We start from the raw sequence: 72,089 nt of genomic DNA on the forward strand, positions 1-72,089 counted from the left end.
GAGCCTTCTTTTAATCAACTCCCTTCTCGCTGGCTACTCCTCCAGGCATAGACAACTTGTGCCTCTCCATACTGCAGGAAGGGCTCAATCTGAAGGGGAAGACATGTGACCGCCAGATGTGTCTTCCCTGCCCAGTGATTCTCCCCCCCTTCCCTGCACCCAACCCAGGGCCGCCGGCTTTCCCTGCTCCACGTTACCTGTTACCTGCGGGTCGGGGGGTGGGGAGGGTTCTGTCTTTTTTTCCCTGCACCTCCCCCCCACACGTTGGCCACTCTCCCTGGTAGCCGCTGGGGAGCAGGACAGAGACACTTCTGCCTGTGAGAGCCTGGCTGGGAGGCAGTGTCTAAAATATGTCGGGAGTGGGGCCCTCCAATCCTTGAAACAGATTCAGAGCAGGACTATGCAAAGGTGGCTTAAAAGTGCCTTAGCCCCCTCCTCCCTCTGTTCTGAAAATTTTGTTCTGTGTCTCTTAGAGGTACTAGACAGTCTCACCTTTTAATATTAACAAAAGTACTATATTTCATGACCCAGAGTCAATCAATCAGAAAGCTTCCAGTGACTATACAATGAAAAACCATATTTAAAAAAAAAAAACATGTAAAGCCTTCTAATTTAGCTTTCTAGTAGTCTTTTGACTAAATCATTGTATCTTTTTCAAACTCCCATTTTATTTTAAGGAGGGGGAAAAGTTAGGGTGTAGCTAGGGTGACCAGATAACAAATGTGAAAAATCAGGACACTTTTATTTTCAGAGGGCAAGGATATAGTTGCCTATATAAGACAAAGCCCCTAATATCGGGACGTCTGGTTGCTCTACGTGTAGCATCCTGCTCTGACCAATAGTAAATTAAAACAGAATAGGAAGCATTTGCTAAATGTTTCTCCTGAGAAGAGGCATTTACCTAGACATAGGGCCTTGTAGAAAGCGCACAATCACTTAAAGTGCTACGTAGTGGTCAGATGAGGGTTGTCAGCTTGTCTCTTCATTGAAACATGATCCTGTCCTTCAACACCCCACCACAAGGATTTCCAGTCCTCCCCTTTAGCATAGGGATTTTGGGCATAGGCCCTTGAAGAGTCAAGTTCTTTTCCAGCTCTCACCCAGGGTGAAGGCTTTTGTTGTTGCAATATTTCTCAGAGTGGGTAGGGAACCCCGAGCCTGCCCTTTCCACTGGGCTCTGGTCCAGAGCCTAATGGTGGGCAGCTCCACTTAGCACCTTGGGGTGCTAAGCAGCCACGCCCCCTTACGGACCACTTCCTACCTCCATCTCCTTTTGCTTCACGGAAGTAATCCCTTCAGTCTAGTCTCTGAGCTGCACATTCAGTCACCAGCCTCTCATTTGTAGGTTTGCACAGATCTGTTCTGAGGTCTCAGGCAATGAGCTCCTGGGTAATATGTTCCTCTCAGAGCAGCCCTCTGCTTCCTTCCACTGCTTGCCTCTGAGCTGATCTGCGCCCCTTTTTAAAGCCCCACCTCCAGCTTTTGCAGGCCCTGCAAGTATGTCTGGGCAGGACTGCCTGGGCCCAGAGCTGCTCCTTAACCCCTTGCTCTCCCCTGTGGGGTTTGTATACCTCATCACAGGCCTCTTCAAAATGAACATTGGAAACAAAACTGAAGCAAGTACAAATACTGACCAGGCTTGGAACCAGGTTTCTGGGACAGTTGAAAGAGAGACAGAGTGAAGTGAGCATTCAAAAGGAAAAAATCCACCAGCATTTAACCATTCTGGAAGCTGTGGGTGTGTATAGGGTATGTGCCCAGACAATGGGTTCAAATGTATTAAATTTGTTATTCCTTTGAGGGAATAATATACACCAATTTATTACCTTAAATAGAGTGACCTAGACACTTTAACTTAAACACACTGTATTAGATAAAACAATAAACAAGTTTATTACTTACAATGTGAGTACAAGTAATAAGGCTTAAGAGTCAGAAATGGTTACAAGAGAAATAAAGATAAAATGCTTTCTAGTGTTTATCTTAACAAACTGTATTAGATTTAAAGCAAAATTTCTCACCATGTGCTTTCAGCAGCATTACTGATGAAACCTCTAGGTCAGGACCCTTCCCCCCAGAGCCCAATGGCTGCTTCTTTTGTCTTCTCAGGTGCAAATAATTAGATGGACAGGGAGAGATTGGAGGGGTGTCTTGGGATGTTTGCCCCTCCATTTCCAGCTTAGACCCAGGAGACAAAGAATCTGTGTAGAAGGATGTTCCCTGCTGGGTTTTTTCACCTGTGTATGCTTACATGCAGGTTTCCTTTTGTTTCTTCCCTTTCCCTTTTCTTCTTGATGACTCTGTTTACTGCTTAAACGCAAATTAAGGCAAACTTACATTCCTTTGTTTAGGACAGACCTTTCTGGCGACTTCTGTCTGGAGCAGGACTGTATGGTTTGGAACATGTGCTAATAACATCATACAGAGGAATCTTATAACTTCATATACAATGTTGCTACATATATTTCACCATGACAGTACTGACCAGCAAATTATGCGTTTTCAAATGATACCTCAAGGCATACTTTGTACAAAGATTATTACAATACTGTGTAGGTTGTGAATACAAGGGTGCATGCTATAACCCAGGAGAAACTCTCCTCTGATTGGCTGCCTTCCTTCATGCCCCCACCTCTTGGGGAAGAGCAGCCAATCAGAACTGTTGCAGGAAACAGGCAAAGCTACTCTTCCCCTGCCCTCTCTCAGAGCTGTGAGGAGTTTTGGGTAGGGGTGGATGAAGAGGGCACAGTAAGAGCCAAGCAATTCTTCTCCCAGGAAAAATTGGTCAGTTTGCTCTCTGTTTTTCTCTCCTTTCCTCTCTATCCATGCAACACCAGGCCAGGAAAGATCTGAGGCAGGGTATGTGCATAATTAATTGCTGGGCTGGGAGATGGGCAGATTTGGGGCTGGGGGCATAGTATTAGAATTTTTGAGTTGGGGAGAAGCTGTAAACTCCATAACATCAAGCAGCATTTTATACAAATCTGTGAGATTTGTTCTCAGTAGGCCAGAGAGATCTCCTGCAACGGGAACAAAAAATCGTGTTATTCTCTTAAATTGGGAGAGTTAATAACACTGTAATTGTCACACAGATGTTAGGGGTAGGGAGAGGGTGTTCAAAAATCAGAAGACAGACCAAATCTTTGACCCCAAAATCATGAGAAATTTTTTAATCGTTGATTTTGTGTGGAAGGTCTGACTCATGATTTTTGAACTTTTGATGTGGCAATACTGTGATTTCTGTCCTCTGACTACAAAGTATCAAGTAATGAATTAATGGGAATTCTGAGAAAGCAGTGCTGCGTGGGTTAAATTACTACAATAACGGAGAGAGTGAAAAATAGGAAAAAAGGTTGCCCTTGGTTTAGTGATTTATGTACATATCTGAAAAAAGAATTGTCTTTTGGAATTGGCTGTAGACTTTTGATGCCTCATGGAAGATACTAGCCTTAGCAGCAAGGAGAAACTCTATTTTTCACTCTCTTTATTACTGAGCATTTTCTGCATAGCTTGTACAGTGAGTGGTAGGAGTTATGTGCACCAACCATATATACCTCTGCTTCTGAACTGAAAACTGTTACTATTTGATAAGTGGCTTGTTATCAGACCATGGACTGAGTAAACTTCCCCCGAAGTAGTGATTTTAATCTCTCTTATGCTTGGGGAAAAGTTGAATGGGTTGGATTAATGCTGTACACATGGCCATGTAAGAAACACAGGCCAAGATCTTTGATTTCCTACAGCAGGGACTGTGTAGATTATCTTCCTTCAGCTACTAGTCTAGTAGATTTAGTCATGACTCATGGGTCTGGAACACAGGGTTCATGGGAGCAGCCACATTCCAACCCTCCACCTGGCAGTCTGCTGACAATGACTTATCTGGGTCCCATGAAGCCTAGCCCCGGTGTGAGGATCTGCCCCGAGGTCCAGTTGTGGAGCCCCAGAGCGGCTGATTGGCCCACTGGCCCTACTTATGCCAGCAGCAGAAACAGGAAGCTGTCTGAATAACTGGGTTCTACCCTGGTCTGGACTATGTGCCTTATGCTTCCTGCCTCTACCGCTTGATTTCCTGGCATCCTGATCTGGCTTGGCTCCTGGCATCTGACTTGTGGTTCCTGGCCTCCAGTTTGTTTCTTGCCTCTGACCCTCTGTATCCTGACACAGCTGACTCTTGACTCCTGTCTCATGACTTCAGACACTAGTTCTGACTGTTGGGTCTTGCTGCTCACAATCCAGCTATGATATTTAGAAGCAATCTTAAAGGCAAATTGCAAAAGAAAAAAAAGCTGTGCACCCTTTTTTCTTTTACATGGGCAAAGGGGATAGAAAGTTTTATTTTCTTCTGATTGTTTTCAATGTTAGAAATGTGTGGTCTAGTCTACCCTGTTTTTGCATGAGGACTTCCAGAAAGACTGAAGAAGTAGTCTTAAGACATCAGAAGGGAGACTAAAACTTGAGCCATTAAGAGGAGACAAGGGATTTTTAGTCTGTTTCAAACTCTGTTGGGGGCTGAGTTAAATAGGAGCAACAAACAAATGGTTAGGAGAAAAACTCTTTGTTAAAGATTCAAACTTTCCTATCCTTTAAATTGAAGACTGAGAAAACTCCCTAATAAAGTAAAAGCTTCACAGGTTGCAACAGCTTGTACATATTTTCCTCAACAACATGGAAACCTGCCACTTCTATTAAGAGACTATTTATCTGTCTCCATATTGGACATTATATTACCAGAGTCCCAGACTCATCAGGACACCTGGATCCTCCAAGAGTCTGTGTTGGAATTGGAAATTATTATTCACTAGTAAGTTACTGGCATGACATGCTATACCAAGTGTTCTCAAAGTGTAAAGAAGAGACAGAATCCTCAACATCTGCAGACCTAAGCACAACTTGGTCAAGATAGAACTTGAGTGTGTCTGGGATTCCATGTTCAATTATTACATGGACATTAACAAACACACGCACACACACACTCTGCTGCAGAAGTTCATAACCACTCTACATATGAAAAAGCAGCTCCTCCTTCACACGAACAGGGTAAGAATGTCTGCCAGGTTTCTATAGAAACTCTTACATTGGTATAGAGTGCTCTGCTTCTGTTCACTGTGCTTAGAAGTCTCTTCCAAAATTACCAGAGACTTTAATTTGCTTAACTCAGACTTCCTTATGCTTGTTAAAAGAAACACATACAACTTTTTGATAGCTTTGGTGAGGTTAGAGAAGCCACCATAAATGCATTGTGCTTCTGTGCTTCTATGAGATTCTCCCACTGAAGATTTCATATCCTTTAATCTTGGCAGAGGCTTAATTATCTGTCCTTTCTATTTTTCTCTGAGTAACAGTGTCAGAAAAGCATAACTGACTTTTTTGTCAACCTTTGTGGTCATTACATTCTGGTTCTCAAAACCTGGTCACGGGCTGCTGAACTGCCACACTGTGTTTCACAGATTTCTTTGTTGTTGTTGTTGTTGTGCTTATGTTTGTAAAAATAAAAATTTTAATGGACAAGGAAATGCTCAGAGTCAAATTTTGGCCTTGGGTATATATTTGCAATTCCCATTGACTTCAGTGGGAGGAGTTGTGCGTGCAACACAGTGTAATTTGGGCCATGTTAGGGGAGATTGCTGAGATAAAACAGTTGGAACTGAATTCATTTCTTGGCTACTTGAATATTTTGGAGAAAACAGAGGAGGAAGAGAATGCTAGCATCATATTTCACAGCATCTGTATTTTTGAAGGAATTTAAAGAATATCACCATGTAAAGAAAATCTCTCTCCAATTAATGCCCATATACGCTTCAACTGTTGAAGTCTCATAAATAGTATCCTAGATATACCTTGTTTAGATTAGTGACAAAAGAAGAGAATCCTTTCTAAGGGTAGGGCTGCACTACAGCTTAAGTCAACATAAGTTATGTTGCTCAGGGGTGTGAATTAGCCATCCTCTTGAGCGACATAATTTATGGGGACTTAATTGCCGGTGTCAACAGCACTACGTTGATGGGAGAGCTTCTCCTGCCGACATAGCTACTGCCGCTCGTGAGGGCTGGAGTAATTAAGCCAACAGAAGAGCTCTCTCCCATCAACTTAGAGCAGCTACACAGAGATCTTACAACAGTGCAGCTTCTCTGGTGCATCGGTGCAGCTGCATTGGTGCTGCTGTAAGTTCTCTAGTGTCGCCAGAGCCTAGGTTTTAGAATGAGATGCTGACCTTTGGGAATGTACCCAATGCTGTGTAGAGACATAGTGTGCAGGTATGATCAATAACATGTACAGTTATCTACCTCTCTTACTGAGCCTCAGTTTTCATAGTAAAAATGTGAAACTGGCACTTTCTGACTCAACAGATCTGTTCCATGTACGTATTCAGAGTCATATCTGCCTACTTTAGTGGTAAACACAATTTTTTACTAGCATTTACTTCTGTTGGTCCTGCAGAGCTATCATAACTGAGAAAGAAAGGATTGTTTATTAAGTTGCTGCTAGTTACAGCTGACGGTGCAAGTGTCACAAAGGACAGAATTTGGTCTGTAGACTTTTATTATTGGGCATTGGGGAAGAACTCTTGAACTCAGGCTAATGTTGACAGTTAAAAATCTTTTTACTTGTAAACTAAGCATATTCAGTCTGGAATGATTGAGATACATATCTTTGCAATGCCATTTTTACAGGGTAACTTTTCAGTGTAGAATTGCATTTTAAAGAGCTCACAGCAATGTGGAACAAATGACTGTGAAAAATGAAAATTTAGCTAGAAAATTTTGCATGGTTCACTGCAGAGATTTACCAATTTATGTTCCCCTTGAACATGGGTTTGTGTGATAGTCTTTGCTTGTGGGGAGCATTGCCTAGTGGTCAGGACTTAGGCCTTTTGACATACAGAGGAGGGGTTTTGGTAGGGGAGCCTGAGCCCTCCCACTCCAGATGGAACTTTAGGAGCCGGAGCCAGGGCCATTGGATTGTAACCCTTTCCACTCCCCTGGAGAAACAGTCAGCATTTTGGTGGGCTTTTCCTGCTCTGGCTTATGCCGGGGAATGAGGAATTGTGACCAAACTTCCTGTCAACCAGTCTCTCTTGCCAGTACAATTGCTCCCCCTGGAGCTCACATCAGGGGTACTGCACCATTCATTGAGGATCTATCACTTCCCCATTAACTACTGGCAGTTGGTCATACACCCGATTAAGGTTTCATCCTCCCTGTGATCCTTATGAAGTCTGTATCTCTAATGTGGTGATATGCCAGGCCTTACCCAACCTCTCAAATAGCTCATCTACTTGGGGCATTGGATAGGCATCAAATTTGGAGATTGCATTGATCTTTCTGAGGTCTATGCAAAACTGGACAGTGCTTTGGGACCCATATGACTGGCTATTTCCTCTGCAGTCACTGGAGTTGGGTTAAACCTCCTGAATACCTTGGAGAAATTTTCCCAAGCCCAACCCAGAATGCAGAGTAAGCTAGTTTTGAGCCCAGCCCCACTACGAGGGACGTTGTGTTTTCCCTTATAGTAAGCTGCACATGTGGTTTGGGATAGGGTTTAACATCTCTATAAATACATGCAGGAAGATAGTCTCCCTGGGGGCTTCAAGGTTTGGGACCAAGTTGTCCTGGACTAGGGTCTATTCACATGCAGAATCTAGTAGACCTTTTACCTCAGTCCTGTTTATCTGCACAGGGACCATTACTTTGGCTGGAGTGTGCTTTCGGGCATGGATTTCTGCTGTTCCCTTTGTCCATGGCCTCACTACATATAGGTTTCAGAGTAGCAGCTGTGTTTGTCTGTATTCACAAAAAGAAAAGGCATACTTGTGGCACCTTAGAGACTAACAAATTTATTTGAGCGAAAGCTTATGCTCAAATAAATTTGTTAGTCTCTAAGGTGCCACAAGTACTCCTTTTCTTCTTAGTACATATAGGGGCATTTGTGATACCAGTGACCTGGGCAACTACATGAAAAGCACACCTGTGGTAGGCCAAAGGGTCACTGGCCAGGGCCTGGTATTTCAGGGGACCCTTCCCTAGGAGCCATGCCTGGTTCCTCCTCCTGGCCTTTGGGTGGGGGAGTCCACGGGGTCCCAAGTACTTTTGTCTGGGCTTGGGTCAGAGAGTCTGGGTTTTCCTACCAGCTCCTAGTCCTGGGCTTGGTGGACAATGGGCCCCTTAGAGGCTGGTGCTTCAGGAGCCACCCTGTCTGCTCAGTTCCCCTGGGCTCTCCCTTGAGTCAAGGGGGCTCCCTTGGTCTCTGACCACTGCTCGGACAAGGCAATTAGGGCTGTCTTCACTGCTAAATAATTCTCCATTAGTCGGACTGCATCAGCTAGGGCCCCGGCTGGTGTTTAAGCACCCAGTCCCTATCTCTGGATGGGAGTATGTGAGTGAACTGCTCCACCAGAATGAGCTTGGCAATCTCAACTCCACTCTGCAACTCTGGCTTCAACCACCTCCAGCACAGGTCCTTTAGTTTCTGGGCAACCGCATAAGGCTGGGCTCCCCAAGGCATTCCCTCTCCATCCTTGGAGCCTCCGTGATGTTGAGATAGTCCAGTATGGCTGCTTTCACCTAGGCATAGTCTTGGGCTGATGCTGCATCCAGTCCCTGATATGTGGCCTGGACTGGTCCTGTCAGGTAAGATGCCAGCAGGATGGCCTACTGGTTAGGTGACCATTGGTCTGCCATTGCCACCATTCAAATGTTACCAAGAAAGCCTCTCGATGGTCCTCTGGGTTCATCTTTGTGAGTTTCACAGGTACAGGTGGGGCCCCGAGGCTCGGACTTATATCCCCTGGGAGGGAAGTCCTGGGGGAAGCCAAGGGCCATGACCTGTTGGACCACATGTTGCTGCTGTTCCTGCTGTTGTGCCCCGAAGTCCCAGACCAGTTGTTGCTGCTGCTGGACTGCCTGTTGCTGCTGCTGATTCTCTGTCATCCCCTTAAGTAGATGGTCTAGGTCCATCTCACCTGACCTAAGAGCCAATATCTTCTAATCCAGGGTTGTTTGACATCTTGGTCCATCAGTCTGTCCTCTCTGCCGGGGTGGAAAAGATGCCCACATTTTTCACCAAGTGGTGATAGTCCTCACTTGTGGGGAGCACTGCCGAGTGGTCAGGGTTGAGGCTCATTGAGACATGTGGGGGGTGGGGTTTTGTAGGGGAGCCTGGGTACTCTCACTCAACTGGGCTCTGGCCCAGGGCCTTTAGAGGGAAACACAAAGGTCTGACACCCACGACACTTTAAAGCTGCCCTACCTGGGCCATATCCTGTCACCCCACTATTGTCCAAATTTTTCAGTCTAACACAGGAGGCTTTGAAGGGGGTCACTCACCAACTTAGCATCTCTTCACAGCTGAGCATGGCATGGTATCTCTCTGCTTCTTAGGGTGGCGGCTGCCTCCTTGTATGTCTTGGCCCTCCATCCGGGCCAGTTTCAAGTCTCTCCCCTTCAGGGTAGTCCATAAACAAAATATGGGGAATCAACACAAATAAACTGGGTTAGCAGGTGAAAGGGAGAAATGGCTCCCTCTTCGGGTGAAACAGAAGCAGGTTCTCCCTTCCCTCAGGGAAGGACCTTCAGGCACTTGTTGAGGAAGAGATCCTGCCTTCCCTTAGTCTTTTTCTCAGGAGCTTCAAGGTAGAGGTCCTTTCTCTTCCTTAGTCTGCCCCCAAGGGAGCTGTTCTGCTCCCTTTTAGCTCCTCCTTCAGTCTATGCATCTCTTGCAGGTGTGGTGGGATGGGATGGGGCTGGGCTGGCTGAGCCCAAAGCAGCTCTTTTAACCCATTCTTGCCCAGTGTGGGGTTTGTTTACCCCATCAGTTTGCACCCACATGCAGGTAACCAGACCTGAAAGTGAGTTGTGAATATCAAGGAAACCTGAGGTTTCTATATATTGCTGGAGTCATCAGCTGAACCTTCTTCAAAAAAAGGGAAGATCTGAGGCAGGGAGTTTGTCAGCAGCCAGAAAGATTTTTGAGCAGAGGTCTAACAAACACTTGTTCCAAAGAAGCCATCATCCTGCACTACTTAGGGATAACAATGAACACAGTAAGGGTTCATGATAATGATTTTGCATAATAAAGGATCTTCCTTCCTGAAGGGATCCTACATTGCTTTATTGGTATTGGAATACCATAGAGACTGCTATTTCCAGAAATCCAAGTTATTGGAATTCTAGAGCTTGGAGAAATCCTAGAGAAATCTTTGGGGCTATTTCTATGACTTTCAAAGGGTTTATCTCCCTCTGGTGGTTGTCTTAACACCTGAAAAGTCTCATTATTTCTTGACAAAAGAATGTGTGTAGGCTAGTGGATAAGTCACTCTAGCTACCTTCTTTCATTTGGGATGCTAAATATAAGCCATTCTGAGTTGGTGTTATTTTTTTCATTAAGAATTAACATCTGATTTCCTCTTGGGGGATGACTAATTCCTCTGGCCAAAACTTTCACATTCTTTTGCTGACTAGTTTGACTGAGGCAGTACTTCTGAGAAATGGGTGAAAAAAGCTGGCAAATTGCTGGCATACTGACTAAGACATAAGACCTCTGTATGTAGAATCATGGCCCTTCATGATAAATATGGCAAATTATGTACATCACCTAAAGATATAAATAAGTTCTTTAAATTTATAAAGATTTGTACAAATTGGACACAAACCCCTGCACAGATGTTTTGGATTAATTCTTCAAAAATATTATATTATTACAGCCCAACATAGAAACTTCAATGCACCTCTAATGGAGGATGAATTAATTGAGGTGATTAAGAATATGAAAGTGGTGAAAGCCCTCAGGCCAGGTGGCTTTGTTGCTCAATTCTACAGACATTTATCTTGACCTCCTGTCTGACAAGATGCTTAAAATGTTTAATGAGTTACTCCTAGAAGGTACCCTTCTCTCTATGCTGAGGGAAACCCTAATATCAGTTGTTCCTAAACCACGAAGAGAGGTCACACTATTTTCCAATTATAAGCCAATTTCACTTGATAGTGATGTCAAAACATTTGCAAAAGTTCTGGTGATGAGATTGGAGAAAGTTTTGGGTTCTATCACACATGCTGATCAAGTCAGGTTTGTGAAAGGCTGTCATGACTCTAATAACCTTTGACAATTTATTGATATTATATCAGTGAAATATGATGTCTCCAAACAGAAACTGTATTAGTCTTAGATGCAGAAAAGGCTTTTGATAGAGTGGGCTAGAAGTTTTATACCCAGCAGAAATCTGGATTTGAATCCATATTTAGTTCTTGGAGCCAACTATTATATTCTCACCCAACCTCTCGCATCACAACCAACAATGTGACCTTGAATACCGTCAGTCTTTTCCAGTGTCTAGGCAAAGGTATCCCCTGTCTCCATTACTTTTTGATTTGGCTCTTGAGCCCCTGGCATTATCTATACAGGCTCATCCAGATACTTGAGGCATCCAATTTGGTTCCATGGAGTATAAATTGATATAATGTGCAGACAACATCATTTTGTATATATCCAAACTGGAAACAACTATTCCAGCCCTCCTATAACTAATTCAAAAATACAATGCAATATCTGGTTACATCATAAATAGGAAAAAATCAGAACTATTTAAAATACCACAGTTGTCATTTAATGGGGCTTTTTCTCAATGGAATTTCCATAGGCAAACTGATACAATTAAGTACTTGAGTATAAAACTACCAAGAAACATTGATGAATTGGTGAAAATAAGTTTAGATCCTGTATTCTCTCAAATAACTAGTGGCACAAATAGATGTCATCCTCTCTCCCTGAGCCTGTATAGAAGGGTTAATACAATAACAATCAATATTCATCCTAGGCTTGTATATATTCTAAGAAAATTTAATAACATTATTAGAGCCTCTCTGTGGGGTCCTAGTTAATGTCCATAACTATTACTTTAAAAACTCTAGCTCCCTATTGCCAAGGGAGTATTTGGGCTCCCAGGCCTACAAAATTGCTATTATGCTTTTATCATGTCACAGATGTCAAATTTGTTTCAGCGTGAGAACACCCTTATACCCACAAAAGTGGAAAATTAACAGGTATTAATGCATTCAATTGCCCCTGTGGGTCTGCTCGGTTCCTCTTTTTGTTCAATGGAGCAAAATAAGGTGCTTACAGTGGTGACTGTGCAAAAGGCCTGGGCTATCCTAGCTAAGAAGTACCAATTTCATTCTCATTGTCACGCAAAAGCCCCTATCTGGGGTAACCTAGACTTGGAAATTGGGGAAAAACCCTATAATTTGGAAGAACTGGCTGAGCAAGGGCATCATATAGATTTCCCAATTAGTCAAGGATGAGGGCTTTGTCTCTTTTGTAACACTAACACAATATTATGACTTGCCACCCTCAGTGGAGTAGCTAGCTAAAACCTGTCTGAGTTAGCAGTGAAAGAAAGAATAATGTGTCAATGTTGAGAGCAAATATATGTATTTGAAGCAATTTGGATCCTGTTTCTTGATATATTTGGATAAAGAATTCTGAGATAGCTCAAATAATGCTAGACTTCCATTCCACCTGACCTCTCCACTTTTACTCTCCCTCTTCCCATTCCCTCCATATTTTTTTCCTATATGTGTATGTCTTTTATTATATAAATTATGATGATGATTATTGTTAGCCCCACCCTAACATGTTATGTCTGTGTAATATTGTCTGATATTTGAATTGTCTTGTCTTGCAGCTTGGCAAGTTATAAAGTTGCATAATTGCATAACTTTATTGGATATCCTGTGAAATATATGGTAGCTATGTCATTTTTACCTTTTGGGATTTTCATTATTTCTTTATGAAAATTAATAAAAATTAATCACACAAAATTGTTGTCTAAAGTTAGGCACCTGAAATCATGTTCAGGCACCTAGTTAAGAAGCCTGATTTTCAGAGAGACTGAGCAACAGTGAAGTCCTATTGACTTCAAATCTAGTCAAGTTCAGTAGAGATTAAAAGTTGTTGCTATGTGATTGCTGCTTGGTGCCCTGTATGAAGGGCGTTTGGTAGTGTCACTCCAGTTTCCTGATACACTCACATATCAGGAGTGGTGCAAGTGAAGTTGGTAGGGGAGTTGCTAAGCAAAGATTAGTTTTTGTACCAGGCCATTGATAGGCAGGAAGAAAGAGCCATTGAAGAGCACATATAGTGTATAGCCTGTTGGCAGCTCCAGCAAAAGAGCTACCAGCTCTTTGACTGTGGTGCATAGGGACCTACATGACCACATAGACAGCCTAGACCTAAGACCAACAATATATCCTGTACTAATATGATAGCGGAAAGTAGTGGCCAACAAAAATGACTAAAATCCCAATTTGCTAAACTGAACTTTGAAAAAAAGCAGTGTCTTTGAAAATGTCAATTAGAAAACTAAAAACTGAATATAAAATGTGTGGAAAGCTGGCATTCCTCTATCCTAAAGATGTAACAAACCACAATGTGTATTTGTGTGTCTTTGGGCTTTGTGGAGATCCAGTCTGGCAACTACTGGTCCCAGGGGTGAAAGTAAGGTGGTACGGGCCGGTATGGCGTACCTGTAAAACGTGGCCACTGGTACCGGCCCGTACAGCTGACTTTAAAGCACTGCCACGGCAGCACTTTAAAGGACCCTGTTTAGAGCGCTGCCATGGTATTGCTTTACCGTCGCTCCTTTTGCGCCCCCCATCAGCGGCCCTGCCGGATCCTTTAAATTGCTGGGTCCTTTAAATTGCCTGGTGGCGCGGGCCAGGCAGCGCGGATGGGCTGGCTGGGGAATGCTGACCCCCCCAGCTCTGCCCCTTCTTCCTGAGGCTCCACCCCTTCTGGGAGGTGTTGGGGGCATGAAGCCGGACCAACCCCCCCCACCCCCGCTGTACAGGTAAGAGAGAAATTTTACTTTCACCCCTGACTGGTCCTCAAAAGGCAAATCTATACTCTAATTGCAAATCAGGCTAATAGTTAACCAGTCATCTGATTCGTTGAACTAGTCAAGATTTAGCCAAGACATAATAATCTTTATATAGGCATTTATAAGGCAGTAATCACCTGATAAGTTACATTTGAATCAGTTTTATAATATTTTATGTTTGTTTAGTGTCTTTTATTGCATAGCACTTTACAAACTTGAAATACTGTATAACCTTTACATTGGGCTAACTTCCCCTGTCTTCACCTTTGAGGTGACAGCACACAGCAACAGTGTACAACAATTTGTGAATTGAACTTTGGCATGGAGAAACTACAGTGATTGGCATAATATAAATACCTGGAATTTAAAGGGCTACACAGAGTCAAGACCCTAGTTTTATATCTGATCCTCTAGCAGTGAAGTACCCCTTATGATCCTCTGGTATTGTCAGTATTGACTCCAAGATAAGTGTGCTGCCTAGTAGGGCTCAGATACTGTTGTGATGGGTTCAGTTTAAAAACTTGAACATAGTATTACATCAACAACATTGTTCTGCAGCACCTAGGTGCTGATTAAAGGTGTCTCATCAAGTACTGACCCAGGCAGACTCTGCTGAGTTTGAGAGAGCTAATAGGTCAGAGTCTGATATTGCACGACTACTTACTAATTTCCACCTTACCTTGCATTGTAGTGGGACCACGTCAGAGAATTGCTCTTATTTAAATATAGTTCAATGAAGTGTAAGCAAATAGTTTATTTATTTATTTTTATTTTTGCCATAGTGGAACAAAACTTTAATTCTTCCTATACATTTCAATCTTGACTGGCTGGACCTCCCTCCTTTATAGGATGCCATTGCCTCATTTGAAAACTTCCACAATTTAATTCTTTCCATATATGGTGCCCACATATGTAAATAAATTTTAAAAAATTCTGTAAATGTCCTTTAAATTTATTAGAGCTCAGGCCTTTCCTCTAGTATGCTAGATGCCTCCCATATATGTACATGCAACGTACTTAGTTAAGAATCACTCCACCAATTTAATATACGCCATCATGTGCCAGCAATGCCCTCTGCTATGTACATCAGCCAAACTGGACAGTCCCTACGTAAAAGGATAAATGGACATAAATCAGATATTAGGAATGGCAATATACAAAAACCTGTATGAGAACACTTCAACCTCCCTGGACACACAATAGCAGATTTAAAGGTAGCCATCCTGCAGCAAAAAAAACTTCAGGACCAGACTTCAAAGAGAAACTGCTGAGCTTCCGATCATTTGCAAATTTGACACCATTAGCTCAGGATTAAACAAAGACTATGAATGGCTAGCCAACTACAAAAGCAGTTTCTCCTCCCTTGGTGTTCACACCTCAACTGCTAGAAGAGGGCCTCATCCTCTCTGATTGAACTAACCTCGTTATCCCTAATCTGATTCTTGCTTGCATATTTATACCTGCCTCTGGAAATTTCCACTACATGTATCCGACGAAGTAGGTATTCACCCATGAAAGCTTATGCTCCAATACATCTGTTAATCTATAAGGTGCCACAGGACTCTTTGCTGCTTTTTCAGATCCAGACTAACATGGCTACCCTTCTTATACTCTATTCCCTAGTTTGTTCTCTCATTCCTTAAACTAGAAGCAGTGTGATTGTGTGGGTGAAGGTCACCAGTTTTGTAGCCCTCTGAGCATATGTTACAAAGAGCATTGTTCTTTCATTTTTGAATCTGAACTGACATTTCTCTGCTAAAACCAATGTGGGATGTGAGAAGAAACGTAGGATAAAATTTTCAAAAGTGCCTAAGTCCCTTTGACTTTCAATGAGACTTAGGCTCCAAAATGCCTAAATTCCTTTTTAAAATGGTCTCCTCACTTAAATGCTTTTGAAAATTTTACCCATAAACTTATAAAAACTATCAGATTCATATAGCAGCTGAGATTAGTGTTTGGGTGACAAGTTCACAAGAAAAAACCTTAAATGTAGCCACAAGTAATTAAAGACTGAGTACTTCTTTGTAATACTATTACAAATTCTGTATTAGATTTAATTCTGAACTGACTGTTTCCAGTGTGCATTAACACAAACCCTAGTTTTAAAGTGCAGTTTCATTGACTGTACCTGATTTGCTTGTAATACTCACTCCTAGGAAATCCCTAGTGTATCAAGTAGCTGTGTGACTTTCTTGATGTCATCATTGTCCTTTCTCCCCTCATAACACTTTTTGTTTGTTATTCCCAATTGTTGCATCATGCCTATTGTGAGATAGTAAGTTTCTTGGGGGAGAATGATTTCAGAGTAGCAGCCGTGTTAGTCTGTATTCGCAAAAAGAAAAGGAGTACTTGTGGCACCTTAGACACTAACAAATTTATTTGAGCATAAGCTTTCATGAGCTACAGCTCAGTTCATCGGATGCATACGGTGGTTTTTCTTTTTGGGGGAGAATGTCTTTCCATCAGACTTGTCATGCTCTGGGGCACTGTATTTATTTACAGACTTAGTTATTTTTTTCGCTGATAAGCATAATAATGGATATTACACTCTTGTTATACAATTTTTTTTTCATACCTTCAGGTTCAGTCTCTCAGGTTCAGACACAATCATTTCCCTGCCATGGATTTTCTCACCTCTCCTATAATATTCCCAGATGGCATAGTTAAATCCTCCCATTTTGTATTTCTGCTACATATCCAGGATTCCAAACAAAAGGTCAGATACCTTGGAGTGGTGTATACATTGTTTTTTCAGACCTTTAGAATCTCTAAAATCATCCAAAGTATCTTTTCTCACAGTATGTTTTGCTATTTCAAGGTCACCTTCTTCAAATAAGCAACCTACGTTAGCTTTATTTTGACTTACAGTATCAGTGCTATCACATACAACTTCTTTTAAAAGGTCACTTAAAATAACTATATGGATGATGTGTCTGAGAGTAGAATTTTACATCTTGAGAATTTTTAACAGCGATGAAACAGTAATAATTGTTTTTATAAATACAATATTTACTTCCAAAGTTGTTTGACTTTGTCTTCTAAGCAACCCTTTATTGGAAGCTGTAATCAAAACATTAATTGCTGGGGCTGGAATATGTTGACATGGTTAGAATGCAAAGTGAACAGGGTTAATTTTGTTTGGCTGCAAACATTGTTCTGCATTTCTTTCACTTAGTTTCTCATGTTCAAATAGTGAGCTGAATGAAACAGCAAACTGTGCCCTGAACTGTAAGGAATGTTTACAGTATGCCAATAAGTGGTGGAATTCTGCCCAGCAATATCTAGCCTGCTGGGAAATAAGACATTATTTGCTTCCAGATACACATTGTAATCATGAAATGCAATAATTAGTGAAATTCTTAATACTCCTATTATTTTGTTATTGTTGCGTATAGAGCCTCATTCCTTCTCAAATCCTTCTTTCTATTTCTTTTCACATGTATAATCCTCTCTTCATGTAGCCTAATACTTTAGCTAGTTAATCCTTAAAATCAGTTTTTGGCTAACAATTCCTTTAATTTTCTAAGAGTTTGTTTCAGAGATTTAATGAATTGCAAGGTTTTTGCCCATAAGAAGCAGCCTGTCTAACTAGTTACAACATGAGAGAGAAGTTAGGAAAATTCCAAAACTCCTTGTAAGATTAAAAATAAAATGATTTTAGCTCATTTAGATGTAGAGTTAGTGCAGCTGATATATTTCAATATCCCTATGACCAATTCATATAACATTTCATGGGCCTGATTTTGTGAAGTACTGAGTGCCGCCTTGAAACTAAAAGGAGTTAAGGGCATATTGCATGGCTGGACTTTCTCAGCTAGATTTCTCAATTTAATTCATGTATCCACAAGGGCCTGTCTGTTGGATCAGTTTGCAGGATCCAAGGCTCATATTTTCATTTATTTGCCTACATATGGATGTGTGTAAGCATGGTCTAAATTAATTTTTCCTTGACAGCTAGCTGGGAGGGGGAGAGATTTCAGAAGCAAACTTTATTTACATAAACACATCTACTCTGCTTAGATATCCAGCAGATAAAATGGTGTGTTGCTCAAAGTAATCAGCTTTGGCTGGTGTTGGGCAAATCACTTTAGTATTGAATGCAGGGGTAGTGAAATGCTGTTACTGATGTTGTCATTATTGTATGAATAAAGGGGAGCAGAACTGTGCTTAACCTGTCCCAAATGAGGGGGTCATCCTCAGCTGAAAGGATCTCGTTAAGCCAGGGGCTCGAATGCCAGAACCCTGTGAAAGTAAGAGGGATGGGGACAGATATTCCAGCCAGAAGGTGTAGACCCTATCCAGGGGTCCCTGGATGGGTTTAATCTGTTCTTCTCCACTGTTCAAAGAAAGAGTTAATTAGGCTTCATTAGAAGCCTCTTTGTTATTTTAAATTCTCAATTAGAGCTGAAATCAGTTGTGGTGGGACTGTGTTCTACCCAGCCTGCAAAGAGCTGAAAATTACTAAGAGACTGATGTGCAACAGTTACAGCAAAGAGGTAGGTGGCCAGTGAATGAGTGGCTGGTGAGACGGTGAGCAGAACGATTGGCTAGCAAAGCAGCGAGGAACTGCAGCTGGTGGGACAGCTAGCAGCAAGGAGCATTATTTTGCTTTATGCACTGACTGTGGAACGTAACCCCAGTGTAAGATGATACTCGCCTGGTATGCTATATGTGCCTAACTTATAAACTAAAAATCACAGCATAAAGTAAAGGACCTTTTTTCTAAAGGTATCTCAACCTATGGCTGCCTCAACAGCTTTACCAATGAGGGTAAAAAGATGGGCCTTGCTGCATGCTTGGAACATCAACAAATGGGGGCTGTGGGAAACCGTTAGGGAGTGAGTTCTAAAATCAAGGATTCCTTGATGAGAACATCCTTCTAGTAGCTCATTTTTGCTTATATTGAGGGAGCTCCAATAGTTTTGTAATGTGGACACTAGTTTACTAGAAACCAACTATATGCATAAAAGCCATTGAATACCTATCAAATAGTAACACTTTTCAATTGCTAGTGACATCTCTCAGATTTGAAGTTAAAAGACTCTCTGACCTTTGGGCAATCTAGTTTTCCTGGACTACTGTTTTAATGGTATCCTGATTAACAGTAACTTATTTTCCTACTTAGTCTATTGCCTTTTGTAGATATTATTATATTGGATTGTTGTCTTCAAAAACACTTGAGAATGTCACGCTGAAAATCTGAACCAAATTAAGAACTAGTTCAACAGCTGATGTTTCATCTTTTTATTACATTATTGTTTGTTTGAGCTGACAGCATATATGTAATTTTTTCTCTGAAGCATTTTATTGCTTTATGCATCTGTTAAAAGATTTAGAGCTGAAAAATTCAAGGTGTTTTCTTGTGTGAAAAAAAACCCAATAATAAATTCCTGCTGTCTCAGCACATTATTTTAACAGATATAGTGGGTGGAAAGACTGGCTGAAGATTTAACATGTTACTTAAATGCTTACCACCATTATTTTCTGGACTTTCAAATAAAAGCAATTTCGTATATATGGATGGATTTTGAAATATTCATTGTTAGTTCAGGTATTCAGATTAAGCTCCCTCCCCTCAAAGTTTGGCATATAATCCAAACCTGAACTAAAATAGTTTTTTTTTTCTTTCTTCACAACATACTTTACATAATATGTAAGTAATTTTTTACTTGGCTGTAGGGCAATTTCCATTCCATTGTAAATAATACCTTATATCATAAAGCAATGTAAACTATGGTGAAAATTGCTACTCTGCTATTAGAATCATAGAATCATAGAATATCAGGGTTGGAAGGGACCCCAGAAGGTCATCTAGTTCAACCCCCTGCTCAAAGCAGGACCAAGTCCCAGTTAAATCATCCCAGCCAGGGCTTTGTCAAGCCTGACCTTAAAAACCTCTAAGGAAGGAGATTCTACCACCTCCCTAGGTAACGCATTCCAGTGTTTCACCACCCTCTTAGTGAAAAAGTTTTTCCTAATATCCAATCTAAACCTCCCCCATTGCAACTTGAGACCATTACTCCTCGTTCTGTCATCTGCTACCATTGAGAACAGTCTAGAGCCATCCTCTTTGAAACCCCCTTTCAGGTAGTTGAAAGCAGCTATCAAATCCCCCCTCATTCTTCTCTTCTGCAGACTAAACAATCCCAGCTCCCTCAGCCTCTCCTCATAAGTCATGTGCTCTAGACCCCTAATCATTTTCGTTGCCCTTCGTTGTACTCTTTCCAATTTATCCACATCCTTCCTGTAGTGTGGGGCCCAAAACTGGACACAGTACTCCAGATGAGGCCTCACCAGTGTCGAATAGAGGGGAACGATCACGTCCCTCGATCTGCTCGCTATGCCCCTACTTATACATCCCAAAATGCCATTGGCCTTCTTGGCAACAAGGGCACACTGCTGACTCATATCCAGCTTCTCGTCCACTGTCACCCCTAGGTCCTTTTCCGCAGAACTGCTGCCGAGCCATTCGGTCCCTAGTCTGTAGCGGTGCATTGGATTCTTCCATCCTAAGTGCAGGACCCTGCACTTATCCTTATTGAACCTCATTAGATTTCTTTTGGCCCAATCCTCCAATTTGTCTAGGTCCTTCTGTATCCTATCCCTCCCCTCCAGCGTATCTACCACTCCTCCCAGTTTAGTATCATCCGCAAATTTGCTGAGAGTGCAATCCACACCATCCTCCAGATCATTTATGATATTTATTCAAGTCTTCTGAAATATTTATGTGGCTGGTGGGCCCTCCATATATAAGATTTGGGAATTTCATGACAAAAATTAAATAGCCTTGAGATCTGACAGTGTATATATAGAAGAATATAAAATGAAACCTTTCAAAACCTGGTCCTGTTTGCAATTACAGTGACAGTAAATAACCTGCCTGTTAGAGTATTTTGGGGAGGGCTAAGGTGACTGATGAAAGGCATTTTCCTCCCTCCCCCAGGTAGCCATGTGATGGCTAGGAGCTTCTCGTGTGTAATGTGTTTGGACTGGTGATTGTGTTGGTACGTGGTAGTGATGATGGGGGAGGAATGTACTGCTATTTTGCCTCATATTTATGTACTGTGGTTTTAATTAATGGAAAGTGCCCCAAGAACATTGCATAGACCAGCAGTTTGCAAACTTTTTGAGATGAGTCCCCATTTTGATTTACAATTTTTGGTTGAGCCTCCTTCTCCCCAACCCAGAAAAAAATAGACACATGCAAAAGTATTCTTGATAGGTTTATGAATAGGCTAACAAAGACCTTACCACAACCTTAATTAAATTACCTACACCTGCCAGTTTCAAATCGCAGATCCTTACCAATGGTACAGCCAAGGCTTTCTCAGCAGCAGGCTGCTTCTACCTTACAGCCAGGCTACGCTGCTGGGGCAGGGCCTTTACCTCCCCCTGGGGTTTTCAGGATGGGAGAAGACATGTGCGATGGTCTCTGGGGGGCAGAGCCAGTGCTGGGCACAGAGGCTGCCGGGAGCAGAAATTGGCTTGGCCCTGGTGGATGTTGACAATGACCCACAGGCTGGGTGGCCTACTGAGGTGAGTCAGGGGGTGGAGGTGGTGCTCCTTCACCCACCCACTCCTGCGGGGACTGGCCCAGGCCCTGCCATGTGGAGCTGGCACAAGCCATGTGGTTTCACCACTCACCCCCCAAATGTTCCTCTATGCCCCTTGGGGGGAGGGGTGCATCCCACAGTTTGAAAACCTCTGGCATAGACTATTTTTTAAGCTGAAACAAAATTCTTTTGCTTGTTTCTTTGCAAGCACAGAGCTCAAAATATAAGTGGATAATGAAGGAAGCTGGTTACCACCCAAAACTGAAATTAATCAGACAGACTGGGGTCAGGAGTGGGACTGGGGGCTTTGATTGGGAGCCGAGGCTGGAGCCAGAGCTGTCTGTGGCTGGGGCCATGAGCTGGAGTCTAAGGCCTGGGTACGTGGCTGTGGCTCGGTCCAGCTGTGACTGGGTCCTGAGCTGTGTCTAGGGTGGGGCTGGGTGGCATTTGCGCCCCACAGGCATGACCCCAGGCCCCGCCGTGTCTCCCTGAAAATTCCTCTGTGCTCCTGGCATACCCCACACTTTGGGAACCACTGGTCGAGTCTGATCTTCTGTATGTCACAGGTCACCAACACCTGCATACTGAACCCAAGAACCAAAATGAGACCACAGCATTACGGCCACAAGCAGAGAATAGGAGAGATAAAGGTGCACCAGTCCTTGAGCCCCCCCCTTGACCCCCACCCCCATCCCGGATCCTGGCTTGAAAATGGAAAATGAAACAATTACAGTTAAATGAACTGGATTTTTCCTGTGTGTTTCTTCCCTGCTCTGCTGCCCCTGCCAGCCCTGGAGGCCTCATAAGAGTGCTCATTTCTTGTGTAAGAAGGGTCTGAATGAATGCTTTCCTGACAGCTAGCTGGGAGGGGGAGAGACTTGGGGTGTGTTTATGTAAATATAGTTTGCTCCTGCTCTGCTTACAGATACACCAGTGTCAAGGTTATCAACTTTGACTGGTGTTGGGTACAAATCACCTTAGTACTGAATGCAGGGTTAGTGAAATATGTTTACCAATGTTGTAATTATTGTAGGAATATAGGAAACAGGACTGTGCTTAACCTGTCCCAAATGAGGGGGCCACCCTCAGTTGAAAGAACCTTGTTAAGCTAGGGGCTCAAATGGCAGAGCTCTGTGAAAGTAAGCAGGGGAGAGATAGGTGTTGATAGGTAGGAGGCTGTACATCCTCAAGGGTTCTTCCTAGACTGGTTTAACCTGTTGTTTTCCATTATTCAAAGGATAGAGCTAAATAGGCTTTATTAGGAGCCTTTTTGTTATGTTAAATGCCTAATCAGAGCTGAAATCAGTTGAGGTAGGACTGTGTTTTTGCCCTGTGTGCTAAGAGGTTAAAAATCACTAAGAGATTGATGTGTAGAGGTCACAGCAGAGAGGCAGGTGGTATCAGAAGGCAATTGACAGCTGGAGATCGAGTGGCTGGTATTGCAGAGAGGCACGAAGGGCCGTTGTGGGGAGGTGTGGTGAGCAGCAGTGTGAGTAAGGTACCTCTTTATCCCACCCGGGGGGGGAGGTGAACTCTACAGCTGCACCTCTGAACTCTGGATCTGCATTGACCAAGCAATAGTGAGTGGGGTGCAGAGAAGGGTTGGGCACATGAAAGGGACTTTTGGGTTGCTGGACTTAAGAACCTGAGGGGGATAAAGGACACTGCCCAACATACTTGGAGGTAGGTCTTTTACTCATGGTTTATGTTTATGAATCCTGTTTGTGGTGTTTTCCCAAATTAATGCCAAGTTACTTCCCTCTGATTAAAAGTTTCTTTTGTACACTGAGACTCTGTGCTGGCAAGTGGGGAAGTATTGCCTCAGAGGTGTGCAGAGATGCTGTGTAAATTTCCCAGGTTACTGGGTGGAGGCTCTAGCTGGTTCTATTGTATCAATGGATAGATATTGAACCTGACCCAGGTTGCTGCTGGCTCCACCTGGCAGAAGGGTTACACTTGTACTCCAAATGAGATGATGCGTGGGGGCAGAGATGGGAGTGTGGAGTGCGAGAGTCAGTAGAGAAGAGGTGTGAGGGGATGGAGCAGAGCAGGAATCGGAGCAGAAGGGAAGTATGGGACCAGCAGAGCAGGAGCAGTGGAAAAGGGGCACAAAAATCAGCTCATTGGTTCCAGATGAGTCTGAATAGCAGCAGTGCTCAAACTGGGGGGACCCTGGGGATCCAGCCTCCTTACTACTTTTAGGGGCTACTTCACTTCTGTCTTATGGCCCCCTTCTCATTACTGTTCAAATTAAAGCAAGCCACTGGACATTCAGGCCCCCCCCCCCAGTTTCCCCCCTGTAATTCAAGCACTGAATAGCAGGGTTTGGTTGCTGACTCTCTTGTAAATGCTCAATGAGTGGTTGTTGATCCTCAGTTTTGGTTTTCTGGAGATAAGTGGGGCAGAGTATGTGGTGTTTGTAACAGAACGAGGGAATCTGCTGCAGGCTACTCTCCAACAATCACCGCCCCCCTCCCCCTGCCCCCAGACTGCCCTGACTCCTTCTGGTGCCCTCATCCCCACTGGCTTCTCCAGGCACCACTAATGTCCAAGCTGCCCCTAAGCTCTGCAGGGGGATGGAGGAATGGAGTGATAGGCTTCTCTCACACCAGCCCCACTGCTGAGGAGCACCTGAAGAGGAAATGACTTTGGGTTTTTTTTTGCTGTTGAGAAAAGTCACATGGAGTTGCACAACGTGGCAACTCAGAGTGAGCATCTGTATAGAGATGGAGTTGGGGATTCCTGGCAAGCGTCCTAGGGTTCATGAGGGAGTCCCTCAAGCCTAAGTGGGTTTGGGGGATACTAGTGACCCACGAGTCACAAGAGGAGTTTGGAGGAGTCATGCTGAGCAAGGCTGAAGGCTCCGGAGGGGGTGGAGGTTGGAGTGGACCTTGATGAGCTGCTTGTGGGTAGGAGGTCAGTAGGCTCCCAGAAAACCTCTTTAAGGCAAGAAAGTTGGTGGTGATAGCAGGCCATAAATCTGAAGTCCTTCAGAGTGGATGGGGTGCTCCCAAACAGCTTCCTTAGCCTTGAAGGTGATGGAGCTTAGTGGCCTCTGACTAGGGTCATGCAGTTTGCCAAGTTACATGGCTTCTTTACTTAGTTATGAAAGAGCATATTATTTAAAGGAGAAGGGAGAGAAATGTTTAAACTGCCCCACACTGACACCTATATGGTACAGGCACTCATGCTTATCTCAAGGGTTGTCACAGTCTAAGGGGGAGTATTTCTGTGGGAACTCTGTTAAAATATTGGTAGTAATCACCTGAGTGTATTCACTCAGTATTCACACACTGAATGCCAAAAACTCCTACTTCCTAAGAAGTTATTATACAGCATGCGGAGGCATCTGAACCTCTGTTCCTTTTGCTTCTCACCATTATTATGATCTACATGTGTAAGAGGGAAATTAAAGATTTTTTTCCACTATTTTTCCTGGTGAAGATCAGTTTCTCACCATTGCACATTTCTTTATGCTTGCCAGATATAAAACAGTGACGGGAACGTTAGGCTTTCTCAGATTGGTCTTAAAATATTTTACATTGCACTAACTCATAACTGAAGTCTCAGAAGAACAAAAATGTTTTTTTCATAAATTTCCTTTTGTCTCTAGCAAACAAACTCATTCCTTGCGTAGGAAATGTAAAAAATGTGAAAAGAAAAGGAGTACCCGTGGCACCTTAGAGACTAACAAATTTATTAGAGCATAAGCTTTCGTGAGCTACAGCTCACTTCATCGGATGCATTTGGTGGAAAAAAATAAAAAAACAAAAAAAAAATGTGGTTAGTACTGGTCTATCATTATGTAATGAGCACCTTCAATTCCCATCGACTACAGTCAGGCTCTGTACTTCTAATAGGACACTATTAAGAAAATTGTCTATTCTGAAGATTGCTAATTGTAGTTATCTCTGAAGGCAATCTATTCCCAAAGTCCTATGATCGTAAGATTTCACCTTTCATGTCTTTTTTTTACTTTTTTTTTAAACATGTGAAATGTTTTGTATCCGATTTTCCTTTCTCTGTTGTTTGAATGAAAAGTGCCAAGAATAATTCCTCTTGCATTTGGACATGTTGTTGCACACACCTACAACACTGTGGAGTTCCAATTAATTGAGCTTAATTAATTGTTAGCACTCTTCTTGTAGAGCCTAATTTTTTTTCAAATGGAGTTTGTTTGCTTATATTGTACTGAATGGAACTTCTGAGGGCCCAACTATCATTCCCTTGGCAAAAGACATTATAGCCTAATGGATTAAGTGTTTGGCCCTTAAGTGTATTAAAGGTATTAAAATAAAATCTAATGGATCAAAATGCTGGATTGGACCCTAAATTTGTAAATGCATTGACAGAGAAAAGTTAATAGAAATGTTAAAATCTCAACTAGGTTAGATTGAGCAATAATCCCAGAACCCTATGCATTATATTAAAACATTTCTGGATGGCTTTTTGGTAGCAGCCATGGGAGTTTAGAGGTATTATTTTGGCCACTAGATGGTTTCTGTATTGTCCAGATAATGGAATATAAGGAAACAAACCATTAAATATTAAACAAACACCAAGATCTATATTTATTAAAAACAAGAAAATTAGGCATACTTGATATATTTTGCTTCTTCAACAACATTAATATCATTTTTTGCTGAGTGCTGTATTTTTATACAGTAAAATGATTAAATATAAAACCTCATTTGACACTGAAAGAAAAAGGGAGGAGTAATATTTAATAAAGCTAAACTTCCCACAACAGTTGTTTATGTAACATTAGTAAATGATGTGCATGTTGAAATGCCTTTGTGGAACTTCACAAAATTCATAAGTTTTAGTTCTGAGCCATTTTGCAGCCCAGAAATGCCACTTTTTGCAAACAGCTGATTTTGTATTGAAATACGTTCATTGGGAAATTTTGCATGTCTCATTGTAAAAACTGATCTTTATTTGAATTAAGTTTGAAAGTCAAAATTTCAAAGATGTTGACGTTTTGCTCAACTATTTTCAATGCCCAAATGGTCTTAATTTCAAGATTTAAAAATATATATATATTAATTTTAATTTATTAATGTATTAATTGATTTATTAATTTTAATATATAGGTACAGGACATTAATTAAAATTGGACCATTTTTGTGAATTTTAAAAAGAAACACAAAACTTTTAAAGTGTAAGTTTCTTGAATTTTATTTTAAGATTTCTGAGCACTAGAACTGAATCATGCAAACCCGTAATTATTCTTTATTTGTAATCTGGTAACACCTAAAGGCCCCAAACAGAATCGTGACCTCATTGTTCTAAGCCCTATAAAAACACAAAGGAAGACACACAAAATGAAGGAAATGGGAGGAATGTCAAGGCCCATGATATAAAAAACACTTGATTTCATAGGTAGCTATTGCCCAATTTCATGGATCAGAGTAGTTTTGTAAAGTTTTTAACAGACTAAAATAATTAGCTCTCCCTGACTGCTGGTCCAACTTATGTTTCATTGGTTGGCTAATTTCTTTTAGACATCACCTCAGAAGTGGGTCTTGAGGAGGGATTGAAATTACCGGGACTACTTATGAGAGAGGATTATTCATGAGAGTCAGGGTTTGTAGAATATGACCAGTAATTAATACCCTTGAAACATACAGTAAGACATTTTATCGAGGAGACTAAGAAAAGTTAATTTCACATTTATGGAAAATACTAATATTATTATGGCCACTGGAGGGCTCTCGTACAATGAAAACATACAGAATGAAGAAATAAAACGTGTCACTAAAAAGTGATACCTATAGTGTATTTCCTAGATTTCACTGCAATGAACTATAGCATATTCTCTTGTTCTGCTGACATAGACATATAAAGGCTTCATTTGTTGTATATTTTATTGCTTCAACAAAAATGTAACATTTCCTACTAGAAGGTACCTGAGTTGCAAATCTTGGATTTAGAATATAAGGGTTTTGACAGATGGAGAGCATTGTTTTTTTCCATTAGAGGGTGAGAGAAGGGCTAATTTTGAATCTTTATCTGAACTTCATCAAGTCTGTTTAGATCTAGGGGTTTGGGTCATGCCCCTGACTATTTCCTACATTTTGGTTATATATTTCTGCATAAACATATATTTTTCAGCTTTCATACATAGAAAAATAAACTTATGAAAGGCTGGCAGAGCACTTACTGACTGCATTGAGCGATGGGGGTGGTGCTGAGAGCATGAAAGATAAGCAAATTTAGCAAGTGCACTGAGAGGAAGCAGTACTTCCTCAAAGTAATTCTCAGCACTGTTTCTAAGCTGTTTACTTCCTATTTTGATACCTAGAGAAACAAGAAACAAGGTTTCCAAGCTAGTCTTTGATTGGCCTTGGACTCCGTTTCTTTATCCATGCTTCCTATCAGGAAGCAATTGTGATAAGGTCTGGGACTTTGTTCTGGAAGATTTTTCCATTTTGTGTATTGCCTGTGACTGATAATGTTGGGAACCTAGTACTCTATTCTTGTGCTGATTTATTAACAAAGTTTGAGGCACCTTTGCAGTTTCACAAAGTTTGTGTGTTTTGTTTGTTTCTGATAAAGACTGAGATTTCAAGAAACATGCTAAATTTTATCATTGGATACTGTTGCAGAGTCCCCACATTTTCGCAATCCAAGATGACACTGTGCCTCCATTTCCTGCTTCTGCAAATCACACATGCACAAGGCTTAGCATTCAAACAAAATCTCCGTTCCTGACATCATAGTTAATAACATGAAATTTCGAGTCCAGCTCCAACAAAAGTCTTCTAGCCTTCCCTAGTGTTCAACAATCCTTCAACAGTGACAGTCCCGTGGGTCCTTCTCAATGGCTGCTTTTTCCTTTCAATACACAGGGCATTTATTTTCTTCTTGAGGGGCTAACCTCATTCACTGCTTCAGATTTCTTTTGTGTTTGTAATATTTTTGAGTCCTAACCTCTTTCTCCCCCTGTATTAGTGGCTTTACTGCTTTGTTGTCCTCTCCTCAAGCTAAATTATTCATTGGCTCCATTCCCAGGATGCTACCTATTTACCACCCACAACTCTGATCTTTCCCAAACTTAGCAACAGACTTAGCAACAGACTGTCTCTTATATATCCCCTAGCAGGCCTTGTGGAACTTGTTATTAAACCCTGTTCACTGCTCTGTCCATATGGCTGAGTTGCTTCCAGCCTAACTCTCCATATTCCCTGTTGTCCCATTAATAACATTCCCTCCAGAGAACATGGGCCCTCAGACTCTGGTTCCACTGATCATGATACATCATCCCTATTTTGCAAACATTTTAATATAAACATTAAAGACAAATAATTGATGCCCAGACCCCACCCCGGGTCCCTGGGCCAGAAGTTGCTAGCACATAAGTGAGTTGGAGTCTTCTCTTTACCACAGACTCAGGGGGGTACATAGCCTTTGAAATAGTTTGGTCTCCTCAACAGGTGACCAGACCAGGAGTAATCTCTCTGTCACCAAGTCTAGCAAACTCTCTCTCTGTGGGGTCTCCTGCCTCCCTTTGGGGTTGGCCTCTGGATGGTTCTCTGTCCATTCTCTGATTTCTGTATCTTTGTACGTAGTCTCTGGGTGTTGTGTCTGCTGGCTCATAAGTGTCTCCTGTTCCTTCAGATCACTTGTCCCTCTTGTGTAGTCTCCTCATATGAAGTTGGTACCATGTCACCCCTCATGATTCCTTTAGTCCACTCCTCCTGGTGTTGCTCTAATGGCTAGATCCTCACAGGAGTGCCTGTCTGCAGGGCCAGTAGGTCCTCAGCTGACCTCTCATACTCTAGTGCCTGCTTTCTCTGATTTTTGACCATCTCCTCTCACAGTATCTCCATCCTTTAGGCTGTAACACGTCTCCCCTCACTGGTAGCAGGGATTTGGTCCGTCACTTTATCAGTGCCTGCACTGGATTGTTTTGTCATCCCTGTGATTGGGTATTTTTACATGCCAAAAATACTAAAAAGGAGTATGAACCAGCAGAAACAGCCTTTTGTAACAGTCTCTTAGCAGATTTCACCTTACCATTAATCTGTGGGTGTGCTGGGGAAGAAGGCGTGCTAATTCCTTGAATTCTTCCCAGGCAAACAGGGGTCTGTTGTTGGTGAATACAGAGTCCGGAATGCCCTAGGTCTCAAAGTGGGCCTCCAGTTTGCCAATCACTGTCTTGCTTCTTGTATTAGGCAGGGCATCGACCTCCCAAAAAATTTAATAGCAGTCCACTGTAATCAATAATTGTTTTTTATTGAAGGTAAATAGTTGGCTCCCATCTTTTCTCGTGGTTGGGTAGGCAGCTCATGAGGTAACGGTCTCTCTTTCTGTTGAGACAAAGTAAATGAGGTAATACCTTTTACTGAACCGGCATCTGTCCAATACAGCTTTCCAGCTCAGAGCTTTCAACAGGCTTTCAAATTACACAGCTCTTCTTTAGGTCTGGGAAAGGTACTCGGAGTGTTACAGCTAAATACAAGGTGGAACAAAGTGAAGTGGTCCTTTAGCAACTCTGAAGTCATATAATGAAAAATGGGGTTAGTGGGTTACCGATTGTTTTAATAAGTCATAAATCCAGTGTCCTTATTAAAACCATGATTTTTAGTGTCTAGCAAAGTTATGAATTTAAGCTCCAAGGCTTGTCTTTTGAAGGTGTCATACAGATTTCCTTGAAGGACAAGGACTGAGAAGTCAGATATGGAGTGATCGTTTTGTGAAAAATTGTATCTCTTTCTACTGATAGTGGTTATATGATTGGCAGGTGTCACATTCTATCAAGGAGTGGAGTTATTCCCAGCCAATGAACGCACTCTTGAGCCCATGTAAGACTGTCGGTGCTCAGGTTGAGGCATGTATTTTTTGCCTTACATCCTTAGGTAATGAGGCGGGGACAACAGCTCTCTGTCCTCAAAATATGATCCATCCTGCACACAGTTCATCTTTAATTTGAAAATATGATTCTGCTCCTCCTAATACATGGCTTTTATCTTCTGGCCACTCTACTAGAATCCTACTAGTATTGCTCTCTTAACTACCTGTAGTGGATGTCCATTTCCATAGCCTCTCTGATTTCCATCAGCTTTGCTTCGAAACTGGAGATAGAGCAGCATGTTAATGGATTCAATGTCCTGGTCCTCTTCCGCCAACTTGCTGAGTCTGGGTGTATATGCCCTCCTCAGGGCATCAGCTAACACAATAGACAATATCTGATCTCTTCCTGGTAGTGCTGGAGTCAAATCAGCATGTGCTAGTCTATATGGAGCACTAAGAAGGGGCTTTGACATGATTGTCTCTAGGGGTTGCCATCTGATTGCACTGTTAGTGGGCAGCCATAGGCGTATTGATGGAATGGCTCCACTCCAAATACCACAGCCAGAAGTTAAGTCTGTTTGGTGTCTGATCGGGCTCTGCTGGCATAAGAGACTGGCTGCTCCTGCAAGAGCTACACCCAACCCTTTTTTTCAATGCATCACAAGGGAGTGTCAGTGGCTCACCTGGCTGGTAGTACTTCAGGACAGGGGCATCTGTGTTTTGTTCAGTGTGTGGGGAACCTGCCCAGTCTCACTCAACGTCCTGCCTTGTGAGTTGAATTATGGGTTCTGCTAGTGCAGCCAGGTGTGGAGAGAACTTGGCTAGAAAATGTATCATTCATGGGACCTCCTGTGGGAGTTGCTTGTTCTAGGAAGGCATCTCACATTAGACAGATCCTTAAACGTGGGCCATGCAGTGGAAGCAATGAGAGATGATGAAATGCCTAGGAGGCCCAATAGCTCCAGAAGTATGTGCAGTGAGACAACAGCAAAGGAGAGCAGTTGGCCAGGCTTCCACACCCATAGTGAGATGTATTTAATGTGGGAGACAGCATGAGTGGGTAAAGAAGTGCTCTGCACTGGGGCAGCATTGCAAGGCATGTGGCAAGTTGAACCACTCTAGCAGTGTGTGCAAGACCGAAAGATTCAGTCAGACGTGTACAGAGGGGGATGGCACATCAGATGGGGGGATGACATCTTAAGTATGTCCCTGAGTCTGAGAGCATATCAGGTTGAGGCTGCCGAGACAGGAAAGCAAGAAGGGAGAATACCAACCTGTGTGCATGTAACGATGTTAATAGGGATACACTGTGTAATTTCAGGTGTGTAGGAATGTGATTCCTCGGGGTGAATTGGACTTGAACATACCCATTACAAAGAGCTGTCACAATCTAGTATTGTACAATGGGAACATAATGCAGTAGGAAAATGTGACCTCACAGAAACTAATCCAAAAAATAGCAGATGGGTAACAACTGAAGTGTGTGGTGGTGGATGATGAGAGCCACAAACCTCTCTTGGGGAATTCAACCACACAAGCCATGGATCTGATCATGAAGCAACAGCTGCAGTGCAAGAAGCAAAAAAGGAGTCCCATGGACAATGGAGACATTTTAAAAAATCACATGGGAATGCTTTCAAAGGTGATGAGTGCCTCAAAGGAAAGCTGAGACTAGAAATAGACCCCACAATAGAACCTGGGTGCTTACCACAAAGGAAAATGCAAGTGGTACTATGTAATCCAATATGCAAAGAGCTCGAAACTCTGCAGAGCACCTGTAGAAGCTAGTACAGCCTGGGTAAGCAACATGATGGTGCTGATGGTAAAGAAGCCATCAAGAAAATTATGCATCTGCATAGACCCAAAGCCACTGTTCAGCACTGAAAAGATGCTACTGTCCACTCCCCAGAACTGATTACAACTTTCCAGAATTTTCCGAAGCTAGAATCTTTATGGTCTGTGATGTGAGGAATGGGTTTTGGCGCACAAGCCTGGATAAAGAATCCAGTATACTGACAACATTTGCAACACTATTTGGTTTCTACAGATGGCCATGCATGCCAATGAGCAGAAGCCTAGCATCAGAGGTGTTCCAGAGAAGACTCGGCTAAGTGCTGGAAGGCTTCCTGGGGAGAAAATTTCAGATAATATCCTTCTTGTAGATGCAGGGAGTAATGATACAGAAGCTGAGTGCAGGTTAAGTTGAACAAGTGTAATTTTTAAACATGTGCCCTGCTTTATCGATGTGGCTGCATGCTTCCAGCCTATTCCTCGCATTCCTGGTTTTCCTGGTGTCCCATCAAAAACAGTCCCTCCAGAGAACATGGGACCAGTTCTACTGAACATGGTACAGAACTAGCTCTTGGTTACATGCTCAGTCATGTGATCCTTTTCAATCAAATCCATTTAATGAGAAAAGAAACCTGGGGCATAGGCAGGAGCTTTGGTCTACACTCCTTTTAAAGGCCACCCAAATTCACCGTCTGACAGAAACCTAGAGTGGTATGATTCCCCAGATTAGCAGCCAAATGAAAGTGTAGGAAGAAATATATAATTCATAATAAGAAAAGGAGTACTTGTGGCACCTTAGAGACTAACAAATTTATTTGAGCATAAGCTTTCATAGGCTACAGCTTATGAAGTGAGCTGTAGCTCACGAAAGCTTATGCTCCAATAAATTTGTTAGTCTCTAAGGTGCCACAAGTACTCCTTTTCTTTTTGCGAATACAGACTAACACGACTGCTACTCTGAAATAATTCATAATGAAAATGAAGTTTTTATTGGCCTGTTTGTGATGATCATATTACTCATGAGTTATAAAACCACAACTGAGTTATATAGGCCATCGCAAACAAAGACTTGTTTGACAGAACTGGAGACTGAAATCTTTTGTTTATCCACCAGATGGGTACAACATGGGCCCTAGCAGTACAGATTCCCCACAACATCCTGCTAATGTGCTTCGGCCATGACCTCGAGTGACCATGTTTATGGATGAGATGCTAGCTGTGTTTTTATGCCCATGTAATTTTTGGCCTCTTTGCAAAGACTGCCAGCTGTGTTGCCAAATAGTGCTCACTGTCCTGGTGTACTTTTTTCAGACTTGTCCACCATTGGAACTGGACAGGATTGCCAAATTTATTACACATAGGCCACCTAACTGCATAAACTGGTCATGGAGTCTATAATCTAGATCTGAAAGGTACAACGTATCTGTTATCTAGTCCCCATGTCTAATGTAGATTTGGGGCCCCAAATTCCCTGTTGGCATAATTCCACTGAATTCAATACAGACCTTACTGGAGTTATGCCTGAGGAGAATTTGGCACCCAAAGTTTTTGTAATTTTTTTCTTTTTGCTTCTTATATAGGTACTAGTATTGCTGAAAGGTAAACACAAAATAAAATATTGGTATTATCAATGTGTAAATGAATATAGAGCCATTGAAAATCTGTATATGAAGCGTAGGGTATAGTATATAAAGGGTATACTACATAAAGCATAAGCCTAGGACAGAATTGAGGTTTGATACTCGTCTATTTCTGATTCAGTTCTAAGTTACTATGTTGTGTGATAGTATTTCTTCCATTTCTTTCCTTTTTCTTCCACATTTTTGACAGTTTTTTTTTTTTTTTTTAACCAATTCAGATACTTGGAAGTCTTTTTTTCCCTCGCACTCCTTGGTATTTTGGAACATGGAGTTAAAAATGTCTTCGTTTTTATTTCTTGTCTGCCGCATTAGATGTACAACCATTACTGTTTTGTAATTCTCATTTTCAAATTACCAGTTAATTTTAAACTTTTACAGTTTTACATTATCCTAATTTTATATCTGCTGTGTGTTGATCTGTGTTTTTCTATATTTTACTGAAATAAAATAGTTTGACTATTGAGACAGTTTTGAGGGTTCCATGGGTGAATTCTAGAATTGTAGCATTCCTGAGTACAAAGCTCGTTCTCCATCCTCTCTGCAGTGATCCACTCTCTAAAAAACTTTTAGAGTTCAGAATAAGGATTAGGCTACTCTTTTTTAAACTGTAAAATTCCAATGATACTTAGGGCAATGGATGCTAATTTTTTGACCCAGATCAGAATGTTGAAATATGACAGAATTGCTTGAATTTTACAGAATGTTTGTTTCCCTGCAAGAATGAGAAATCTTAATACCATTTTACAGTAAGGAAAACACATTTTGGAAGAAATATGCTAATAGCCTTGCATTTTAGTTGATGAGTTGCCAGGATCCTTTGGCCTCACAATGGAATGTATGACACATTGTGTGTTAATCTGGTCTTTTTGTTTGAATGGCTAGAAACTGGAATGGCCCCCAGGGGTTCAATTGATAAATCAGAAAACAACTGTGTAATTTTCATGAATACTAAAAATTACATGAGAGAGGTCAAATATTCTGTGATATTTTGAACATAAGTTCAGAGAGCCTTGTGAGGTTGCACTCCATATGCTTTTGCAAAAGGTCTATTGTAAGGTATCATTACAAAGCTTATAATCTACTGAGTGTGTTCGTCCTATTTGTTTGTATGTATTTCTATGGCTGGAGTTAGGAGAATAAGATATAAATTTGTATCACTGACGTAAACATATTAAGTGGAAGCCATTAAGGGTGCTTCAGAATCAATGAACTGTAAATGGCTCTGTTTATTTGCAAACCTTCCCGTGTACGTGTGGGCCAGCCCAGGAAGAATGGAGGCTGGGGTCTCACAGGACATGTGATCATGTCGCCTAATACTGGAATCCATCTTAAATCTGGTACTTTTCCATTTAGAAGGAGGGGTGGGGACCCAGAGAAACAAAAGACTTCCACTTTGTGCAAAGCTATAAAAGGTTGGAGCAGGTCAAAGGGAAGGCCAGTCATAAGAAAACCCCTAGTTAACACCTAAAATGTCTGCTGGAACTAACAAGGACCGTAACTTGGGAATGGATTGGACCCAGACAATGGAGAAGACTAGTCTGTGAAAGAAGCATATTGAAACAGCTCTGAGGGTGGGATATTACCTGTAATCAGTTTCTTAATGTATTGGTTTAGACTTTTGTGTGTGTTGTTTTATTTTGCTTGGTAACTTTGTTCTGTCTGTTTATTACTTGGAACCACTTAAATCCTACTTTTTATACTTAATACAATCACTTTTGTTTATTAGTAAACCCAAAGTAAGTGATTAATACCTCGGGGAGCAAACAGCTGTGCATATCTCTCTATCAGTGTTATAGAGGGCAGACAATTTATGAGTTTACCCTTTATAAGCTTTATACAGACAAAAACAGATGTATTTGGATCCCATTGGGGTCTGGGTGCTTAAGTCAGGTAACCTGCAGAGCCGTTTTCACTTAAAGCCTACAGATGTGGGGGCATGGCCCGGACCCTGGGTCTGTGTTGCAGCAGGCTAGCATGTCTGGCTCAACAAGGCAGAGTTCTGGAAGTCCCAAGCTGGCAGAGAAAACAGGCTCATAGATAATTTCAGCACGTCAGGTGACAGTCCCAAGGGGGTCTCTGTGTGGCCAAACCCACCACAAGCCTCTCGAATGATGTGACAATCTATGTACAACATATGAATTCTGGTTGATGTGAAATGGTTGTATCATGGAATGACTTTGTGGCTGTGGACTCTTTTGTCATCTGTTGCCAGGGACTGTAGCATGACTTTCAGATAAGGGACAATAGTTGGTAGTTAAACCTTAGTTGCCTATTCAGGTGCAAATACCTTGTGCCAATGAGTTTGGCTGACACAGGAGGAAGCTAATTCCTCAACTTCTCCAAGAGGGGAAGTAAAAAATTCCCAGCACTGCAGCAGAACAAAGAAACCAGGTGTTGGTAAAGGAGGACATATAAACTCAAGGTAAGACTCTCAAAAATGCACAGGAAGCTTTGGGCAGTAGAAAGAGGCATGCTTTTGGGGCAGGGTGTCATGTTTAACTGTGGGACCAGGCAAGGTGAGCAAAAGCTAGCTGACCTAGAAGGAGGAAAGAGGCTCAATGATTCTGAAGTGAAACCATGAGCTGCAGGAGAAGGATCCAGAGGACTCAGGAGAAGTCTTTGGGCTTGGTGAGGAAACTGAGGCAGGGAAGATGCATACAGTTGAGTTTATTATTTAATCTAGATCTGTGCATCTCTTGTGCTGCGAAGTAAAAAGTAATGGCATTTAGAATCCCTGTGTAAAAGTCTTTCTGTGTGTCCATTTGCTTTTGCTATCACATGCCTCCCTGAAGAGTTAAATTGTAATCCCAGGGAGTCCTCATGGCTGGAGTTCTGGGAAAGAGTGTGCTTAAGCTATGGGCAGCCTGAGGGATCAGAACTAGTCCCAGGGGCCAGGTAGTTGGACTGTGGAGCCTCAGCTCTCTGAAGGGGGTGCTAGACAGAGGATCTGCATCCTCAGGCTATAATTTGTGACACCAGTGCGGGACAATACCTAGGCTGTTCGATTTGGGAGGCTTAAGGAGAACATTGGCTCCAGTGAGTGAGCTCCAAACACAACAGCCTGGAGAGTGTCCAGCCAGAAGCAGAGCAGTGTGTGTGTGTGTGTGTGTGTGTGTGTGTGTGTGTGTGTGTGTGACAATCGGTCCAAAACCTAACATGTATCTTAACCTTCACTGTGGCAGACCTGTTGGTCCAGTGTAATACCTGCTTGATGCTGTAACAGAGTGATTGTGCTGTCTGGGTCAATGAGTCCACAGACAACCCCAAAGAGGGTGTGGCTCCTTCCAGATGGGAATGACCCTTGTCTCAGGAAGTAATTCTGAGAGGAAGTTAAAGTGTACCTGAGTGCGTGCACACACATACACATGTACTGGGAAAGGGAAACTGCTTTTGGTCAGCAAAACCAACTGCAGGTGAGGGGCTGCCTCTGGACTAGAGATGGTTGGACAGTTTCTGGTGGAATGTTTGTTGTTAAAAGATACTGATTTGTCAAAAGAGAACATTTTGTGTGAACCTGTCAATTTTGGTGAAAGTTTGTTTCAAAAGGAAAACTGAAAAATTGTTTAGAGAAGAATAAATGTTTCCCCTTTTTTTGAAACAATGTTTTGATTTTCTGTTTTGAAATAACTTTGTTTAAAATTTTGTATTATATTGTAATATAGAATACAAAATAAAGTCAAAAGTGTAACAACATATTTTGATCTGATTTATTTCGGAATTTTGTTTCACAGAAATTTTGTTGTTTGTTGCTTTTGTTCCGTTTCAGAACAGATTTTTTTCCCCCAACTCATGGCATTCCCCTAAAAATGAAAAATCTGATGTCAGCCTAGCAGTCTGTACCATCTTCCAATAATAATTAGATGATGTTCTGTTGTTAAACTGAGCTTAAACCAGCATCTTTATTCTGGGAACTCATCATAGAACTGGAAGGGATTTCAAGAGGTCATCTAGTCCAGTCCCCTGTACTCAAATCAGGACTAAGAATTATCTAGACCATCACTGACAGGTGTTTGTCCAACCTGATCTTAAAAATCCCCAATGATGGAGATTCCACAACCTCCCCAGGCAATTTATTCCAGTGCTTAACCACTCTGACACTTAGGAAGTTTTTCCTAATGTCTAACCTAAACTGCCCTTGCTGCAATTTAAGACCATTGCTTCTTGTCCTATCCTCAGAGGTTAAGAAGAACGATTCTTCTCTCTCCTTCTTGTAACAACCTTTTATGTACTTGAAAACTGTTATGTCCCCTCTGTCTTCTCTTCTACAAACTAAACAAACCCAATTTTTTCAATCTTCCCTCATAAATCATGTTTTCTAGACCTTTAATCATTTTTGCAAAAAGAAAAGGAGTAGTTGTGGCACCTTAGAGACTAACAAATTTATTTGCGCATAAGCTTTCATGATCTATAGCTCACTTCATCCGAGAGTCCTGTGGCACTTAGACTAACAGACGTATTGGTGCATGAGCTTTCGTGGGTGAATACCCACTTCATCAGATGCATGTGTCCAAAAGTCTCTATCCCTGGTCAGTGCAGCACTAGAGGTTGAAAGTTTATCTGCAGAGTTTTACCTCCCAACCTGGGTGGAGATGGGGGAGTTAAGGGGCACCTTACTTGGTCTGAACCTGATTGCCCCACCTCTCCGTTGGGCTCCGCTCTGCTCTACCAGCCATCCCACGAATCGCTCTGCCAGCCGCCCCATGAGCTGCTCCAGCTGTCCCGCGAGCTGGTCTGCAATATATCTTCAGGCCCCCCCACTACTTAACACTCAGGGATTTCAACTCTTAGTAATTTTAGCTCTTTTGTGACTTCAGCTTGTAGTAGAGGAGCCTCAGTACTGGTGCACCATTGGCCCAAAGTGAATTCAGCTCAGCAGCCTGTAACTAGACTCCTAATGGAATCAAAATTAGCTCTGATATTCCACAGTGGAGAGAGGAGGAGGTGCAATTAGCATGTAGGGCCCTCACCAGGGGCCCATCCTATCGGGTATTAATGCATGTTCCCAGCCTCTCTCAATTCACTGAGTTTTGGAACCCATGTCCCTTGCTTAGTGAGTGCTACTTAGTTGATGGTGAGTCCTTCCATCATAACAAAAGGCCAAGTACAGTTCCACTGTCCTTGATTCACATAATCAGGATAATAATTTATTCTTCCTGCCCCAATAACAGAGAAACTGGGGATTCCACAGCAGTCAAAGTGACCATTTGGGCAGCTATGGGCTCATGCTAGGCAGGGTGGGTGTGCAAATGAGATCAGCCCCTGAAGTTCTTTTCCATAACTTGCCACAACTCACTACCAGATGTCAGGGTGGAGCTCATCCTGACTTTGCTTACACCTATTTTAGACTCTGATCCTATCTCATTTTCACTGGCATTCACTGTGTTAGATATCCAATTGCTGCAAACCTCCTTAGTGAAAACCGAAACCAAAGAAGTCATTGAGCACCTCTGCCATTTCCACATTTTCTGTTATTGTCTCCCCCTGCCCCCTCGCCCCCAATGAGTAACAGGCCTACTCTGTCCTTGGTCTTCCTCTTGCTTCTAATGTATTTGTAGAATGTTTTCTTGTTTTCTTTTATGGCCCTAGCTTGTTTGATCTTGTTTTGAGCCTTGGCTTTTCTAATTCTTGTCCCTACATACTTGTGTTATTTGTTTATATTCATCCTTTGTAATTTGACTGAGTTTCCACTTTTTGTAGTACCTTCTTTTTTTTTTTTTTTTTTTTTTTTTTTTTTTTTTTTTTGAGTTTTAGATCATTGAAGATCTCCTAGTTAAGCCAGGGTGGTCTCTTGCCATTCTTCCTGTCTTTCCTCTGCAGTAGAATCATTTTGCTCATGTGCTCTTAATAAGAACTCTTTGAAAAACAGCCCACCGTCTTCAATTGTTTTTCCCCTTAGACTTGCTTCCTATGGGATTTTACCTATCAACTCCCTGAGTTTGCTAAAGTCTGCCTTCTTGAAATCCATTGTCTTTATTGTGCTGTTCTCCCTCCTACCATTCCTTAGAAACATGAGCTCTACCATTTCATGATCACTTTCACCCAAGTTGCCTTCCACTTTCAAATTCTCAACGAGTTCCTCCCTATTTGTAAAAATCAAATCTAGAACAGTCTCCCTCCTAATAGCCTTCTCCACCTTCTGAAATAAAAAATTGTCTCCAATACATTACAAGAACTTGTTGGATAATCTGTGCTCTGCTGGGTTATTTTCCCAACAGATGTCTGGGTAGTTGAAATCCCCCATCATCACCAAGTCCTGTGCTTTGGATGAATTTTTTTAGTTTTTTAAAAAAAGCCTCATCCACCTCTTCTTCTTGGTTTGGTGGTCTGTAGTAGACCCCTACCATGACATCACCCTTGGCTTTTACTCCTTTTATCCTTACCTGGAGATTTTCAACAAGTCTGTCTCATTTCTTTCTCAACCTCAGTCTAAGTGTATACATTTTTAATATATAAGGCAACACCTCCCTTTTTTCTCTGCTTGTCCTTCCTGAGCAAGCTGTATTCTTCTATACCAATATTCCAGTCATGCATATTATCCCACCAACTCTCCATGATGCCAACTATGTCATAGTTGTGTTTATTTACTGGCATTTTGAGTTCTTCCTGCTTATGCCCCATACTTCTTGCACTAGTATACAGACATATAAGATACTGATTTGATTTCCCTCCCCTAGTTCTGTCTTGTCTCTCCCTTACTTCTGCTATAACAGCCCATGCTCCCCCCCCCGCAGATTCCGACCTTTCTCCCAGGTCTCCATGTTTTTGACTTAGCTGTGGGCTTTGGTCAACTGCCCTTGTTGAACCTACTTTAAAGCCCTCCTTACTAGGTTAGCCAGTCTGTAGCCAAATATGCTCTTCCCCTTCCTTGATTAGCAGTCCTTAGCAGAACTGCAGCCCCAGGTCAAGGAAGCCAAAGCCTTGCTGGTGACACAATCCTCGCAGCCAGGTATTCATCTCCAGGATGCACCAGTCTCTGCCAAGGCCCCTACCCTTGACTGGAAGGACTAAAGAGAACACCACCTTCATGGCTGTACCTTTCCTAACTCACTACTAAGGAGACTGGAAAGTCAAGTAATAGCACGTAACTTATGGGTCTTCTGAAATTGATTCAAGATAGGTGGAGGAAGCAACATTTTTTTTCTCTTGCAAAACCTTGTTAGTCAGGTTTTGTTTTCGCAAAGTCAAAACTACAATTGCTTCATGTCTAGGTTCCATTTTACCTAAACTACCAACATTCAGGAAGGTTTGGTAAAATCTTCCATTTTTAGACCATCTTTAAAACTATTAATGACTTCCTGAGTTGAAACAAGATTCTGTACTACAAATGTTAGTGTCTCTATTTCTTAACCGTAGAGCTCTCCCATAATTCTTTTTCACATTATGATGTGATAGGATGGCACAGTCATAAATGTGGAAATGTCAGGCATTCACTGAAATTTAAAAAGGGTGAAAACCGCATTTTGGCTCAGTTATAGAATGCCCTTCTTTTGAAAGATGGCACCAAAATAAGTCTTTCTATTTTACCTGATGCAATGAGTGGTCAGCTGAAATCAGAGGTCTATTCTGAGGAACTTGGGGGAAGAACATCTCACCTAACACTTGAGTGCCTGCTACTGGAAATGGACACATGCTACTGATCTTTTACTTTCATCCATAAATGCCCATTTATCTGGAATTACTATTCTTCCTCCTCCTCCTCCTGCTTAACATTTTATTTTTATATATATATATATATATATATATATATATATATATAGCACGTTTCATCCAAAGATCTCAGAGACCATTATAAAGATGAATGTTATTTGAGACACTGTGACACAGGGGAATCGAGTCTCAAGTGTTCAAAAGTGGCCTCTAATTTTTAGTCCCTCCTTTCCTGGGTGTCTAATATGTGATATTTTGGGCCTAATTTTTCAGACATAGGGCACAGTCACAGTTCCATGGATTTCAGCTGGAGTTGACTCCTCAGCTCTTCTGAAAGTCAGGCCCAAAGTATGTCAAATTGGGGTATGTTTTTACTACAGTGTCACAGCTATGCCGCTGCAGCTGTGCTGCTGTAGCACTGTAGTGTAGACACTTCCTACATTGACCAAAGGGGTATTTCTGTCATAGGCAATCCACTTCTCTGAGAGGTGGTAGGTTGGTGGAAGAATTCTCATCTACGGTGGGGGTTACGTTCACCTTGCTGCGTTGCAGAGTTTAAAAATTTTCATAGACTTGAGCAATGTAACTAGGTCTTTTACCATGCCTAAGTGGGTCACAGCTGAGAATACCAAATTCAGGACAAACTGCTGAGCAACGGGGCAGACACACCTCAGACTAGTGGTTATTCTATCATTAGATTTTACCAAGCCAGTAACAAAAGTGAACTTCTGTGTCGCCTCACTGGTTAACAAGTAGTCATAAATGCAGTCTCCTTAGGCATTCCAGCCCCAACTCACCACCCAGAGAACTGAACTTTATGATGAGAGGTTACTGAAAACCAGATTAAAGTTCTTCCAATCCGAAGGGATCAGCCACCTAACCAGGTCAATATATAACTTAGACCTTGCTCGAAAAATCACAATTGTAGCCAATCCTTTAATAACTAAAAACTAAAGTTTTATTAATATAAGCAAGTTAAAGAATCATATACATTCCAATTGATTTTTCAGAGATTGCAGCTCAGGATTACAGCAGTGATGTAAAATCTGCTATCTTGTAAGAAGTCTCTCTGAATCATCCGAACACATTGGGGGCCATTCAGTTCATTGTTTAAAGCTTCCTTGTTAGAAATCCAGTCCAGAGATGTGAAGCAGGAAATGAAGACGAAATGATGTCACAATCTCCCTTTCGTACCTTCAGTCCAGGTGCATGGAAAATAATTGGCAAAAGGTCACATGTCCTTACATTCCATGATGAGTCACTGGCCAGCCATTGCCTCAGTGCTTTCTGAAATGTCTCTAGGAGAGGCTCATTGGGTGCGTTTAGTCTCTTCCGCAGCCCATTGTGAGAGTGTGTCCTGTTAAGTTGGGGGTGCCATCAGTACATCAATGTAATGGGAAATACAATTACATCCTTACCTGAGGTTCCTTCCCTTGCATCGGGCTCACCCATGTTTGACTGACTGGACTGCAGTGAAGTCTGAAACAGTTCCTGGCTCACTGTATAGCAGGACCCCCTGGTCACATGTTCTCCATCCTCTTCGCTCTCACTGTTCACACTTGTGGGGGCTGTGAATTAGGCTTCTCTGAGGTATCCATGGTGACCTGTGGGATGGTAATGGGGTCTCCACCAAGTATGGCATGCAGATCTTTATAAAATCAGCAGGTCTGCAGATCTACATTGGATTGTCTGTTGGCCTCTCTAGGCTTGTGGCATGCCTGATGCAGTTCTTTCGTTTTCACATGGCTCTGCTGCTTATCCCTTCCTCTTGTTACCCCTTCCTCTGCATCCCCCATGCAATCTGCTTGTAGATGTCTACATTACTCCAGCAGATCTGTAGCTATGCTTGCACAGCCTCTTCTCCCCACCCACCCAGGAAATCCAGTATTTCCTTTCCACTACAAGCTGGAGCACTTCTGGAGCATGTAGCTAGCATGGTCTGCAAGCTAACTGCACACAATAATGGTGAACTGCTAGGTGTGCTCAACAAGATGGACAATTATGAAAAGGCATTTCAAAAATGGTCAGGGCTTTAAGACAGGAGTGGTGGTTTTCTGGTCTCTCTGATCCCCAGGCCGTGACCAGAATGGTCTGTGTCGGGCATTTTGGGACAGCTGCTGGAGGACTGTTAGGGTTGACATAAGTAATGCAGTTCATACACTCACGTTGAGTCGACCTCGGTACATTGACCATGGCTAAAGCTATGATTTAGTCACGGAGGTCACGTCAGTCACAGATTCCATGACTTTACTGGGTCTCAGTGACTTCTTCCGCTACAGCTGGGACTGTGCACTGCTGTCCCACTGCTGCGGTCAGCTCTAAAGCAGGGGCTGTGTGCCCCCACTGCGGGGGCTGGTGCTGGGGATGTCTCCTTTGGCCTGTCAGTCCCTCCCCACTCATGGGACTCCATTCCTCCCCCCTACTTTAGCCCTACCCCCGGTTATTTTTAGTAAAGTCATGATAGGTCACAGGCTCTCTGAATTTTTGTTTATTGCCTGTGACCTGTCTGTGACTCTTACTAAAAATAACCATGATCAAATCTTAGCCTTAACCATGGCTCAATGCTGCTTGGGGAGGTGGTATTACTGCATCATTGTAACGGGGTGCTAACTTCAGTGAGAGGCAAATTTTAAATGTAGACATACACACAACTAGGTTAACGCAAGGCGGCTTCCGTTGACCTAACTTCATAGCATAGGTCAAACTTGTATTTTTTTCATTCCCCTGGTCAACATAACCATGCCTGTGTAACTTCTCGGTGTAGACCAAGGCTAGCTTTCTACCTGGAGCTGCACAGTGGTAGCAACTGGGCTCCATGGCCCGCCCTTTGTACTTCCTGTGCCACCTCTTAACTTCTGGGGGAAGGGGTGGGCATGATCTGGCTCCACCCACCTGGTCTCAGAGTGTGGTTCCTCCCCATCTGGCTCAGTGGGAGGCCATTCTGTCTCACTGCAGACATATAATAATGGAAGCGTGAATAAAGAATTAGCGGGCTGGAGCATATAGCTTGTTCAAACAAGGGTCTATGAATCAGTCCCAAATCTTGTTAGCTAAGAAATATTCCAGTAGTAGCTTGCTTTCTCATCTGAATCAATGATAAATATAGTACCAGAATTCTAAAACTTCCATAAAATTCTGTTCCGTAGAGTAGTTACCAGTCTTGATGTACAAATAAACTATATATTTGGTATGGAAACAAATACTGATTATTTTTAAAGATGTATTTTAATTTTTAATCACTGCTATTGTAATCTCTGGAGGTAGTTACAATTTTTTAAACATTAAAAATACATTATTGCCAACAAACCAGATTATTCACTGCTATTGCTCCCTTCTGCCAATAAAACCTAAGCAATAAGATTTTATGAAGAAAATGTTGTTTTCATCGTGCGTGTAATATATGGAGGGATTGTTATAACAGTGTTCTGAAGGGTTCTGTTCTGTTTCTTGGTACAATTTGATCATGTCAAGGCACATGAAGAAATAAGTGATTCAACTATTTTACAGGCCATATTTAGAACATGTGGGGAGTCAGTTCTTCCTTAGTCTTATTCAGACTAAACATTTTAATAACAAGCCACATAAAATTCCTACTTGGGAATTTTTAGCAAGGGAAAGTCGGTTTACAATGTACCACTTCCACCTTATAAAAACATATTTTATATCTTGTAAGGTTAGGTGTTATGTGCCTCATTTATTTATTCAGCCTAAAACAAGTGCCTGTATGTATGTTTTTGTTTTAGCTGATAAAAATAAATTAGTTTCAATTTATTTCTCCATAAAAACAGTTTAAAGTCATTGCATCATTTTATATCTTCTTAATTGGGCTAAGATCATTTGAAAATTCAAAGCAGCTGAGGGAACAGTTTTGCAGCCAGAAGAACTTGAGAGATGAGACTGTGGTTCCTTTCTCAGGCACGTTGAATAATCACAATAATAGCTGTATATTTTTGGAGGTTTCCTTTTTTTTTTTTTTTATAGATAGCCCAGGAGACCACTATCCTATCCCTTGTCTTCTAAGTGAGAATGAAAGAGTAAATGTCAATGTTGGAAATGGGGAGCATTTATCTTCTCTTACTCACTGCAAGAGGACAGTGCAGTGTCCCCTTTCCCCTTTCTTGTGGAACCTACAGGAAGGGACTTTTTACAAAGAGATCTTCACAGGGACTTCTGGGAAGAGATTCCTGCTCCTCATCTCTTAGGGACAGGGTTTGTGAGGTTTGGCTCCCCACACCTTTTAGTGGAAACCTGCCCCAAAAGCTGAGAAATCCTGGAGGATCTGCAGGAGGCCAGGGCGATCTGCGGAGATGTCCTTTGTCCAGCAATGGCTCTCAACCTCTATCCCGTTGCTCATATAACTCTACTAGATTCCTCACTGAGTGTGGTGGCCCCCAAAGATCTTGAGGCAGAGGAGGGGATTGTAGAAAAGTGAATACAGACTGAGGCTGTATTATCCTTTGACTAATTTTCAAGGGGCTGGAGGAGTGATGATGTGTTTGTGTTGTCTTTTCCTATCCTTCTGCTGACTCCATCTCCTCCCCTGGATTCTGTGAAGAGGGCATATGCAGGGCGTCAGTTTTGCTGAGGAACACCTGAGCCCCTTTTGTGTGGAGGAGTCCTCTGTGCATGGATTTCTTTGGGAACATCATCTGGCCACAAGCTAGACTTAATGTAGCAATTAAACAGTCTCATTGAGCAGAATTCAGTTCTTTTAAAACATACTAGGGAATTCCTAGCAAATTTGTGTGTGTGTGTGTGGTCTACACCTATCTACACCCTCCCCCCACACAATTTCCTTAATCAATAAAAATAAACCTTGATTTACTGTTTTAGAATACTTTTCAGTGATCTAATATGTACTAATAATGTTTTTCTATTGGCTGTTGAAGAGTTTTCTATTGACTCTTTTTTGTTTTGCGTTCTTGTGGTTGTCCATCTAAAGGTTTGGGCATTTTTTTGGTGGTGGGTGGTGATGGTTTTTTTTTTTTTTTTTTTTTGCTCCCCAACACTTCTAGTAGGGAATGGAGGAGGGAGAGGGGTTTTGTCTAGATGGACAATGTCGATCTGCAAAGGAGGCAAATATTTTCAGAATTTCAGGTCAGATCCTCAGCTGGTTTGAGGATCTGGTCCATTTTTTCAATGATAGTCCACAATTGTGAAGTCTTTAAGAGGAGATGTGAGAAATGTTCAGTAGTAACTGGGATTACAAATAGATAACAATGGTTTGTTAGGAATGTTTATGCAGCACTGGCACAAAACAACTTTTGTAAAACATATAAGCACCATAGGAAATGTGCAACAACTATATTCTTGGCACCATCATTTGCATGGGAAGCTGGGAGAGGAAAACCATTACTTGTTGAGGTGGAAGATAGGTGGTAAAGAGGAGCTTAAGATTTTTAAAAGTCACTTTTTATGGACGTGAGCTAAGAAAGACAAGATTCCAAATCAAAATCAAATGATTGTGGCTTTTCTTCAGACTGGAGAAGTGTACAACATACTCCTGACTCCAGTTGGGCATTGAATCAGAAATGTTAATAGAACCCACACCCTATGTTTGCAGCTTGTGCAGTTTAGGTAGTTAAGAAGTTCCTTATCAGAACAGTAATGGCCTGGGCAGGTTCACTAGTGTCTTTAAATGATTTGGATTTTACTGTTCCATACATGTTGCGCTGTAGGGGTTAGCAAGTGAACATTTTGTAAAGGAGTGGGGAAGATGTAAATCCCTGCCCTTTCTTAAAGAGTCAACATTGACCGGCCCTTGCATGGAGGATGGGGGAAAGGATTCTTAGAAACTTTCCCTTCTTGAGTGTCCCACACCCAGGGCCAGATTAACCTTTTGTGGGCTTGGCACCAAACATATCTGTGGGCCCCCCATGGAGGCAATGCAGCATGGCATAGGGAGGTCAGTCCCTGGAGCAAGGAGCCAGCCCACGGCAATGGGGCATAGCATGGCAGGGGCAACCCCACTCTGCCCAGTGCTATGGCACTATTTTACAAATGGGCAGTTGCTAGATGCACAGTGGCTTGCCTGGCCCTGTGCTGCCAGCATGCCCCTTCCCCTTGGCAGCGGGCCTATACCACAGCTTCCCCCCCCCCCCCCAGACCTTCCCCAACTCCCAGTGGCCAGAGCCCCCCACTATCCCCAGAATCCCCCCAACCCACCCACAAATGTACAGTGCCCTGCACAACACCACCCCTGACCACAGCTCCACCACAACTGCCCGACACCCACCACAGAACCCCCATTCCCCAGTGCCCCAACACACATAGATCCTCCCCGCCCCTTCACAGCCCAGAACCCCCCCAGACTCCCCACAAACCCACTCCCCCACACCCTGCCTTCTGGCCGCACTCACCGGCCTTGCTGGGAGGCAACTGTGTCGCCGGGCTGAGCCGGCAGCGCAGCCAGGGCTGGTCCCAGGGGCCTGGGGGGGCCCAGCTAAGCCCTCCGCACTGTCTCCCCTCTTACCCCTCCCCACACCTGGCTGAGACTGGCCAGGCTTCTGCACCAGTCCCAGGTGACTCAGCCCCGGAGAGACGGGTAGGACCTCACAGGTGGTGGGAAGCAGAGACTGCCCAGAGCTGGAGGTGCACTGGGGTCCAGAGAGGGGGCTGAGAGGAGTAGGGGGTGGGGCCAGGGGGCGGAGAGGAGTCCTTGGCCAGCAGGTCAAGAGGAGCAAGTGGTGGGCAGGGGGAGCCAGTGGGGTCTCAGGACGTAGTGCAAGCAGAGCAAGCCGGGGCCCCTTCTCAGCATGGGCCTGGCTCCATGGAGCCACTGGAGCCATTGTAAACCTGGCACTGCCCACACAAGGGCAGGGACAACCACAGTGCTCCCTTCATGTTGCCATGTGGGGGCAAATCACCTAACAAAACAGCAGGGAGAGGGAGAGACCTATGCCTTCTGCCAGGCACTGACATTCTCTGAAAGCTGCACGCTAGGGAGCTAGGAAGACTGGGCTGAGAGACTGTGTATATACACTAGACCCCACATGGGGCTGTTCCTGAAAAGAATAATCTAGCTCCAAATGTTTGCTCTATTGCTCTAAATGTTCAATAATTTCCCAACCAGACAATGCTTTTATTTTCTTTCTTTACTTTCATTTGCTAAATATACCTATGCATGTATTAAGACTTGCAGCAAGAAATCATAACATTGCATAACAACTTTACTGACCCCAACAAACTTATGAACAATGCTACATATTTCTGTGTGCCAGTAGATGGTGCTCTTTATATTAACTACATACATATACAACACATGCATGTAGGGCTAGATTTAAAAAGTTATTTAGATGCATAAAGATGCAGATAGGGGCCTAGTGGGATGTACAGAAGTGCCTAGGCAGGTGCCTAACTCCCAATGATTTCCAATTACTAGCTTCAAAAAAGGATTTTGATGATATTGGTGTGTGCAGAGGGATTTTGTTGCAGTTGTCGGTGCTGGTTTGCATTTCCTAAGATATGTTAATGCTGCTTTTAAACTTTCTATTTATTGCCTTTGCTTTGATAGAAGTATACATAAACATTCAAGTGCAAATGAGAAACTGGAAAAGGAAAGGTAGTAAAGCAATGAGAGAATTCTGAAATTATGAAGGAGCTTCAAGAGGAAAGGTTTCACTGAGGTGGTGGGGAGGGGATCACATTAAGGATACTTTCTCAACAAGTAGCTAGATTGCCACTAGTCAGATCCAAACAGTAAGTTAAAAATATTTTGTATTTACATGTAAAAACAATTAAGGCCAGATACTTTATAAGGACCAGATCTTGGCCCCCTTGCTCGTAGTAAATAGCACCTTCCTTCCATTAGGAGTCCTAATAACTTCAGTGAAGCTGCTTGTGGAGTAGAGTGTTACTCATTGTGAGTAAAGGGATAAGACTCTCACCCTAAGAAAATACACTTGCATGTGTGTAGCCATCTGTTTTTAATTCCCCAATAAATGATGTCCCACCTGGCTTTTTAGTTTGGATACTTCACTTGGTTTGCTTTTCTCTTGTTTATGTTTTGCTGTTATCCTGAATTACCCCAATGGGTAAAAAAGTGAGCTCTTTTTTTCAAAAGTTGTGTTGGAAAGTCATTTGTAGGAAGTTACTGCAAGGATTGGCACTTTTCCAGCTCACCACCTCTGAAGAGACTGCTTTTTCTTTGATGCAAAATCCCACTTCTTATTCCCTGAGCGTTATTTTATTTTAACACTTAAGGTGTTTTTTAAATCTGAATGTCTGAATTTTATGTCCTTGTGGTTAAGAAAAAAAGACATTTACTAGGGAGTCAACTTGTTATGACCTTAGTTATTGTGCCAACTTCAATAAAAATGCACTTTTAAGTGTCATTTATATATTTAAGAAAGATTTAAAGAGACACTAAAGACTATCTCTTGCTGTATTTGCCAAAAACGATATACCCTTTTATTCTCAAGGATATAGAGGTAAAATGTAACTTGTCTCTTTAGAAACTGGTTTTGTAGTCTGTACTTATTCAGTGAGAGTTGTGCATGGCTAAGGATGACAGAATCAGGACATAATCACTACGTTGAGGGGACCCTATGCAGAACTGGGGGTGAAGTTAGTCATGCAGCAGCACTCCTCCATGTTTTCCTGGATCTGTGGCAGGCCTGCAGTGAGTCCTGGGGTGGGTGTGCGTGCGTGCATGCGTGCATACAGAAGAAAATGCAGAGGAGGTATGGGAAGACCATAGGACGGACTGTGGTGATGTGCGTTGTAACCCACACCAGCCTCATGGAACCCAGGACCACAAATGAATAACTTTTTCATAGACAGGCCCTCTCCTTGCTCTGTGGTGAATACCTGCCTTCTAAGGGGGTTATCTGGCCAGGGAGTGTCTGGCTGTGTGGTCCTACTAGAGCAGGAGGCCAGAGCCTGAGTGCAGATGAAGAGCCTTTGCATGGGTGGCCCTAGCCTCCAACAGATCCCCCAGGAGTTTGTGGGTGGGTCTTGTTGCTTTATCTGAGGAAGTAGTGGGCAAAGCCTGTCCCTCTGGTGGAACAATTAGAAAACTGGAAAAACTGAGCGGAGACCTTGCAGAGGCTCTCTCCACTTACGTAGATTCCTTCCCTTGTGTTTTTCCTGTAAGAATAGGTGATCAGGCCTACAGGCAGGGCCAAATTCTGCCCAGACTTACTTGGGGCAACCCCTCTGCCTTTGGTTGGATTACATGAGTTTTGAATACAGGCAGAATTTAGCCCTAAATGTTTTCTGTCCTGAGTTTGAGCCAAGAGTATAATCGACTGTACTATAATCGACAAGTTTAATGAAGGGTTACGTGGGCCCCTTTTATCTTAAGTAGAGAGAACCAGAACATTTCTGAATAACTAGTTAAACAAACATCTTTCTTTAATCATTAACCCCAAATTAGACCAGTGAGCCACTGAGGCAGGCATATCTGTCATTCTGTGGTCTGCTGTCAGGCAGGGCTAGCTTATGACACTACTCTTGCATTATTTGAATGTCAGGTTTCTGGCCTTGTTATCAATTGGCTCAGAAAATAAGACACCCCTCCCCCCCGCCAAAGCACCCAAGTGCAGAAATTATTATTATTATTTTATTTGTATAACCATAGCATCTAGGAGCCTTAGTCATGGATCAGGACCCTACCATGGTAAGTGCTGTACAAACACAGGGCCAAAAACATGGTGGCAGCTGCTACTATATGAGCATCCACATCTTTTGAGCATTCTCCTGCACTGGCTATGATACTTCCAAGAATTGATAGTTGCTACCCATGCTTGTGAAGTAGGTGGATGCATCGCCATCGCTCCAATCCAGGTAGACCCATCTGTACCTAAACACTATTTCCCCCACAGTCTTTTTCCTCGTGCCTTCTCCCAGTTCTCCTTGTTGTGAGTTTGAAAACTGATCATCACTTTTTGGCAAGATTTATACTGCAGTGTAGAGACCTCTAATGGCTGAGACCAAAGCTAATTCTGCATGACCTCTTCCCTGACAAATCTGATGCTCAGCAAACATAGAGGATAATTTTGAACGGAACTGGTAGTCAGTGGAGTTATGTGAAAATGAGGAGGATGTAGTCATGGTGCATATCTGAAGGCGGATAGCAGTCGTCTGTGCATGTTGGAGCCTGCAGAGATTGGACACAGACCCTAGAAAAGGGGGCTGTTATAGTCAAGATCAAGAGATGAAAAAAGAACAGATCAGGATTTTAGCAGCGGTAGAGATGTGGCATATACATATTGGTACAGAGATGGTGCCAGGCAGATTATATAAGGGCTGAGGAAACAATTGAGAAACTATGTCTGCATGTCTGACTTCAATACTTGGAAAGATTGTAGAATCTGGGACCACAGAGTAGAACAATTGATTGAGTACAGATTGATTATAGACAGTAAGCAGGACTTTTCCAGAAGGGAAGTTGTGCTGAACATATGATTGCTTTGCTTTGGGGAAGATGTGAGAGCAGATAAGGGCAAAGCACATCACATGGTTTACCTGGACCTCAAGAATCCTTTTGACACAGTACTGCATTAAAAAAAGGCACAGTACTGGTAAAATACTCGTAAGCAAATTACTGACATGGCAACAGAGGCCAAGAGTGTAAGAGGGAGCAAAGAAGTGCCCCAGTGACTGATGCTGTGCCAAGTCTTGCACAATCAATGGAGCTCTCCCACACTGGTAGCTGACATCTTTTCAAAGCAGCTCAGTGTCTTTCCCATGTTGTTTTTGGACTGAAGCTTTATTCCTGGCAACATGACATTCTAATAGCAAGATGCAGCAGCCGTTCTGTGGATCCCCACTTCCAAAATACCTCAATCGTTATGGTCTGGGAGTTTCATTAGTGGCAGCCCAGAATGTACGAAATTTAATGAGGAAACAGGCTCAGAAAAGAGGGTGGCAGACTGCCCTTAAAAATTAATGAAAGTGGAGAAACTTAAATAAGGTTCAGGTTCAGTTTGGTTCAGGGAATGAAAGAGCTTTGGCAGATCGTTATCTGGTTACATCTCCAATAACCATTAGAAGAAATTAAGAACATTAAATTAGGTATATTACAAAAGGGAGATTAAGAAGGGATGTGACTGAGTTGGTCTGTTGTATGTATTGAAGCGGACAGGTAAGAATGATGGTTTTATGCTTGAAGCACAGGTCTGAGAGTGAGGAGAATTCAATTTGCTCCTGCTTGTCCAATAGGCTTTCTATGTGACCTTGAACAAGTCATATAACTTCTCTGAGCCCCATTTTCTCTTTCTGTAAAATTAGGATAGGTTTTTCCCTAATTCACAGGCTGAAGCTTGATTCATTTATGTTTGAACAGCAGGCTGTGCGTCACTGATAGAAGGTGCCATATACAGAAAAGGCAGAGTATTGTTATATTTGAAACTTTGAAGCCTGGTCTATATTAAAAATTTAGATTGACCCAGCTACATCACACGGGGGGGGGGGGGAAACAACAACCCAAACCCTTGAGTGATGTGGTTAAACTAACCTAATCCCTGGTGTAGATAGCACTAGGTTGATGGAAGAATTCTTCTTTCAACCTAGCTACCACTTCTCAGGGCCTACACGTATGGGAGAATGTTTGTGCCACTGTAGTTTTTCAAGTGTAGACAAGCCCTGACTATAGTCAATGTGGAAGACACAGAATTATTTGAAAGGATAACCAGGTGGTGTAAAATTGTAAATCCTGAAGTCTGAAACCACAGGAAATTTGTCTGGTTTCATTAAAAACTCAGGGATTTTTTTTTTTTATCCATTGCCACATGGATACTGTGGAGATAAGCACATTGGAAAATCCCAATCTAGCCAGATAAAAATGTTTTACAAATCTTTCAAGGGAACGTGGGTTCGGTTTCAAATGAAGTTGGTCTGATTTTTGGTTTGCATCAAAACCATTCAAAATTCACAATTTTCACATATTTTGACAAAAAACTGGGGTGGTTTTGGCAGAGTTCTGTTTTTGAGCTTTTGAATTTGAAAGGGAAAATTTAGGAGTGCAAATCCATGTGCATTGAAACCACAGAAAATATTTCTTGAAGTGTTTCAAAGCACAGCTGCTGGGTAAGCAAAATTCTATAATTTTTTTTTTTTTTTAAATAGCTCATGAACTGAAGCTTAGAAAGACCAGACGTGTGGAAATTAATGGAAAAACGGCATTGGGAAGAGAAATTCATTTGTGGGACAAACTCTAGGAAAGTTTGCAGCAGAAGCTGCAATTAAGGTAGGCAATTTTGAAAGTATTGCATAATCATTTACAAAAAGAAATTGTAAATTAGGAATGAGTGGGTCAACTGTGGGGGAAAAAAAGGAGTCTCTCCCCCTGAACTTTGAAATGTTGTCTCATCCAGGTCATTGCTGAGGCAGGGTTGGTGGGATAGCTATAGAACTCTTGCATTTTTTTTTTTTTTTTTTTTTTACTATAAATCGAGGGCTTCAAGTGGTCCTGCTTTGAAAAGTATTTGTGTAAAATGGCATTGGCTATGTTTATTGTATCAATTATTTACATATCAAAATGCTCAGATTACACATAAAGATGTCTCTTTCTAGCAGTCAATCATGAAAATTCTACATGGGGATTGAGAGTTAAGATGGATTCTTTTCTTCTTGTGTATCACCATTAGTAATAAAAGTTCCACTCAAGACGACTCTCCATTATATCTAGGTAAGCCTATTAATGGGAGTCTTTCCTCATTGACTTTAATGGACTCTGGATCAGACTCATGTTTCTGGAACACCTGTGCATACTGATTACCTTCCATAGGTTTGCACAGGTTCATAGAGCTGAATGGGTTTGGTAAACAGGAATAGAATATAGTTCACTTCTTGTTCAACAATTGTGTTTGTTCTATGGGCCTCACAGGATTGAAGTGCAGTAAAAATTTATATTTGTTACTACTATGAGCTTATATGACTGAACACACAAGAAATGGTTCTGTTAGTAATAAGATGTCGTTTTTTTTTTTTTTTTTTTTTTAACGTAGTCGCTTTTTGGGGTAGAACTGCACTTTAAGTAGTCAGGGCTCTCAGGCTAGCATATTTCCTAAGCATCTGATTCTCATGAAAAAATTGAGACATGGTTTTGCTGTGTGACCAGATAAAAAAAGTATTGCCTTCACCAGTCAATACAAACTTTCACAAACAAAGTTTAATGTTTTGCTTTCCTTGATTAGCATGACATCTCTTTGCATGCATGGAAAATATTCTGCTAAACAGTGTAAGATTTTTTTTTGAACATCTGTTTTTAATGTGTGTATTTTATTGTTAGAGTTGGCACAAACAGGATTAGAAATGCTGGGATGGGGAAAGCTAACTCCTTTGTACAGTTGCTGTGTGTTGACGGCGGTGACCTCTGATAACAGGACAAGTTTCAGAAATGGTAGAAGATAATAGATCATAGACCCATCAAATCAGTAGGAGTCCTCCACGGTGCCAAAACAAACAAGACATGAGAAGTACTAGATTTAACAAGACCACCGTCTTAATTTTGATTGCAGCTGGAATATTTGAAAGAGGTGCAAGATTGATAGCACTGGAAAACTAAGCTCTTGATTTACCCACAGAACAAGAACAGCACTGGTAGTTCAAGTACAAGTTTTCTCCAGTACTAGTGAGTTGCAGCCTTGATCTGAAGTTACCACCTCTGTCAGCAAAAGTATAGCTCAATCTTCTTGCCTATATAGTCATTGGTCTTTCTGTTGAGACCATCTTCAACAGTACCAATTATTTTCTGAGATACGTGTCCACTGGGATCTGGGCTGAGATCACCAAATTGTGGCAAATTATATGGCCATTACTTTTGGTCACTGCTGATGGGGGGGGAGGGAGAGGGGCTAATAAACTTATGAACAAGAAGAGAAGGGCTCTGTATCCATTACCAAAATCCTGTGTGATCCCAATATCATAAAATACTTGAGCCGGGGTCAAATGTACCTCATCTCTGAGTGCTGGTTTTCATTATAAAAGCAAACTAAGTTTCCGAGCAATATCTGCTAAATTTACATACTATTAAATGTGAAGGGGTAATGCTTTCTCCTAGTCTCAGGGTGAAAGTTAATGTGGAGGGATTCCACAGTATCATAGTAAGCCAGATCAACTTTTCCTTAAGCATTTAAAAAAAACCTTTCATTTGAAATCACTGATGTCTTGAACCTCCTACATGGGAAGGTAATTGGCCAATATAAAGTTTAATGTAGTAATGTGCACATTTTATGAGTCATTTTCTAACATCAAAATTAATATGGAGACTATGGGTCTTTGTTTTGGGTGGTTTTAGAACATTCAGAATGAACTTTGGACAACTCTGTATCTAAAACAGCAGTGCCCATCAACTGAAAATAAAAACCGCAATGTATAATTCAATTGTTCAGATGTGTTAGGGTGCAGAGGCATTGCTGGGTTTTATCCTTGGATCATCTTCCTTTCTTCTGTATCAGCACAAGTGACTGGGGAAGGAGTGTGAAAAGGCTATCTGAAAGATAATGACATACCCATGCTGATAGGACTGTGATGAAACCCAAACTAAGTCCTCTCTCTTTATCTCCCTATATTGACCTTATTTTGCTGTATTGCTGTAAATATTGTTCCTGGCAGAAAAGACCTTGCTAGATGCTAGGTGTTTTTCTTCTGCTGAGTCAGTCAATCAGTTTACATCAACTTTTACATTATGTTTCGCGCTGAGGGCGTACTATATCTTTAAACGTTGAGGCCAGCAGAGCTTAGAGGGCAGCTTTGAGGCTTTTTTAAGTTGTGCTAGGGGACAAACCAGCTTCAGGCAGCCCCAGAAAATCCTCTGTGTTCTCTCCCCATTAAGTGCACAGGCAGTGTTCTGGCACTCCTGAGGAGTAGGCCCAAAGAAATCATCAACTAGTGACTGACTAATAGTCTCTGGCTTCAGAATATTTGCCTTAGTGTCTTATTGCTTAAATGCACATGGAAAAAATGCAGGGTTTGGGGAATGTTTGCAGAGATCTGCATTCTCCCCTTCCCTGCACTTTGCAGAGCACAGCTCTGTGGGAGTTCCCTGAGTGCTACTGCAGAGGGGAGCATTGAGAGACAGGAGCTGGGGCCAGTGGATATAAGACTACTCAGGGCCACCATCCATTCAGTCTTCAGGGAGTAGAGTAGCTGCAGAGAGGTTGTTGCCAGCTGGGCCTAGAGGGAAGGATTTGTTTCCTCAGCCCCCATAGGTCTCCACAACATAAAGTGCCATTACTTGAGCAGTGCTCTGAGCAGAAGATAGGACAGTAATGAAGGGATGGCTCAAATGAGTATTGTGAAAATATGCTCTGGTGTGATCTAGTAGAGCAACTTTTATCATTCATAGTTTTGAAGATCAGAAGAGACCATTCTGATCATCTAGTCTGACCTCCAGCACAACACAGGTCATAGAACCTCATCTAGTATCGCATGTCTTCTTGAAAGACACTCAGTCATATTTTGGACCTAAGGCCTGGTAAAGCCTTCAAGGCCTTGCATCACTTTTTGGCGGGTAGAGAGTAGCAATGTATGTCAGTTTTCTGACGTTTGTGTTATCTGAACTTGTATTTTGGCTCAGTAAATCAACACAAGTAGGACTGTGAGTCTCCATTCACAGCCAGTCTTTCACTTCTTGTATACACAAAACTCCCATTCAATTTCACTGGAAGTTTGACTGCACAAGAAATGTTGGATTAGGCCTCTAATTATTAGTAAACCTTATCCTTATAGGAGTCAGAATAAAGCAATATATATAGAGAGAGTCCATCAGGCAAACCGGCACATTCCCAGACAGCAGGGTGTGTGCCCGTGTCGGACTGCATAGGCAAAGGTGGAAGAAATGCTGATGTGATCAGGGCAGAATGACACTCAAATTATTATGGGACTGATGATTTGGAACATTATAATTACTGTATATAGTTTGAATTAAGTCACCCTAGCAATAATTAATAATACATTTTAATGTGTAAATGCCCATGCTTGAACACCTCTGGGCATACTCTGAGCAGTTGTGTACCCTACCCTCAGTTATTTGCTGGCACAGCTTAGGTCATTTAGCTATCTACCTGCCTGTTTGAGTCTGTAAAACAGGTTTTTCACTGCCCCAGTTAATAGTACATATACCATTATGAATGAAAAAAGGAAGTTCATGTGGGGTCCAATGTGCAAATTGGGTTCAATGCTTTCAGAGATGCTGGGGGAGCATGCTGTCTGATAACCCTTGCCACGCCTTTGGGAAAAGCATACCATCCTCCTAAAGCCACTTCCCAGTGTGCAGAGGAGTGGGGCCAAGAATGACCCCCCCGTCCCACCTCTTTGTTTCCTTTCTGGGGTGCTGAGTTCTGTCTGTCATGCTGCCCCCAATTTTGTACTCAGGAAGGCCCTATTATCACTACTCTTGCATGGGAGCATAAAGAGCTGAGAAGGGGATCTCGGCGCCCTCCCCACACTTCTTGCTCTGGTGCACCTGCAATAGAGAACTTGACCCTAATTTTTCATAATTAACACAGAATTTTACAAGCTTCCATACAAAAAAAGCAAATGAAGGAGCCAGAAAGTTTAAGTATATATTAACTCAGATGTGTGCACATGATTTTATTGTCTTTTGAAAGCCTTCTGTGGCTTCAAGGGGTGAAGGGCACATTATCCCACTTGCCTGATCCCTAGCTCTAGGGATAAAAGAAAAGCATAGTCTTTAGTTTGGTGGCATTCATTGTCTTAAATTAAATATTTGACTGATATAAGATGTTGCATTTCAAAATCTGTATCATGTGGATGGCAAGTTTGCTTTAATTGTGTGCCCTTGCCAACCGTTTCATAATTATGGGCTTGTTTCCACTTACTGTGGATCGACGCTGTGGTGATTGATCCACCGGGGGTTGATTTAGCGGGTCTAGTGATTGTCAGAAATTAGAATTGTGCTCCTTAGTGTGATGGAGAGCTACATGATCTGTTGAAAAGTAGAATGCTTTAACATTGAACTCTGGAGCTGCTTGTTTTGTTCTGAGGTTCTGATCCGACTCCCATACAACTCGATTGCAAAACTCCCATTTCAACAGTACAGGATTAATCTTTGAGAGTATGTAGCACGTAGATATCCAAAGCAGCAAAAAGCTTTGCAAAACACTAGACAAAATGTAATAAAGAGAAATAATAGTCATTCAACTGGTCTGTTAGTAAATTAAAAAAATAATAGTTAAAAGCTAGGTCTTTAAGGAAAAAAAATTGGGTGCTTGGGAAGTGATGTATTAAATGTTAATTTTATCCTGTTCAGTGGGAAATGTGTGCATTTCGGAAGGATTTGAAATCAAGAAAGAGTGTCTGAATAGAGTTAAGAGGACACTGGGAGCAGAGAAGTTAACTTTGGATCTGATCCTGCAAAGTTCTGAGCACTTCCTACAAGGTACTTGAATGGCCTCAGCTACTAGTACAGTGAATAGGAGTTGAGGGCACTCAGTATCTTGCAGGATTGAATCCTTAGAGACTTCATGGATATGGCAGGTAGTGCATGGGAAGAAATGCATTTGGAAACTAGTGTGAAACACAGGAAGTCCGAGGAAGGACATAGGCTTTGTTTCTTTTTTCTTTTGCTGTAAGAGAAAAGGTTATTTTACCCTGGTATGTACTTGCATTTCAAAAGGCTTCTTTAGGTTTGTTTGTGTGTAAAACATTTCCCTTTGTTCCGCCTTTTAAATGAAACAAAGACCTCGTTGTTTTTGTTGTTGTTGTTGTTGTTTTTTTCCCCCCTGAAACTGTTAGTTCCCTTCTCAGCACAAAGGAGTTATGTGAGTAAAGTAATGACAGGTTTCAGAGTAGCAGCCGTGTTAGTCTGTATTTGCAAAAAGAAAAGGTGTACTTGTGGCACCTTAGAGACTAACAAATTTATTAGAGCATAAGCTTTCGTGAGCTACAGCTTACTTAGCTGTAGCTCACGAAAGCTTATGCTCTAATAAATTTGTTAGTCTCTAAGGTGCCACAAGTACTCCTTTTCTTTTTGTGAGTAAAGTATTCACTGATTGGATTATCTTCTAAAGTGTCTTAAAACAAAAACACACATTACCTCTGGATTTTAGAAACGTTGAAGGTATTATTATTGCGGATGATTTAAAAACACTACATTTTAAATGTGGGCTCCAGTTTAATTTGAGGATGGAAAGTGATTGGTTCCATAAAGCTTAATGTTTATAGAAAAGAATGTTTTTCCTTTTCAGCCTTTTTCTTGAGTCTGAAATTTGTAAGAGGAAGTTCAAAGAGGATATATATGCTGGTTCATATTTGATTATTGTCCCCATGTGAGGTCAATAGATTTCAACACATTGGTCAAGATTCCCGAATAGCTGAAAAATTTGGAAACCACCTTCCTGAGATTTTAAAGTAGGGCATTATAGGTTGAAAAATAAAAGATCAGTTCTGTCAGACTTCTTCCATTGCCTGTTTACTGGTAAAGTGAAAGGAAGTACAGAGGTCTAAAATATCAGAAGTATGTAATCTACAATAATTTGCATTACCTGCTTATGCATGTTCAATTATGCTAATGTATTTGGAATGAGCATTTTAAATGAACCCAATTATAAGCATAATTAGATGTGAGATACTGCTACTGTGCATATATTCAATAATGATGGATAGGTGATAAATCTTACAGAAAAGGCCAATTCAATACTGCTTCAGGGCAATTTTAGTTGATCACTATTCCGCTTTTGTAAGCAAAGGGCTTACTTTGGTAATGCGAAATTGATTTAGTTCTTTAAAGAAATATCAGTGTGGTTTGGAGATGGTCAAAAGGGAGTAAATTTAAAAAAATATGTATGACTGCTTTTATTTCAAAACCCCATGCACCTAGATTTATGACTATTTCATCTACTGACGGTATATCCCATCAGGAGAGGCAGCAACTGCTATACCACTATAAATGAGAGTGCAAAACAGTTTCTGTAAATGTATTCAGATAGTAACGTTCACTTTTTCAGCTGAAATTTTGAACAAAAATGGTTCAGCTATTTTTGAGTTGATGATTATTATTATTATTTATATTGTGTCCAAAAGCATGAAAGGCCTTGCCCAAAACTGATAGCTAGGCAAACCTCTGCCCCAAGGACTTAGTCAAGAATTTAGACATGACATAACATTGAGGGTGAGTACAGATAAGAGGCTAGCAGGGTGGTGTTGAATGCTGTTTCATAGATAGGATCATATGGAACACAATTTGTGTCTGTGGCTCTAGTGAAGAGGTGTGTTTTTTTTTTTTTTTTTTTTTAAGTAGGTTTTAGTGTAATGTATTAATTATTTGCTTTTTGTAGCTTCCCAGTAGAAATCCATCTTTAGGAAGGATATGAAGAAAGTGAGGGTGATGGCTTGGTGGGAAGGTTTGGGGAGTAAGGGGGAGAGGGCGGTGTTTTAAGTGTCCGAAAAACATGTTCTTCCCATTATGTACAAATATTGCAACTATTTTTGAAGTGGCATACAGCAAAATGGGTGAGGTTTGAAAGCTGCAATTTGGGATGGGAACAGTTCTTTGCCAAGCTATGCAGGGGCCGATTCCAGGGGAAATTGGTTTTCAAGCAAGTTACGAGTGCTTGAAAATCTTATACTGGGAATACACAGTGGAGTTTTTTTTGCTAGCTTGCATTGATTTGAAGCCTGTAGGTCCTTTGAATTTTTCTCCCACCCTTTATTTCTCCTAAATAATAATTAGAAAAAACCTACAAAATTAAATACAGAAACCTACATTCATGCAACATTAATGCTGCATGCTTGTAGGAAAAAGTTTACATATTTTTGATGAACCGTGTATAATCATATAATCAGACGAAAATATATACAAAAGGGAGAAATTAAAATTGCATGTTAAACCTTAAGGCTCCAATCCAGCAAAGCACTTGGGCACATGCTTAACTTGAACTCAGAGATAAGTCACATGCTCAGAGTTAAACATATACTGGAAGAGCTTTCGCTGGATTGGGGCCTACCATTGCATTTCTTGATCTATGAATGTTTAATATTTATGTTTTTGCATTTAGTTATAGTTTTCAATTTTGACTTTGAGGGTATATAAGGAAAAATTAATGTAGGATTTTTGGGGCATGGATCGTTGCCCAGTTTTTCATGAATTTTGGCCCAAACCTTCTCCATCACTGGCAATTTTGAAATCAGGATTGGATGTTTTTCTAAAAAAATGTTGTTCAAACAGGGATTAATTCAGGGCAGTTCTACACCCTGTGTTATACAGGAGGCCCAACTAGATGATCACAGTGATCCTTTCTGGCCTTATAACCTATTAGTTTGTGTAACCATGAAGCATACAGATTCCATACCCATGGAGCAGGAGGAAGGGGCAGAACTTCCCCCTTGAATTCTATAAAATAAGTGTACACACGCACATGCAGCGTTCCCCAAAACTGGGGAGGGGAGAAAAGGATTTTAAATATTTTACATTTTGAGACTCACTTAGATTGTAAAAAGAAAAGGAGTACTTGTGGCACCTTAGAGACTAACAAATTTATTAGAGCATAAGCTTTCGTGAGCTACAGCTCACTTCATCGGATGCATTTGGTGGAAAAAACAGAGGAGAGATTTATATACACACACATAGAGAACATGAAACAATGGGTTTATCATACACACTGTAAGGAGAGTGATCACTTAAGATAAGCCATCACCAACAGCGGGGGGGGGGGGGAAAGGAGGAAAACCTTTCATGGTGACAAGCAGGTAGGCTAATTCCAGCAGTTAACAAGAATATCAGAGGAACAGTGGGGGGTGGGGTGGGAGGGAGAAATACCATGGGGAAATAGTTTTACTTTGTGTAATGACTCATCCATTCCCAGTCTCTATTCAAGCCTAAGTTAATTGTATCCAGTTTGCAAATTAATTCCAATTCAGCAGTCTCTCGTTGGAGTCTGTTTTTGAAGCTTTTTTGTTGAAGGATAGCCACCCTCAGGTCTGTAATCAAGTGACCAGAGAGATTGAAGTGTTCTCCAACTGGTTTTTGCCAAAATCACAGAGTCTGGTGGAGAGAGGCTACAACAGGACACGCAGCAGTGCTGCATGAAAGTTAAGGAGCTCAGGCAAGCCTACCAAAAGACAAAGGAGGCAAATGGTCACTCCGGGTCAGAGCCCCATACATGCCGCTTCTATGATCAGCTGCTGGCATTCTAGTGGGGGACCCTACCACTATCCCACTACGGACCATGGACACCTGCAAGGGGGGAGTCTCATGCAACAGGGAGGAGGATTTTGTGGATGAGGAAGAGCAGGAGAAAGAGAATGTGCAGCAGGAAAGCAGTGAATCCGTTCTCCCTGGCAGCCAGGACTTTTCATCACTTTGGAGCCAATATCCTCCGAAGGCGGGATCCCCGACCCTGAAGCTGGAGAAGGCAGCTTTGGTGAGTGCACATATGTAACTACAAGTACAGGGTTTAAAAGCAATAGTGTTTAATGTTTGATTTGCCCTGAAGAATTGGGATGCATTTATGGCAAGTATAGCTACTGGAAAAGTCCTGTTAACTTGACTGGGGATGGAGCAGAAATCCTCCAGGGATAGCTCCATGAAGCTCTCCTGGAGGTACTCCGAAAGCCTTTGCAGAAGGTTTCTGGGGAGGGCTACCTTATTTCATCCTCCACGGTTGGACACTTTACCACACCAAGCCAGTAGCAAGTAGTCTGGAATCATTGCAGCACAAAGCATGGCAGCGAATGGTCCTGGGTTTTGGTCGCATTAAAGGAACATTCAGTCTTTATCTTTCTGTGTTAGTCTCAGGAGAGTGATATCATTCATGGTCGCCTGGTTGAAATAGGGGAATTTTTGTAAGGGAACAGTAAAAGGATCCCATTTATGCTGGGTTGTTTGCGCTTGGCTAAAAGGGATCATCCCGGAGAATAGCCATGCAGTGTGGGGAGGGGTGAAGGGATCATCCCAGAGAATAGCCATGTGGTGGGGTGTGGGAAGCTGTGTGCTGCACATCCACCCGAAAACCGCAGCTCCTCCTTTTAAATGTGAAACCCAACTGACATTGCTTGCTATGGGAAAGGATGGCATTGCCATTTGAAACCATTCCCACATGTTGTTGTTATGAACGTGTAAGAAGCCAATCCCGCATACCAAAAGGCTTACCATGGCTGCCTGGAAACCGAATTCTGTTGCCCAGCCATTTGTGACGTGTCACCATGCTGGCAGGCACTCGATATAAAAGGCAAAATGTGACCTTGTACCTAAAGAACATGTGCTGTCTGCTGTGAATTGCTTGATTCACTGTGAAAGAGTCTCCCTTTTGTTCTCAGAAATGTATCATCTTAAATTTTACTCTCCCTTTTTATCTCCCACCAGGTGCAAATGTTTCTATACTCCTCCTATCATCTCCGCCCCTGAGGCTATCACAGATTAGAAGTCAAAAAAACCACACTCACGATGACATGTTTTCTGAGCTCATGCAGTCCTCCCGCACTCATAGGGCACAGCTTAATGCATGGAGGCATTCAGTGACAGAGGCCAGGAAACCATTAAGTGAGCGCGAAGAGCAGAGGCAGGAGGCAATGCTGAGGCTAATGAGGGAACAACGGACATGATGAAGCGTCTGTTGGAGCTGCAGGAAAGCCAACAAGAGCACAGACCCCCCCACTGTATCCATTGTATAACCGCCTGCCCTCCTCCCCAAGTTCCATATCCTCCTCGGGGGAGGGAAGAGGCTCCAGGCACACAGCCACTCCACTCCAGAGGATGGCCCAGGCAACAGAAGGCTGTCATTCAAACAGTTTGATGTGTAGTGTGGCTACAATAAGCAACGTGGCCTTGTCCTTCCCTCCTCCCGCACCCCAACTCACCCGGGCTACCTTGTCAGTTATCTCACTTTTTTTAATTAATAAGAAAGAATGCATGGTTTCAAAACAATAGTTACTTTATTTCCTTTGCCAGCTGTGATCGAAGGGGGGAGGGTGGTTGACTTACAGGGAATTAAAATCAACAAAGGGGGCAGGTTTGCTTCAAGGAGAAACACACACAGCTGTCACACCATAGCCTGGCCAGTCATGAAACTGGTTTTTAAAACCTCTCTGTTGCGCAGTGTGTTCTTCTAATTGTCCTGGTATCTGGCTGCTCAAAATTGGCCACCAGGCGATTTGCCTCAACCTCCCACCCCGCCATAAACATCTCCCCCTTACTCTGACAGATATTATGGAGCACACAGCAAGCAGCAATAACAATGGGAATGTTGGTTGTGCTGAGGTCTAACCTAGTCATCAAACAGCGCCAGCAAGCTTTTAAATGTCCAAAGGCACATTTACCACCATTCTGCACTTACTCAGCCTACAGTTGAACTGCTCGTTACTATTATCCAGGCTGCCTGTGTATGGCTTCATGAGCCAAAGGAGCAAGGGGTAGGCTGGGTCCCCCAGGATAACTATTGGCATTTCAACATCCCCAATGGTAATTTTCTGGTCTGGGAAGTAAGTGCCTTCTTGCAACTGCTCGAATAGCCTGGAGTTGCTAAAGATGCAAGCGTCATGCACCTTTCCCGGCCATCTCACGTTGTTGTCGGTGAAACGTCCCTTATGATCCACCAGTGCTTGCAGCACCATTTAAAGTACCCCTTGTGCTTTACGTACTGGATGGCAAGGTGGTCCGGTGCCAAGATAGGGATATGTATTCGTCTGTCGCCCCACCACAGTTAAGGAACCCCATTGCAGCAAAACCATCCAGTCTGACCTTCAGATTTCCCAGTGTCACTACCCTTGATAACAGAACATCAATGATGGCATTGGCTACTTGGATCACATCAGCCCCCACAATAGACTTGCTCACTCCAAATTGATTCCTGACTGACTGATAGCAGTCAGGCGTTGCAAGCTTCCACAGGGCTATCACCACTCGCTTATCAGCTGTGAGGGCAGCTCTCATCTTGGTATTCTTGTGCTTCAGGGCAGGGGAAAGCAACTCACAAAGTTCAAGGAAAGTGGCCTTATTCATGCAAAAGTTTTTCAGCCACTGTGAATCATCCCATACCCGCAACACTATGCTGTCCCACCTGTCTGTGCTTGTTTGCTGGGCCCAGAATCGGCATTCCACTGCATCAACCAGCCCCACTGCCACCCTGATGTCCCAATTGCCACAGCCTGTGCTTTCAGGAACGTCTGTGTCCACGTCCTCATCACAATCATACTTGTACTGGTGTCTCTTAGCCCGGTTCTGCACGTACTCCAGGATAATGCGCAAGGTGTTTACAATTCTCACAACAGCAGCGGTGAACTAAGCAGGCTCTATGCTTTCCGTGGTATGGAGTCTGCATGGGTAGCCCAGGAAAAAAGGCATGAAGCGATTGTCTGCCGTTGCTTTCACCGAGGGAGGGAGAGAGGGATGGGCGACTGACGACAAGTATCCAAAACCACCCGCAACAATGTTTTTGCCCCATCAGGCATTGAGAGCTTAACCCAGAATTCCAATGGGCAGCAGAGACTGCGGGAACTGTGGGATAGCTACCCACAGTGCACCTCTCTGTAAGTCGATGCTAGCCTTGCTATTGAGGACACACTCTGCTGACTTAATGCGCTTTGTGGGGACATACACAATCGACTGTATAAAATAGATTTCTAAAAATCAACTTCTATAAAATTGACCTAATTTCGTAATGTAGACATACCCTTAGTTAGCAATGTTACTGGGGATGTATGAGTCAGAATAGAATCCAGCTCCTTCTCCCAGAGAGGAATTGTCTCTGCAGAGCAATCAGGAGTAATCAAATCAAATCCATTTTTTTTCACTAGTCAGTAGCTGAGAGTCTGAATACACATGTGGAACAGATCTTTGGAGTGTGAAGGTGATACTTTGCTATCTGGTAGTCACTTCTGTGAGGGTAATATCTATACCATGTAGCCAATTATTTCATTTAATTGGGGATTTATTGTTGTGGTTAAGTATAATTGTGTGATGAATAGGTTTAAGTAGGATGGGATTATAGGAGACTAAGTTTGACAAGCAGTTAGGAGTGATGAGTGTGTATTAGATATATAAGCAAAGTAAGGCTGTAATGCAATGCCTACAGGCAGTGGCCTGTAAGATTTTAGCTTAGCTATACTAGGCTTTAGAGCCTAAAGTTTAGGCCTAAGGAGGATTGGCATAAGTAGTGACCCAGGAATAACCCTGTACCAGTAAAGTTACAAGATTACTGTAAAGAAAGTGCTAATGGGTGATATTTTGGAAAATATGCTACAATGTACCTGTCTAGACCGTGAAAACACGCAATTGTAACATCATGAGAAATTCTTCAGTAACTGCAGATTACCGTGGGTACTTGTCTACATAGATCCTAATGAGAATAAGGGCAACTAAGACAATGACCAGGGAAAAACTGAGTACTCCAAAGTTTATGGGGTGTGGAAGTACAAATAAGGAAAAAGGAGTTGACACCCTTATGCAGTTGTATGAGGTGTAAGTGTAATTTGGGATAAAAGGGTATTACCTGACCTGTATTCCGGGAGGGAAGAAACACCTGGGCAGATGCCAGGATGGCAGTTGAAGATGTGAGTGATGCTGGGGCTAAACACTTTGCACTCTATTGCTATTGTATTTTAGTAGTGGTGGGATTGTTGGTCTGTTTAGTGAAGTTATTAATAAAGGAACTTTTAATAAAATTAATTATTTCTCATGTGCTCCTAGGATCTCTTAATACTAATATTATTCCTGATGCTGTAGCTCTCGGGAAACTGAATCTTTAACCAAAGCATTCTAAGAGATTTATCAGTAATCAATACACCCATCCATCAGTAAGGCTACAACCACAAACTAAGGTGTAATTGTAGCATAGATATGCCTCCCGTGGTAGCTTTAATCTAGCTAACTCAATAGTTGTGAAGATGTGATAGCATTGGCTTCAGCACAAGCTAGCCATTCCAGTGTAAGCCACTGGGTACCCTGGGTATGTACTCAGGTTGCTAGCCTGGGCTGAAGTCTATGCTACTGCATCTTCACTACTGATGTTACCTACACTAACTAGATTAAGCTAGCTTGGGTATGCTTATCTTTGCTACAATTACACCTTAAATTGTGATGTAAATGTACCTCAAGTAGAACCACACTCTCTTAAAAATTGTTACTAACTGAGGTTCATCAGGCCTTAAGTTTCTTAAAATTCTCTCAAATCCCGAATAATACTTAAATATTAGCAGCAAACAAGAAAGATAGCTTTCTCCAAGTATAGGGACCAAATTCAACCTTGGTGTAACTCAGATGAGTTATAGCAAGGTTGAATTTGGCTCATGTTGTTGGGTTTCTACGGAGGAGATTTAAAAACAAAAATGGTAGACTGTGTAACAGCTGTGCTCTACAACTGATGTGCTTACTAGCTTTAAGCATGTCATATATTCATTTTTAAATAAACAAATTTAGCGTCTTTGTTCTTTTGGAAGACTCGTAGAGAATGGACGAGGGACAAAGAGACTGAAGGAAAGCAAACATATATCTCTCCAAAAAAAGGAAAGGAGCGATTCTGGTAATTACCATCCCATCAGCCTAACGTCTATCCTTAGCAAACTAATGGGGAAAAATGATCAAACATCTAGAACAGTGGGAAGTATTGCTTACATTGACATCAGTGGGCTTTGGATCAGGCCCATGAAGAATAGAATTTGCCAGGCAAATTTCCAGGTGAGGAAAGGTACAAAAATTATTTTCCTCCTGGTTCTGAGCTTCATATGTACAAATGTCACATCCTTGGCAGGAAAGCAGTCTGGCCAGCACAAGTGCAAAGTGGGGTGTTTTTTTGGGGGGGGGGTTGTTTGTTTTTTTAAAGGGTACTTCATGTCCACAAATTCCATTCTCTTTCTAGATGAAAACAGGCTTCTCATGCCTTTGTCGTCATTGGAGGAAATGGCAGCAGGGTGGGAGACTTTATAAACTGCTTTCATTGATTTAGTTTTGTCAGTCTAACAGCTGCCTTCCAGCCCTGCTCTCCTTACCAACGTCAGTGCTGTCGTCACTCCAATTTTAAAAGGAAGATAAAAGATATCTTTTTTTTTTTTAAAATAAATGTCTAGTTCCAGGGATGAGTGTGTACATAGGAACCTGTCCAGTTAAAATCAGGGGTTTACCTTGTGTATGAATGGCTTGTTTATTAAAATTCAGGTGACGCTGATGGGGGACAAAACTTAGCCTATGAGTTATGTCGTAAGGGAAAAAGACACATTTAACAGTATTAAAGATATTTTTTTAAAAATGTTTTCTCCCCCGCCCCCCCCCCCCCAAATCCGCTTCATTTATAGGGTCTTCCAAAGAGTGGCTAGTTCAGCAATGGTGCTTATTGAATTTATAGCCCTGGAGTGTTCAGAACAGTGTATACAAATGGATAAAGCTACTGAACTAAGTTTTTCAGATGAAAACATTCCAGGCTTGAGTCATTTAAAAAGATAGCTATTTCTATATTCCATGTGTAAAATACATATTTTTTTTAAAACGTGGCACTGTTTTCTTTGTTTCACTTTGTTTTTCTCTGATTTGCTAAACTAATGAGGTGTAAATAATTATTTTATTAAGTCAATTGCTAATGTTCAGAAACTGGCTGTGATACTCGCATCTTCCCGCCCGCTTTTGTCTGGATTCAAAGAACGGTTGGGACCACTTTCTGAATACATTTTGAAATTTTTTATAAATAGAAAAACTAGATAATTGTACCAATTTTTTCTTCCCCATATAATTGTATTATATCAGCTTCCCCTCTAGTTTTAGTCAGTTTACATAACAGTTTATTTCTAAATAGAGTAATGGACTGAAGATGCCTGTGGCAGGTAAGGGTCATCGGAATATGCATGTCTGCATCAAATTAAAAGAAGGTAGGATTTTTTTTCTTTATGACAAAAAGGGTTAGAGGTCCTATGATCAGTCACGAGATAATTCTCATGAGTAACTATTAGAAGATTTTTTTTTGTGTGTTTAAATTCAATCCACTGTGACTCAGTAGAAACCCAACAGATAATAGCAACTTAGCACTAAATGCCATGGAAAACCATAACACAGTTTATGAAGTGAAGTTAGGTCAAGTAGATTTTTAGAAAAAAAATTACGAAGAGTTTTGCATAGGGGAACTGTTCAATTTTTTAGAGACTTATTTATCTTCATATCATTCAGTTGAAAAAACAATGATCAGTAGTGATGTAAATGTCATTTAGTACAGCTGTGTGCATTTTCAAACATAGTGTATTAAAATAGTATTGAGACAAAAATGTTTTTAGCCTGTGTTTAAAAATTGGTGCATATTTTTTTTCCAAATGTCCCATGACATCTAATCTTAGCTACATTTCCCACTTTAGTTTGAAGCATAGGGTTTTTTTAATCTGATCTAAATTTACTTGCATAAATTGTTGACTAATAATTCAGTTTTATATAAGTTCTTACACTTGTATCCTTTGCATATTACTTTATGGACAGTTTTAAATTTAATTAAATGTTTCATTGATCTACTTGTTCCACGCACTGACTGCTTCTCAGTTAAACATTCTTAAATTCTTTCCACTAGAAATCAAATATCTTTTTATGTTATTTCTTTTTCAGGATTGCTTTTACAAATGTTTACTGCATATGGTAATAATGTAACCCTTTGATCATTTATCAAAAATATTCATGGAAAATCTGATTCTGTTCTGGGCTGTATTTTGTCAGTGTATTTGATAAATTCTGTTTTTTTTTTAACTATAGCCAGGAAAATAAATCCCCAGTTTACAACTTTTATTTGTAAAGATTGTACTACAAATGAGCTTTAGTTAAATTTTAGACTTGGTCATTAGTACACAGTTAAATATACATTGCTGCGATGCTGATATCACATTTGCTATTGCTGTTCAAATAATCTATGAAATAAAAAAGATTAAATTAAATCTAAAGAACAATTAATCCTGAATTTTTACAGTACATAAAACATGGTACTTTTCCCGTGTCACACTGTCTTTTCCCGTGTGTGTGTGTGTGTGTGTGTGTGTGTGTGTGTGTGTGTGCATGCATGAATCCTGGACTTTGTGTGGGGAAGGATAAGCACCTTGATCTGTGTTCATATTCTTTGGTACACAGATGATTTTACAAGCTTTTACAAACTCTGGGCCTGATCCTGTGAAGTCTTACCCATTTAAGTAATCCCTTATACTCATTGCAGTTGATGAGAATACTTGCATGAGTGAGGCTTTATGAGATCTGGCCCAACTGAGAATCCAAGACCAATATCAAACTTTATTAATACAGTAGATGCAAGAGAGCCCAGTCCAACTTCCATCAGAGTAAATGGGAGACTTTCTGTTGACTTCTGCAAAGTGGATTGGGCCTTTAATTTGCATATTTGATACCTCTGATTTATTTCCTTTTTTGAAGAAGGTGATTTTCTTTTATTAAAGAGCCTGATGAGTAAATTTGATTAATTCTCCCAGACAAATCAATAAAGCTTTATGAGCCAATAATGGCTCATGAAGCTCTTGTGCCAAATCCTCAGCTGGTGTAAATCTGTGTAACTTCATTGATTTTAGTGGTGCTATGGTAATGAACTGCAATTGAGGATCTGGCTCCTTATTTCCTCTACTAAAAATAAATTACATGGAAAATTATCTTACTCAGGTTGAACATCTTGTCTGCCAGCTGAGTTGGGATGCAATGCAATAAAGTGTTTTGTATTCTAATACAGGAAAACTCTAGTGATTAGTTATGCAGTTTTTTAGAAATAGCCCTCTTCAGTGAATGAAGATACTGAAACAGAGTTATCTTTTCTTTCAGTTGGATCTCCCAATTTATCTCGCCATGGTATCTTGGTGTCTGGCTGTAAATGGGGCAATGTGGAGGAAAGGTGTCCATTATGTTTTTCAAATTCATAAATTCTTGGTATCTCACAGGAGGGAAACAGCTAGAAGTTAGGAGACCTGTTCTGGTACTCAACCACATGCAGCCTCCAAACTACCTGAAACATGGGTGGGGTGTCTGCCTAGGGATCCCGGGACTGGGGACCAAAAGGTAGTTGGCTCAGCAGTATTCTGAGCTAAATGTCACAATGTGCTGCTGCCAGGAAATACTCAGGTCACACTTGGCCAACTAGGGGATTCCAAGTATCACAGGAAAGCATGGGGACTGGATTAGGCTGAACTGAAGGGGTTCATGGTCCCCGATTACTGCTTCTCAGAACCATAGTTTCCTGACTGATAGGACCAGAGACAAGCAGTGAACCATCGATTGTCTTGACCAAGTCAGGGCAGTCTTGGGCTGTATGGGGAGACCAAGTACGTGGACTACAGTGGCATCCAAAAATTATCCCCTGTCCCAGAGTTAAGCAAGGAGAAAAGCTTGTTGTGACTGGGGTCCTGGTGGGGAGCCAGCTGAGGTCACTCAATTAGGGTGAACTGCAAAGAATGGGGCAGACAAACCCCAAAGCTGGTGGATAATTCAATACTTAGATTTACCAAGCCAGCACAAAACAGCTTCTTTATCATCTTACTGGTTACTCAGAAGTGCAAACACAGTTCCCTTGAAGCAACCCAGCCTCAGGCCTCTCCAGGTACCCACTTTTAAATATGATGAAGATTTCTGAAAATCTTATTTCATCATATAAAAGAAAAGGTTCCCAAAGGATCGGACACATTTACCTCCCAGGTTAATGAATATTCCAGATCTTACCCAAATACACGCCCCAACCAATTCTTATTAACTAAACTAAAATTTATTAAAAAAAACAGAGTATGGTTAAAAGCTCAATATACATACAGACATGAGCTCAATTCTTGAGGTTCAGATTCATAGCGGAGATGGTGAGCTTTGTAGTTGCAAAGAGTTCTTTCAGAAATAGTCCATAGGTTATAGTCCAATGTTTATATTTCAGGGCAATTCAGTTAGAACTG

At 41.8% G+C, this 72,089-nt stretch overlaps 1 long non-coding RNA gene across 1 annotated transcript; it reads right to left on the reverse strand.

The window, feature by feature from the left end:
* Positions 1–19,431: 19,431 nt before the first annotated feature.
* Positions 19,432–38,675, reverse strand: LOC122460180. The gene is made up of 3 exons (XR_006281295.1): positions 38,535–38,675; positions 37,775–37,779; positions 19,432–19,444 (listed from the first exon to the last, which is right to left on the reverse strand). It is a non-coding gene; the product is annotated as an uncharacterized LOC122460180 (long non-coding RNA).
* Positions 38,676–72,089: the final 33,414 nt, after the last annotated feature.

Source organism: Dermochelys coriacea, chromosome 5 (genome assembly GCF_009764565.3).
Source record: "Dermochelys coriacea isolate rDerCor1 chromosome 5, rDerCor1.pri.v4, whole genome shotgun sequence".
In the NCBI taxonomy this organism is placed as follows: Eukaryota; Metazoa; Chordata; order Testudines; family Dermochelyidae; genus Dermochelys; species Dermochelys coriacea.